Source organism: Thalia democratica, chromosome 1 (genome assembly GCF_965202585.1).
Source record: "Thalia democratica chromosome 1, ktThaDemo2.hap1.1, whole genome shotgun sequence".
In the NCBI taxonomy this organism is placed as follows: Eukaryota; Metazoa; Chordata; class Thaliacea; order Salpida; family Salpidae; genus Thalia; species Thalia democratica.
In genome coordinates this window covers 63,748,863-63,820,951 of record NC_139165.1, presented here as the reverse complement: position 1 = coordinate 63,820,951, position 72,089 = coordinate 63,748,863, and the positions used below count along the sequence as shown (strand labels likewise).

The following is a 72,089-nucleotide window of genomic DNA, read 5'->3' as shown; positions in this document are numbered from 1 at the left end:
ACCAAAAAGTGTTAGTAAAAGGAGGTAAGAAGCATAGTTTAAAGTGCGACAAAAGCAAAAAAAAAAACGAAGGAAAAACATATCATTTTCTTTTAATCACAATGCTGCTGAAGATTTAGACAAAAGTCTGTATACAGTTTATATCAGGGGCGTGTTTTGACTGGTTTCCTGTTTCCTGTGAACCCCCTAAAAAAAAAAATAGAATATCACTAAAAACGTTGTTTATTGACTTTGTTTTGGTTATTTGATAAACTTTAAATAATAAATGTTAACTGAAAGGTTATAAGTTTCCTAAACAAAAAATACTCATTTTTGTCCAGCTGAAATACATTTCAACTAAAATTTTAATTGTGACGTGATAATAGGTAAAGTTTTAAAGTAGAATTTTTTTTCTGGGAAACTTTTTAGTAAGATACTGTTAGCTCCTATATAAATTGTTACTTCGTGTAAATAACTTTTGATTAAGTATTGTTTTTCAACTAATAAGTACAATTTTACTTAAAAAATGTCTAATATAATCACTAAAGTTTTTCTTTACTTAGTTAATTGTCCATAATAATGTTGTTTGAAGCTTTTAAACCTTGAAAAGTTCAATTCAGAGAGTTTTCAAAATCATCTTTAGAATCCCTGCACCATCAGGCAAACATTTAATTATAATTTAAAGATGTTTCAATTTAGTTGTATAAGTCTAAACATTTTTTTAAAGTTAAATTTCAATTTTTATTTAAATTGTTTTATTTTTGTATATGTTTGGCCACAAAATTGATTCTTGATTTTTTGAAATTTTCAACTCATAGAGTTTTAAAAGTATCATTAGAATCTCTGCACCATCAGGCAAACTTTTAATTATAATTTAAAGATATTTTAATTTAATCGTACAAGTCTAAACATTTTTTAAACGTGAAATTTTAATTTTTATAGATTAAATTACTTGAAAAAAATATTTTTATTATAAATAGATATACAAATGTAAAGAGTTTAAAATGTAAAAGAAAAATTTGTAAGAACTCCTTCTATACTAACATTTAAATCTAAATTTGTAAGTTCATAACTTTTTCTGGTTCTTTTAGTTTTAATTTATCTAAATTTAATACAGTATAGTAAATAGAAAAATATAATATTTTTCTATTACTACTTATATGTTTTTATTATTATTTATAACCGAAAAAAAAACATTTTAAACACAGAGTTTTTTGGCTAAATACTGCGTACTTAACTGGCAGTGCATACCTAAGTTATGCGTACTTAAGCGGCAAATTAAGAACAAAAAATTGTAACCCCCTTTTGAAAAAAGTCTAGACATGCCCCTGACTCTTTATAACATTAGAAAAAAAATATGATGTAACAAAATCGCTTTTGCCTTGAAAAAATTTAATGTTGCAAAGGATAAATTTTTAGATTATTTTTTTTCTACCATTTTACTAAAAAAGTTTAAATACCTTTTTGAATACGTATTCTGTTATAATTATTTTGTTACAGAAATTGCTTGTATTAGCTTTAATTATACTAGTTGTAAATAATTTTGTATTAAAAATAGTTAGAAGTACTCTTTTAGTACATTTTTAAAACTCCGAGGTGTTTGAAGTTTGAAATGCACAAATATAAGTATTTTTTATAACTGAATTGGTTGTGTTGTTTATTGAACGATAAAAATGCGCTAAAAAAGTATAGTTTTTAGGACCTGACGTAGAAAAAAACATTCGGTTATCGAGTCATGCCTTAGGTAGAGTTTAGTATCTTGTTCAAGCATTAAGTCTGTTTTCTTATTTTTTTATATACTAAAAGTTGCATAATTTATTTAAACTTTACTATATAGTTTATAAATGATATTTAAAATATTTCGTGTTCAAAGTCTTTTTATTTTGTAACATTTTTTTCCTTAGCTTCCTGCTATTATTAACAACATGCACCTAAAAATATTTTTTTATTATTAAAAATTATTTTTTAACCAGTATTTATTTCGGCCACCACCAACAAAATTGAATGTTTTGCGCCATCAATAATAAATAATTAACTTTACAATATGACCATCAACAACAGCATTTAAGATAACCTACAACCGGTTACTTCCTTATAAGACAAGCATAGTCGCAAGAAACTGCTGTTGAGAACTAATTAAGTAGGGTTGAGTGCATATGCACTTAAGCAACCGCTTGTAGGTAAAGACCAAAAATATTGTTGTTGATGGTCGTGTAGCTTATTGTTTGTTGTTGATGGCCGAAATAAATAATGGTTAAAATAGATCAAACGAGCGTAGATAAAAAATTTACAACTACTTGACAATATCTGAGACGTTGTGTTGTGAATAATTTGGCTGCGTCAATTTGTTTAACTTAGCCCACAAACGGTCGCTTCAGTACATATGAACTTAAGCCTGTTTTATTAGGTTTCAACAACTGTTTCTCACGACTAGGCCTGCTTGATCACCTAATAAGGACGAAACCGGTCTTAGGTTGTCTCGGAAGTTGTTGTTGTTGATGATCGTGTAATAAAGTTCTTTTTGTACTTTAAATTTTGATTTAAAAATACTTTTGAAGTATTAATAAGTTATTTTATGAAATTAGTTAAAAATCTATCTTATTTATAAACAGTTTTGCAATAAATTATAAGCAAAGTTTGCAAACTGCGGCACGCGAGCATGCCTACAAGGCTCCTATATAATAAAATAAAATTTAATAAACATTCTGAGGCTCGAAAGGAAGAGCAAAAAAAGGTCTTTGGTTAAATTTACAAGAAACTTGAAGTTTAGACAGGATATTTTGGTTTTGCTATGAAAAGTAAATTCGAAACTATGACTGCACCCGCAAATATTTTTGTTTTCGGAGTTTGGCCTTTGACCACCAAATTTTTGCCAGCCCCTGCTCTAGACCTAGAGCTTAGAGTAAAAAATATGTGAAGGTTGATTTTCTTTGTACTTCAGATCAAAATAAAACATAATTATTAACTTATTACTAGTTAAATAGGTACCTTAAACATATTTCATTGTTATAAGTGTATGTAATAATAACAGTTTATATACAGTATCCTTTCTTTATTATACTGTATAGTTTGTTATTATTATATATTCCAGTGAACTTGTTTTGCTAAGATCTTTTGTTAACAAACACTTAATTTTAAATTTTTAAATAGTAATAAGTGTATGTACCCACCTTTTTTAAGCCTACTAGCGGGTTTATTGACTGTGTATGTGCAAAGCTGGGGACCGGTTTGAGTTGGCATTCCTTTTATCTAAAAACTTGTTGTCTTTTTTCATTTTCAATGACAGTGGGTTAGAAATAGTTCTTTTTCACTGAAAAAAAAGAAACTGGACTGTATAGGTATCTTTTTAAGGTAAAGTTAGTCAGACAGTAAGAATTTTTTTATAAATCTTTTATGTTAAAACACATCACTCAAACTCTTCACTTGCGATGATTTTCTGAGCAAAAGAAAGTGTGACATTAGTTAGAACAATAAAAAATAAACAGATTCATAACTATACTTAATGAGACTGAATTCACATAGTATAAAATTCACTTATATACATTTAAAAAATATTAGTTATGTTTATTTTTAAGATAGGCTGTACATTAATATGCTTGACTTGTGGAAAATCTGATGTATGTTTAAATAAGTTTCTAACGGTTATTAATGTTTGATATTATTGATTAAAACTTATTTATTACAATGTAAATAGAAACATTGGGCAAATAATTACGAAGTAAATAAAATATTACCACTTAAAAGCCATACATATGTTAAATTCACTAGATTGCTAATATTTCTATTAAAAAAGGGCTAAACAAAACAAATTCATTGTAGTATAAAACAGGGTTGCCACACACTCAGGGTATTTTGTAGTTTTTTATTGTCTCAGGACAACTCACAATATTATGAATTTATTTTTAGACTCCGGCTGACTCAGGACAGTTTTTTATATATACTTTGAAAGAAATTTAATTTATTTAATTGCATTATTTGTTATTTCATATCCATTTTTGTTAAAGAACTTGATTCTTAATAATCTTGAAAACTTAAAAGTTACTTTTTTTAAGAATTTGAAAAGTTCAATAGAACTCACTCAGGACAGTTTAAGGTAACTCAGGATAGTTTTTGGTCACTCAAGACAGTTTGACTCAAAAAGTTGCTACTCTAAAAAGAAAACAATTTACAAAATACTTGCTTTATTAAAACTGACCTATGTTTCTTTGTGCTAAATTATTAACATGGTTCCACTGAGTTCTGAAAAACTTAAGTACTTTAAAGAGTGTAAGACTAAGTAAGAGATAAATGTTTGTTTTATATAAATACAAATCACAAGTATAACTAAGGGGCAAAGTTCCTCCTGTGGGTCGCATGCATCCCTCAACAAGTAAAAAGTTGCTCACATAAGGTTATTTATTGTTTTGCTTACTTATGCTTTTGATTTATGTTTAGATTATAAACATATTCATTTTTTACTTTATCTTTTATTCTTTTAAGTAATTATGTTTTTCAAAACTCTGTTGAGTTGTGTTACTACAGGGTTGCCACACACTCAGGGAATTCAGGGAAACTCAAGGAATTTTAAAGTTGTATAAAATCTCAGGAAGACTCAGGGAATTTTGATTCTCTTTTTTTAATTCAGGGAAACTCAGGGCAGTTTTGGTTTTTTCTAAAAATTTCAGGAAAATTTTAAGATTATTAAAAAAATCTCAGGGAATTTTTTTTTCTAGATCTAGAATTAGATTTAGTTAATCCAATTTCAATATTTTGTTAATAAAAGTTTATTTAATTCATTTTTAAGTGCTTATTTAAAAATTTTTAGCCTTGCAGCAAGTTCTTCAATATTCTTAGAATTAAAATGGTAATTTTTTAATAAGTAAAAATAGTAATACAAGTTAAACATAGAATTGTTTGTTGGTCCTAATAAAGCAAGTACTTTTAGTTGTTGTATAACTCTTTACTTATTGTAGAAGAAGTTGTGATGTCTTAGACATTAAGATAAACTGAAAACATTTTTTTTTTTTTATATAATGGAGTACAACATTTGTTGAGGTCATAGGGTGTGCTGACCAATTTTAACAACTTATAATATTGTTAATTTTAATATTAAAAGTAATGTTAAAGCTTCAAAATTAAATTAAGTAGAACATTAGTTATGAAATATAGCTGTTTTTCAGAAGTTTTTCTACTCTTCTTAAATGTCTATATGTATTGCAACTGTATACAAAACGTTTTTTTATATTAAAAAAAAAGACTAAACTGCTAGATTGTTGAAGAATTTATTAACAGTTTAATAAATTGAACTACTAAACAGTGTACATTGTTTTTAAATGATTACAAATGGTTTAAAATATTTAAAGGTAATGTAATTTTTTTTTGATTTGTTTTAATTAAATTTAGTTTTTTTTATTGCATTTACAAATAATTTATGCATAAGAAGTTCTTAATTTGATTTGAAACATTTTAAAGTAGACTTTATTCAAAATAGGCTAAATTATTTTTATTTATTTTAAGTTTAGCTTTCTCAGATTTAAAATTATTTATATTTTTTAGCAACTTATATAATATATTTTAAAGCACAACTACACATGATATTAAAATTAAGTTTATTTAAACATAGGTTTTATATTCTAAAAGTTTGTATTTTTATAAAAATAGTTTTAGCTGTGTCAAGCAACAAAACAATTTTTTTTAGGTTAGATACATTAATAATCATAACATGTCCACCAATGCAAGTAGATCAGGAAAAGTAGTCATTAAGCCAATTGTATATGGTAACACAGCAAATCATTTTATAAAGAAAAGAGAGGAAGATGGTCATACTCACTCATGGACAGTTTATGTAAAGCCATTTTTTAATGAAGACATGTCTTCATATGTAAGAAAAGTACAGTTTAAACTTCATGAAAGTTACAGTAACCCTATTCGTATAGTGACAAGCCCGCCTTATGAAATAAAAGAAAGTGGATGGGGTGAATTTGAAATTGTTTTGAAAATATTTTTTAAAGACCCTGCAGAAAAGCCAGTTACTTTGTATCATCATTTACGACTTTTTGCTAATGATCAAAACCTTACCATTGCCAAAAGGACAATTGTACATGAGAGTTATGATGAGATCATATTTCCTGATCCTTCACAAACTTTATTGTCATCTTTAAACACAAAGAAAGTTTATTCACTTTTTAATCACAAGCATTATTTTAACTTTGATGCTAAAGAAAATCAAATAGTTGAAAAGCTAGTAAAAGCACAAAACAAAGCTACTGATGAGATTGAAAAAACAAGAGACAAAATTATGAAAAAGCAAATTCAAATTGATATACTAAAAAATGCACTACTAGCACATAAGCAAGAACAAGGTGAGCTAGATGCAACAGATGAAATGGATATTTGCTAAATTATTAGTTTGAAGTTGGGCGAAAATTATATGTGGAAGGTTAATAAAGCATTGAATAGTTTTTGTCTAGCTAGTAAGTATTAATTTGTACTTTTAACAACTTATTTTAAATTTATGATGCTAAAAAAACATTTACTGGTTGAAAAATTATTATGTATATACTTTTAGGTAAGAAATGTTTATCTGGCTACTTACACTTTTTCCTAAATTTTTTATTGTTTGAATTGTACTTCATCATTTATTTTATTTTTAGTTGTTAAGTAAATGCTTTTAAAGAGTTGTTTATAATTTACAATATAAGTTGCTATTATTTAAATTAGTTTACACATGTATGTATATATCTTGAGATTTTTATTATTAAAATAAATAAATATTTTACTCATATTAAAATACTTATGTAGTTTTTGAATGTTTGAACTTCAAATTTATGTTTTAACTCTATAAATTTCTATATGATACCTTTAATTTTAAGTATTTTAAAACTTAAAAAAACATATCTTGTACTGTTTCATTATATTATACTGTAGATAAATCTTACACTGTTTTAGCAAAACTATCATCTATTTTATGTAGTTTAATTAAACTTTACTTGTTTAAAGTAGTCAATATTCTTATCTGTAATTTGTAGGTTTTGATTTTTGTGTTTTTCATCTAATTTATAGTATTTTAGGAATTTTTGTAAACATCTACCCTAAGTGATATTAGCACAATATATTTTTTTACAAAACTTTATCTTAAAATTTTCTTTCTATATCAATAACTATTATTTTTTTTATAAATTTTGTTTAGCATTTTTACTTAACTATTTTCAAATAAATAACATTTATAAACATTACTATAATTAAGAAATTAATTTTAAGTACAATACTATATATAGTCCTAATAGTGTTGAAATAAAATGTTCAAAAACTAAGTGTGAGAAATCACAGACGTTCCAAAAAGTTTTACTTATCTTAGCTATTCATTAAGAGAAATCATAGTAATTTAAGATACTTAAAAACGTGTAAATAAACGAAGTTATTTTGCAACAATAAACATGTTTTTAGATAAACAAATTAATTAAGTTATGGACAGACAAGTGAATTATAAATTTCTATGCGCTACTATGATGTGATACACAATCAATATAATTTTCTACAAATCAATGTTTTTTCAACACTACATTTAGATGAAATTCATAAAAATAATGAAAAACGATAGAGTAAAATTCATATGGTTTTTTAAACTAAAATTATAAAATATTTATAACTAAAAACAATTATAACTCCCTTACATAATATAAATTTTTGTCTAAAAATAATGTTTTTAGTATTTTTTCTAAGCCCAAGTTACACCTGACCAAATAAAAAGTTAAATAAATTTTATCTATTCAAAATATAAATTTAAGTGTTTGTTAACAAAAGATCCTAGTGAAACAAGTTATATAATAAAAACAAATATAATAAAAACAAATTATACAGTAATCTTCCTATATTGTACCAACATATGTTTCTGTGTGTTAACGGATTAACACTTTTCAACTGGGTTATGAATGGAAAGGAATAACACTTTTTAGTATTCCATTCATAACCATGTTATTCCTTTCCATTCATAACCCAGTTGAAAAGTGTTAATCCGTTAACACACAGAAACATATGTTGGTACAATAAAGGAAGATTACTGTATATTTAGTTTTTATTAAATAAATTTTATACATTTATAGTTTTTACTAAACTAAAATGCTATTACACTATCAAAGGCTACAAAAGTATATTAAAGTGATTATTTTTTTGTTTATCAAGTTAAAGCCTCAACTTTTTTTTGTATAAATAATCTAGTACATAAAATTGTAAAAATAAGACCAAAATAAAAATTAGATATAAATTTTTTTTTATTTTTTTTTATATATCCATGTACTAACAGTTTATATTTAATTTTATGTGATTACTTTGTCATTGTAGGTTAGTAAACGAGGTGTCTTGAAAATGTATACCATGGTTGCCACAAGGTCAGGAAAAAGCAGAAAAACTTAAAAATGACAAAAGTCAGGAAAATTAACAAAATAAAAATTAGATTTTGTCAGTTTAAGTTTACAAAATTCCTTATTTTCTAAAGCCTTTAAATGGTAAAAAAATAATTAAAGATACTTTAAAGTCAGAAAAAATTGACTAGAAATTTACAAAATTATTTAGTTCCAATGCCTTCATCTGGTATAAATTAATGAAATATCCTTTATAAAACTGCAAAAATTTTCTATTAACATAATGAACAAGTACCCTACTTGAACAAGCAATTTTTGTAAGCTTTTTAGTATTGATGATCTGTAGCAAGGACACTTCCATAGTGAAACTGTGATATAAGCACAAAAATATATCTAGCATGATTTTAGAATCAAAGTGTTTTTTGTTTAAGTAAATAATTCAGTTCTTTATAATTAAGCAGTTAGTTTAGTATTTTATTTAACAAGTTGATGTGTATACTTAACCTCTTTATAATTTTTTCAAACTTGTTTAAATTTGTAAACTAAGTTATAAGAGAGGTATATGCCATGATTAAGTTTACTTATTTGTATTTTTAGTAGAATAACTTAAGTTTTTAAAATAATTAAGAATATATTTGTATGTAACAAATTTTATACTAAATGATAAGAGGAAATATTTTATACAGCAGATATATAGTTTACTTTTTTATGTATTTTTTTTACAGCTTCTTAAATGTATATACATTAATGGTATGAAATGCTAAAAAGTTGTGTCTTTTTTCAGACGAGCTGTGTTTATAAGGTAATAATACAAGTATTTGCTGATAGAGCTGTTTATTGCAAATACATCAATCATACACAGATGGTTTAAGTGATGTAATGGAAGTTTTATGATTGAATTCAGCGAAAAACTGTTGTTTTAACCTTTATTAAAATTAGATTGAAAGCTTTATATAGTTTCAAGTGTTAGATTTTGTATTTTAGAATAAGTTTAAATTAAGAGTTTGATTTAGACAAGTCAGGAAAATTTTATTAAAAAGTCAGGACATTTTTCTCAGCTTGATCTGTGGGAACCCTGGTATACACACATTCTTTGAAGTCAAGTCTAGCTGGTCTCTCTTGGTTTAGTTTAACATTGACTAGTAAATTTAATCTGTACTTTTTATTGTTATTTTGGTAATCTGCTCCACAATTCGATACTTACTCAAATTCAATAAGCCTTAAATTTATAATTATTTCTAATGTGTATACTTTCTATTTGAGACACCCTAAATCTTCTTCCATGTATAAACAATTCTGAAATTTTCAATGTTTATAAAGTTTAATTCAGTTTGCATTTTGTGATAAAAACCAAAACACCTTATGTCATTATGGCCATAGAGAGTTTGCTTTGTTTTCTATAAGTTTAAATTATTTTGTTCAATTTAATATTTGCTAGTAAAATTTGTAACTGACTAAAATTTAGAATATTTTTCAAAATATAAGAGATCAAAGCCAATTAGTTCATCATATTCCTTAAAAAATCACTAATTGAAAAGACAAAAAGACTGTTTCATTAAAAGTCTTTCTTCTATAAGTTTTAGAAATTGTTTTCAAACGTTCCCAGTATAATCTTAATTTACCAGTAAATTATTGTATAAAAAGGTGTTTTTTATAGCAGGCTTTGTGCGCATCAGGCTAAATCAGTTTTTTTGGAAAAAGTTGAAAAACATCAGGCTAAATCAGATTTTTTGTTTAAAAATTTGAGAATCTCAGTTTTTCACAGTTCCAATGCTTGAAAATTTTTGATAAAAAAAATTGAGAAACTTTTTTTTAAGATCAAATTGAGATGTGAATTTATTTCTAAATATAAATTTAGTTATTAAATATAAAATCAGTCCGTATTTGTTAAAACAAATGCTTAAAACTTTTTGAGTTTCTAAAAGAAATTTAAGTATCTTTTTTATCTTATTTTGAGTAGATTGTATACGTCATAATTATGAAAATTCATTAAGTTATACAGTTTAAACACTACAGTTGGGGTGCACCACTATTCAAATTCAGACAATTCAATATCCGACTATTTAAATTTTGATTTTTGAAGCAAAACTCAATTATTTATTTTAATTTTTTTTTTGATTTTTTTTTCACCACCATGATTATAATAATCAGACCTATGTGTGCATTTTTTATTTTTTTCAAATTCAAACTATTTGTCAACATATAATTTGAAAACTTCAAAAAAAAAAAAAAAATTTTTAGTATTCTCTTAATAAAAGTTTATTTGTAAGAATATAATATAGTTTTTTTTCATAATTATATTCTTTTTAATTAGATCTAGGTACCTATTTATATTTTTTTCAACTTCAATTTATATTTAGAGATATAGCTTATTTAAACAAAATTTAAGAATTTGAATTGTAGGAATTTGAATAGACCTAATTTTAATAGTCTGTTATGTAACCTAACAGTTGAATTAAAACAAATTAAGTGTTGGTTTGAATTTGTTTACATCAGCAATGTTTTTTAAAGCTTAGATAGTTTAACTGTTACGTTTCCTAAATTAGAAACTCAATACCAAATACACTTAAGACTAAAACTAATAGCAAATTATTAATAATACGTTTTACTGTTTGTTTATTAAAAGTTATTGAAGTTATTAACAAGACTAACACATTCTGAATACAGCAGCCACTTAATAGAGATGTAACTAAGAATTTTTAGCCATAATAAAAAATAATACTGACAGAATTTTTTTATCTTGGTTCAAAAATTTGTAACTAATAAAAGATGCGTACTAAAATGTGTACTTAATGAAAGTGCATAACATAAATGCGTTATTTTCAAAACATGCATACTAGAAATGTGCACTCAAAATGCGTATTTAATAAGAAGTGCGTACTCAAAACAAATACATAAGAGGAAGGTGAACATCAAGCTAAACTGGTCAAAATTTTGAAATATCAGGCTAAATTTTTTAAAATTGCGCACGAACCCTGTTATAGTTTTTAGTATATGGTATATATTTCTTAATTATTATAAAAATAAACTTATTTTTTTTAAGTGCTCATTTTTACAATAAAAGTTACTGTTTATAATAGACAATTTAAAATTATTTACTTATGTCCAATTAACATAAATATTAATCTAGTTATTTTAAATTAAATACAAACTTTTACTCATTCTTAAATATTATATAGGAAATAACATGTATTTTCTTGTATACTAACTAATAATGCACAACTCACTCTAAAATTGATTTCTACTTGATCAAATCCCGACCAAAAATTTTATATACTATCCCTGTTACCCTTGGTCCGTTTTTTCTTTTTGTGTACTTATTTATATTTTTTCTTTAGTTATATATTTACTTTGAATTCATCAGGTAGGAATTGTGCCGGGTTTGAACTGAGCATGTCCTTTCCTTAGTGTTCTACTTGATATAAATGCCTGATCTTGCAATAGCTTGCCAAGAACCAGATTTTAATTGGATCTTATCTTGTCCTAGTTGGATCTAAATTTAGTCATCATAATTTTTAATAACGGAAAGTGATTTAATATGTATTTTATATATAGATAACATGCAATTGAAATGACATAACATCAGTAATATCATTCTGCCTACCTGACTCGACAAATTTTATATTCCAAATCAAAAAAGTACAATTTTACAGACAAAATTTGCATATTTAGAGTGTAATAATGACGTTTTATGCCTATAATTATAAGCTTTCATTTAAGATATAAATTATAAGTCTAGGACATGTATAAGTAATCTTATTACTGTTTAAGTCAAAAAATTGAAAAGTATGTGATTTTTGGGGGTAAAATTAGTTTTTTGGACGGCAAATTTTTTTTTTTGAATTAAATTTTTTTTTTTTTTAAATTTCTTCTTAATGAAGCAAAAAAACATCCAAATCATATGGACTTGAATGAATATTACAATATGACCAAAAAATGTGCTGTACTCCACACCCCTACTTGTTACTGTTTCAAAAGTTAAATTTAAGTATTTCTTAACATTTGACTGTAAAATATATTTAATTTTTGTATTAGAACACAACAAATAGTTGTTAACACTTCAAAAGTAAAGCTATATATTATTTGGTCATTGTTTTTCATTAAAAAAAATCTATAGAATAGTTTTCTAAAACATACATTTATTATCAAGTACAGTTTAAAGTAAAAAAAAGAAAAATTTTAAAGTATGTTAGCTGAAAATATTGATTAAAAAGACAAAAATTAAAACAACATTTATAATAAAACAATTTACAAAAAAGTAATAAATCATAATACTTAACCTCATAACCTATAAATTTATTTCTATATTAAAAACTTACTTATGAGTTGTCTGACAAGTTTTGAAAATCAGGTAATAACAATATTAAAGGAGACTAATGTAATATTTTAACACCATTCATGATTACTATTTGTAAGCTATTTTTAACATTGAAATAAACTACAATTTAAGTAAGCAACAGATTAAGTTCTAAAACTTTTTATTAACACTATTGTCATGTTTTGTAGATATGTCTAAATTTAAATTATGGTCAACAAACATTTAGATAAAAAATCATCAAAAAAGATTTTTGTTAAGCCAATTGTGTATGGTAATACAGCAACAAAACTTAAAGTACCTATCATAAAACCACAAAATGAACCAAACCACAATTTTTCTTGGACAATATATGTCAAGCCATATCTAAATGAAGATATGTCAGCATTTGTTAGCAAGGTTCAGTTTAAACTAGATGAAAGTTTTGACAACCCAATTAGAACAGTTTTTAACCCACCGTATGAAGTCAGTGAGACAGGGTGGGGTGAATTTGATGTTTGGGTAAAAATATATTTTAGAGACACTAATGAAAAACCAGTTTCTTTTTATCATAGAATCAATCTATATCCATCAGATTTTAATATTTTGGTAAATAATTGTACTGTTGCAATTGAGTCTTATGATGAGATTATTTTTCCTAATCCATCAAAAATTATGAGAAAATATCTAGTTTCTGAAAAGCTTGGAAATTACTTGTTCCCAAGTGACCACATTTTCAACTTTAATCAGATGGAGGATAAATTAGTTCAAGGTTTACTGAAAGCTCAAGAAAAAGCAATCAAGGAAATAGCGGCTACCAGTGAAATAATTAAAAAGAAACAAAATGATATTCAAGTTCTCAAAAATGCTTTAGAAAATCATTTACAAAGTAATGCGTTAGAAGTCTTGAATGTCGATTAAGTTTTAGTTGTAAAACTTAAACTTATGTTCTTGAACAGTAGTTTATGTATGTTTTGTATGTATTACAAATTTAATTGTTGTGTAAGTTGTAAAAATAGGTAATTTTGTTTCTTATAGTTAAATCAAATATTTTAGTTTTTACTTTTATGATTTAACGTTTTTACAAGTGAGCGGAAGTAAAATGTAATGCTATTTAAAAGTAAAATGTTAAGAATTCACAATTTTGAGTTACTAGTTTTTTTTAAGCTCTGGTAAGCTTTTGATTAATTTATAAGTTAAAGCAACTGATATTCCAAATAAATTTTTAATTATTAGAATTTAACTTTAGAAAAAAACTTTTAGCAAATTTAAAGTTTGTTTATTCAAAATGAGAATCACAGAGGAAATAACAGTAAAAATATTTGGCTTAACTGCCAGTATTTTAATTGGAGGTGGCCTAGTCTTATAGTTGGTTTTGACTTGTTAAGTTTAAAAATCTGAAATTAAAAATATTTACTACACAGTGGGCTGAAAATGCTCAATTAAGTACAGAAAATCATCTAGACGTAAAGAAAATAAAACTAGATATAGATGACACACATAGTTGGATAAAACTGAATATCTTATTTTCAAAATTGGTTGTATTTCTTTTTTGCTTGAAGCATTTCAAAAGTTATGTAAGTTTAGATGCAACAAGTTTATGTTGTTTTTATTACAAAAATTACTATAAACTTATTTTTTCAAAAAAGGACTTGCAAAAAAAGAAAAAGTATGCAACTACTACTCAAAAATACGTGAAATACTTATTTATAAGTAACAACTTTTTTATTATTTTTCTCAAGTATGGTAAGCTATTTATTAAAAAATTAGATTAGTTGTTTAAACACTCAAGAGTTAAAGCTTTTTTTTTGTGTTCTTGTTTACTTAATTTTTTTAAATTATTGCTCACAAAAACCTCAAAAAGAGTTGCTAAACGTCCTAAAGTTCAAAATGTTTATTAGAAAAATTGTAGCTTCTCCATAAATTGTACTGGCTGTAAGCAACCTGAAAAAATAGATGAGGTTTCCTAAAAGCTATAGCTCTTTTAGTATTCCACAAAGTTTCCCTAAGTTTCTGAAAACAAAATTAAAAACAAAAAAAAATCAATTAGAGTTTTCAATTAACTAGGCTAATTTGGAATGGGAGCTATACCATATCAGATAATGTATATATATATATAAGTAATTTACGTATTGTTGTGTAGTTGTTGCAAGCTTTAATTTTGATGTAAATTTAGAATTATTTCAGCTATTTTTTGAACAGATAATTAACAAAATTTGCTGTATTTAAACTTCAATAACTTTTCAAATACGTAAAGCAGATAAAAACTAAACCAATTTAAAGAGGAAAAACTCTGGTCTATTCAATAATGATAAACTCTTGGTTTAATTTTATATTCACCAAAAAAATCAATTACTGTTTTCCAGCTCACTGTGTGCTTCTGCTTACTATAGTTAATTAATGAAAATTTTATGTGTTTGATCTTTTTTAAAAATAAATTATAGTTACTAAATTAAAAAAATATTGTTGTAATATACTACTTTTCTATTTGATAAAACTGTAACAAACCTAAAACTCATATCCAGTTTATGAAAGTACAAGTGTATAGATAATTTTTCATATTTTTATTGCAATAAATAAGTAGTTTAATTTTTAAAAAATGTTTAAATCAAGGTATACATTAAATGTAAGGAAGTAGTTTGTTTTTATCAACAACAAGTACTACAGTCTCTAAACTTAATTTTTGTTTTTAGTGTGGTGATAAATGAACGAAAAAGTTCTTCATTAAACCACGAATTATATGAGCTTAGAAAAGAAATGAATGCTCTTAGAGCATCACACAAGAAATCTTACAACGATATTATTGATAGATTAGAAGCTCTTGAAAAGTTCTACAAACTACATAGGTTTATTAATATATTAGTTGACATTGCAAAAGTTTTTTTTGCTTATCAAACGTGTATTAACTTAAATTAAGTTTAAATACTAAAACAGTACATTTGAAATTTCTTAATGTTGTAAATATTTTTGAAGTTAACAAGACCAAAAGTTAAGAAGAGTTAAAATACTCGAATCTTAGCTTTACTTTTTCTGTAGAAAATAAAATGTTTATAAGTATTTTTAATTTTGTAATCTATATTTTTTACAGTCTAAATGTATTTTTTACACCTTAAGTTTGTACTTTATTTTCTAATGATAGTAATTGCTATGCTGAACTCATTTTTAATGTAAATTCTTTAAATAAAAAGGATTTTAAAAGCTTAGGAAATTTTGATATAAAAGTAATGCAAAGTTTTGAATAACAATTAAAATTGCTTAAAAATACTTCTGTATTTTAATTTTTCAAAATAAACTTACATATTTTATTACTTATTGTTATATTGTTTATTATGCAATGTTGGACTTTGGCATAAAAACCTGAGCCACTTAAACAGAACTATTTAAATGTAACTGTATATCAATAAAACTTTTAATTTGGTAGTTTAAAAAAAAAAACAATATATATATAGTAAAAAAAAGTCTTATATCCTCTATGGCAATATTTAATTACTTTGTACATTACATTTTTAATCAGTGAGTTTAATTAAGTCACTGATACAGATAGATAGAGAAGTATTTTTATGTCACAGATAATAAAAGTAAATTAAAGTACAATTATTCTGATACTTGAAGTTTATTTAAGTATGAACTATCAAAGTAAGCACACTATTTTATTTAATATAACATACTAGTACTATAAATTTCGTATAAGTACTTTAAAACCATATCAGAGTTCTGGCTTTTTATCTTAGGTATTTACATACAAATTTCAAGTTTATACTATTAATAACTTTTAATATAATTTGAATTTTGTGATAGATTAGTTAATTAAAAAAGTTTAAAGAGTATAGAGGTATTGGAAATTATTGTAAGTTATTGAAAATTTGTATTCTTTTCTACACTATAGGAAAAAACTACTAAATAAAAAAATATTTCTGAAGATAACAAAAAGTTTTGCAACGTTAATAAACTATAGCAAAGCATTGTATGACTAAAATTAGGTTTAGTTAATTTCTATACAGATTTACTCAAAATATTTTTTAAAGTGTAAAATTGTTTTTATTGTTACATCTCAAAGATTAAATTGTAAACTTTTGACAACAATTGCTTATATAATGCAAAATAAATAAACTTTTGATGAAGGTTGATTTTTTTTAATTTTTGATTTGCTCTTCCTTAAGAAACATAATCAAATTTTGGACTTTTTACCCTTCTACTTTTAAAACATTTTTCAAAAGAGTCTGTAAAAAGCATCTGATAGCTAAGTTTAAAAATGACAAATTAAAGTTATATAAAAGACTTACTCCTATATGAGCTGAGCTTAAGTGAATGTGCAATGTGCATACAGTTGTTTAAAACTAAGGTGTACTCGTTTTCTTGCCGTTAGATAAATCATTGGAAACTATAGAAATTAAGTGAAATGTTAAACTAATAAGATTACTCTATGTAAAACGACTTTACATTTTAAGAGTTTTAATAGTTTAATTTTAACTATACGAAACTTGAGGAAATATTTTTACAAAAGTTAATATTGACTGTTTGTTTCATTTAGACTTAAAATGTCAAATAAAGATATTTTTTTAAAGAACTTAAACAAGAAAAATATTAGAGATACATTTCTGTAAAAAAATTCTAGTACAAATTTACTGGCTGTAAATTTTTTATCGGAGATTTAAAAATTTACTTAAAATCTATCTAATTTTATTTTATCCTTTGATTTAATGATTGAAAGTTTTTCAGAATAGATACCTAAAATAGTTAAATTAACTTTTTGTAGTTTTTTAAATTTTTTTTTTATAACAAAATTAAAGGGTGAGCTTTTAATACTTTTGTTTTATATTTAAAAAAGTTTTTTTCTGTTTTTTTTTTATAGTTTGCGCCTTCAATTAGAAGCCTACTTAATTTACCTACATTGATTCCCTTTACTCAAAATTTACTTGAATACTCACTTAAATTGTCAAAAAAATTTCTAGTTAAAATACAATCTTTAAAAAAAATCAACTTATCAAAAACAAGGTGGTCGGCCATTGACCTTAAATAATATAGTTATTTATTATAAGTTTTATTTAATTATTTATAGAACTTATTCGATAATAAATTATCATACTTTCAAAAAGTAGCTTTTATATAATTATTAAATTTAATTGAAACTGGATCATATTAGTTTATATTTTTTGATGTTTCCTTATAGCACAAATGAAGCTGTATAATGAATGAAGATTTAAACTAATGTTTATACTTTTTTGTTGAAAGTTGTTTATAATCTAAAATTGTATTATGAAATTTTTTTTTTTAATTTTAAAATTAAAATAAAAAAGTTAATATTTTTTTACAACTTTAAAGTATCGAAAGATTTGTTATAATATCATAAAAAAATTTAAACAACATGAAAACTGTGATGTATATTAGAACTCAATCTAGACTAGGATGTAACTATTGAAGTGTACCTTAAAATTTTTATTTATTGTTTTGTTATATCAAGTATTTTCTTGCTTAAATTTTAAAACATAAGTTTGATTTTAGTAAAAAGTACTAACTATTGTTGTATTTTAAACCCAGATATTATATAATTTAACATACTATTGAATAAATAACGATTTAAGTTAAAAATAATATAGCAGTTTTGAAACTTTAAATCAACTAAGTTAAAAATTTAAGACATTTTTATTTTTAAATAATCCAAATGTGAAACATAAACTTGAAGTTTTGATGCTTACAACTTAATTATCTCAATAAACAACTTTGAACTAATCCGTTCGAAAATTAAGCTACTAAAGACCTACTTGTATTTTTTTTTCAATCCTTTTAGCTTGAAGTTATTAGTTTTTCAGATTTAAGGTTTTGCCGAGTTCTAGACAACATCAATTGTTCGCTTTTAAGTAATTATGTCAATTTAATTAATTTATGTAGAACGACAATTGTAGAACAAGAGAAGTTTATGGTGAAGAACGACTCCTTTGCAACATCAAAATCAAATGACTCTTTTGCGTCTGCAAGTGAAAGTTTTCAAAATTCAAACGTGGAACGTCTTAGCAATTACAGTGATAATGGCTTAGAGTGAGTTTTTATTTTATACTATAATAGCTTTTTTCTAAAAAAAAACAATTAACTAGTTTTTGAACTCTCAATTTCCTTTTTTCTTTAAAACATAACTTTACTTCTTTTTTTGTAGCTTGTAAAATCATATTTTTGACCAAGCCTTGCTAGAAATTTTTTGTTGAAAAATAAATGAAGCTATAGTAGATTCTAAGCATAACATTTTTATTTAAATCTGTCGAAATAATGGAATACTTGGATAAAATAAGTAGAATTTTAAACTTAGTTCGAATTGAGAAGTTATTTTAACGTATTTTTTAATAAACCTAAATCATCTTCATATAAACACATGATTGTTAAAAATCTGTAATCTTTGAAAAACCTGGAATTTGACAATTTAGGCCAAAAAATCTGAAAAAACCTTGAGTTTAAGAAATAAAAAAAAAAACTGGAAAATCTTGAATTTGAAAAAAAAACCTGGATTTTGAACAAAAATCACTAATAAATCTATAATTTTAAGCATATTTTACCTGTAAGGTAATAAATTTCTTATTTTACACGAAAAATCAGTGATATAGATAAAGTATTTTGTTATCATCAATTTTTTTATCAAAAAACACATTTAAAGTAGCTTACAGTATCATTTCAAAGTTGTTATACTTACTATTTAGCCAGTTTTTTACCTTAAACTTAAGTTTATACAAGAAATAGACCCAAAAACCTGTACTTTCATAAACCTGAATAAATTTCTCAAAAACCATTGGCAACCCTGTAAACTAAAGCTTACAAAAGATTAACTCATTAAACATTTTAAAAATTAATAATTTTCAATAAAGTACTAAAACAAGTTATTAAATAGCCTTATCAAAAATGTTCTACATAAATTTACAATTATTTAGTTTCATATTAAGACAAAAATAATCTAAATTATAAAAATAATAGATTTGAGTTGAATTCTGAATGTGTACCTGCGACTAATGATCCAGATTCTGAATTATCTTTACAAGAAATATGCGAAAAATCAGATGTATTGCACAACGGTAATGATGAAGACCATGAACACCTTTTTAGACTCATGCAAGACTGCGAACAATTGGTTTGTAGCTGTTAATATAATCTTATAAAACTGTTTTTGTTTTAATTATTTTTTTACAAGAAATAAGTTAATTTTCAATATTCATAAATTCGCATTCTTAGAGTTATTCCTCCAATAGTTTATATGTTTATTGTAAAAAAGTTGACAAATGATCTGCAGATTACTACTAATAAGAAACTTAAAAAAGTTTTACATGATGTTTCTTAAATTTTAAATAAACACAATAAATGAAGTTGTTATAATTTTTTAGCCTAATATTACTTTGTTATTATAGCTTTAATAAGTTTAGTTTTATAGTTTAGTTTTTTAATATTTAAAAGAGCACACACATATGTACAGTAGCCTGCCAACTAGGTATGAACTGCCGGTATGGTACGCACTTTTTATCCGAAAAATGCTGTGTACAAAATGCAACTTTTTTTCATAAAATTTAATATTTTTATACTATGTCGATTATTTTACTTATGTTATACTGTATTAGTGCAATTTCATCTAGATATTAATTAACTAAATCACAAAATAACTAAATAGTAGTTGATTTTTTTTTGGAAAAAATAAATAATTAAATGATTAAAAGTAAGTTTTAAACTAACTATAAGTAGTTATTTTTATAAAACGGTCTAATTTTTATACTTATAAATACGAAACAAATAAGTTAAGAATACAGTCATATCATAACTGGGTAGGTGTCAGAAAAGCACAGCGTAACTTTAGCACAGAATGACACTTTAGCACGGAGTGATATTTTTGCACGTAAAAATTTTTAATTTTTTAAAATGTTTATTTAAATAATGTTTAATAAAATAAAATAATTAACTTAACAAACCAAAAGTTATGAAAATTAGTTCTAACACTTTTAAAGATATCGCCCTAAAAAAATTTATAAGTAAAGTTTTTACTATGGGCTTAAAATAAAATAAGAAAGTTTTTGATTTTTATGTTTTTCACTTTTTATTTAAAACTTACGTCTGAAATTTAGTCCTATTAGAATTAGTTAAAGCATTAAAAAAGTTCTAATAATTTTAGAGCTAATATTTATTATTAGCTTTATTAAAAAAGTTTTATGTCGAAAACTTTAAAGTAAAAGTATCAAAATGTTTTCATCTAAAATTAAATCGTAAAACAAGTTAATAAAGTTTTTTATTTTACTTTTGTCTCAGTTTTAAGTTAAGCTTAAACTTGTAACTCATTTAAAGCTTGTTAAATTTTAGTTTACATGTTGCATAGTTCGTTTTTAGATGTTTAAACAATACAGTACCTAATGTGATTTAAGCAAAGAAGAAAAATGCAAAACAAGTTCTGTGCTAAAATGACACTCCGTGCTTAAGTGACACTCTATGCTAAAGTGTCACTCCGTGCTAAAGTGTCACACCGTGCAAAATTGTCACACCGTGCTAAAGTGTCACTCCGTGCTAAAGTGTCACTCTGTGCTAAAATGTTATCCGTGCTTTTCTGACCCGTTCCCATCATAACTATTTCTTAAAGTAAAAAAAAACTTTGTGGGTGAAAAATAAACATAAATATAAATATAAATTCATAAATAAATGTTTACAAATAAATACATATTATTAAATTTACTCGAGACTTATAATTTATGTATATACTTTCATCAAATATGTTTTGTTTTTTTGTTTAAAGTTATTGTTTTTATTAAATTATTCTTATGAAATCATTTGTAAACTTTAGTGGCTTTTAAAATGTTTGTATTAAGCTTAATGTTGGTAATTAAAGTTCAAAATGTCTAGGTGTGCACTGCCAGTTGGGTACACTTTTTTGCGCTGTGTTCAAAAAGCGTACCTAGTTGGAAAGTTACTATGTATAGTTTTTAACATTTCAATCGCCCCCTTTTTCACTTTAATGTTAGTTCAAAACGGATAAGTATGATACTAATAATAAAAAATTTAAGTTTTCTTTAATTAAGATTTCAAAACGTGTTAAAACTTCTTTTGGTAACAAAAACCTTTATGTTCTTATGTTTTATATCCCTAAACATAAAAAAACCATGAACAAAATTAAGAGAGAAGAACAGCATTTACAAGATAGCAGTTCACAACAGGTTACATAAGTTCTCTGAGGCCGTAATCGTATTACTCTGAAATACATACCATGTTACTCTCCAGCCCTATCATTAAACTCTGCCATATAAAAAAGTGTCTTCAAAAAACAACAAAAATAATCTATTGTTACGTCATATCTTTTAAATTTAGCGTTCTTAGAAATATTTAACTATTTTCTACTTTTTCGAATAAGCCTAACATTACAATCCCATAATAAAAAAAAAACTTTTACAAACATGAGATTATAAAAATGTATAGAAAAAACGATTAATTATTTAATATGCTAGTAAAATTGTGCTATATACATACACTTTTTGTATAGATATAATTTTTAAAGTTGTATTTTTAAGGTTATAATTTTATGTATTTTGTATTATTATGTTACTTATGCATCTCCTTGAGTTTTTATTAGACTTGTTAAGGTTCATTCATTATATTTCATCATTCATTACATAACTTCTAGGTTTAGAATGATCAAAATAACTGAATTTAGTATTTACCCAAAAATTATGTAAAATTTTTTTGAAGTAATTTTTTAATATTAGAAAACATGTGGAAACTACTAAATTTAAATAATAATTTTATACATGTTTTTGAAACAATTACTTATAAACAACAGTTCAATGGTAGTGCTGAATTTCTATGGAGATTCGCCAGATCTCACATATCAGTGTTCGATTCACGTAATAAAGAAGAGCAGCACCAACTTGCTGCAGCCGCAGTAAAAGCTTGTGAACAAGCGCTTAAGTTAAATTCAAAAAATTTCAATGTTTATAAATGGTTTGTTTCGATAAGAAAAAAAATTCAAAAGTTATTATAAATTTTTCTACATGATACTACTATTTAATATTTTCGTATTAAAATTTTTTAAAATACTAGTATTATTTGTTGTGCAACGTTGTACTAAGATTTCAAACCTCAGCCTTTTAAATAGAAGACGCAGGAAAAGAAAAAGAAGATAATATTTAAAAACACATAAATAATTAAATTTACAAATAAAATATAAATGAAAAAACCACAAAACATAGATTATTCTTTCACTCAAACAAAAACTTAGTCTAAAAAAAAGAGCGAAACATATTTAAGTGGATATATATTTATAACAAGAAAAACTAAAAAAAACTGCTCAGTCGTAGTAATTTATATGTTAACTTGTCAAAATATAGTTATAACAAAAAACTTTCAAAAAGATTTACATAAGTTTTAAAATTAAAGCAAACTAATTTTAATATAAAATTAGATATTTTCAGGGGTAGGCTAATGAACAAGATAATTACTAACAGTTAGTAAACAACAGTAGTAAATAGTTTTAATAAAGTTAAATTATTCACAGTACTTAATTACATTTTATTACATTTTACAAGGGGTGTTTATCTTAGTTATAACTGTTTCATTCAGACTATATGTTTTAGTTTTTAATTAAAATGCTTTACCTTCCGACACAAAGCTATTTCGTGGTGTAATTTTTTCCATAAAGTTATTGTTTTATAACAATACAAATTAGCTACTGGTTATTTTTAAAATCATGTTCTCGTGTTATTATCCTATTATTTCCTCTTATCAAACATTAAAAATTTTATCAAAATACAAATTTTGTGTGTAACTTAAACTAGTTATTTAAAAAAAATACCTTTTTCAGTATCACGGAAACTTGAAATCAAGTTTAGTCAGTCTTTCTTAACATGGTATATTAGGTATAATTCCCCAATTACATCTTAAACGTGTAAATTTCCTCGATAGTGATTTATTTTGTTAATATATTTTTATAAGATAACGGTACCGAATAAGAGTGTTTTATAATTTTTAGGGTTTTTTTTTTTTTGTGAACATAGTTTCACTTTTTTGTTACTTTTCGCGAGTGCAACCAAGAGTTATTAAACAAAGTATTTTTATACCTCAAGTCGTGGTATCTAGTTCGTTTTACAATAATACATTAAATAGTATTTGGAAACATGTGTGCCACAGTTTGGAGTAGGTAATAACAAATCAAAAATATTTCTTTATGGTTTGTTTGATATACTAAAACAACCTAGTTTTGAGGTTCAGACAACTTCTGCTGTGACCCTTACAAGTGACCTATAAGCTTTGTACTGTATAATTAGTGTTATATTTTTATTGTTTTATTTGTTTAATGTAAGATGATGCTATCGATTTTGCTATCTAAACACGTTTGTGTTCATACTTTTATATGAAAACAAGTTTAAACTTTCGTTATGCATAATTTTATTACATGTGGAATTCTAGTATTATTTAAAAACTTTAAAAGTTTAAATAAGTTGAAAATTAGTTTATGCTATATTATTAAAGCAGTGTATAAACTTCACCATAAATACATTCCTTTTTATAAAATACAGGTTAGCCATTAGCCTTGGTCAACTAACAACTTTTTTAGCCACAAAGGATAAAATAGAAACTGGTTATCTTGTTAGAAAATATATCGACAAAGCAATCGAATTAAATTCTAATGATCCAACAATGCATTACACTAAAGGCAGGTGGTGTTATGGTATGTTTTAACAGTTGTTTATTCAATTTTTAATTTATTTAGTAGTAGTTTAGTTAAAACTCAAAATCTTATGATACCTAATAAGCCCGGTTAAAAGTTTTGTTATGCTGACCAGTTCAAATCCTGAAAATTTATAATAATTAGAGTGAGTCTGTGGACGTGGTCGCAATATCAATAGTTTTAAATTTTTTTATACTTAAAAGGGTTAGTATGTGCAAATTGTAAAGCGAAAAAACGACTGTGGCCGCAATTTATAGAAAACAATCTTCCGGTTGCCACAGTTGTTTAAATTTAAGTGATGTCAATAAAAAATATTCTAAACCATTTTCCTCCAAAAGTTTTAAAATCGTTTTTGTAAATATGATCCTAGCTGGGAAGTACATCTCGGACCCCAGGTTTTGCTTTGCGGGAATTATTTTGCCTGCGGGCTTTAGTTTGGTGACTCTTGCTTTAGTCAAAAAAATATACAAACTCTTGACGTCGGCAAACTGCTGCCCGGGGACAAATCTGGAAAACTATTTTTTTGTTATATGACAAATAAACTGTAATTTTAAACTAGCGCTTTATTTTTAGCTTAAGATGTTTTACATTATATTTGATTTTTTAGAAACACAAAATAATTATTATTCATAATGTTAACATTGTTGTTACAAACTGACCAGGTGTATGTCAACTCACGTGGATAGAACGAAAGTTGGCGGCTACTCTATTCGCGACACCCCCTTCTGCAAGCATTAGTGATGCTTTGCTCGCCTTCAAAACTGCTGAAGAAATAGCTCCAAAAACCAATAAATCTAACTTGTTTTATCTTGCTAAGGTATTTAATTGACTGAAGTTTATAAATTAACTAAGTTGTTATTCGAATATTCATTGAGATGAATTAAATTAAAATCTATGACTAATGTTGTTAACTTTTGTCGTGTTTCATTAGCCTTAATAAGTGGACGTTAATTATTGCATTACTTCAAGAAAAACTTTAAATCCCTTTGCAGTGTGAATACGAAATGAAGAATCCGCATGCTGCAGTGCAGGCTCTGAACATGGCAATAGACTTGCCCATGAACAGCAAAGACGATCGAGAAACGCACCGACAATGTGAGCATCTTCTGCTCAAGCTCAACAAGTTCACTAGAACGTGACTGCAAGAAAACGTCAAATATTTAATATAAATCATGAGGTTTGGTCAATTATTATTTTCAAGAAAAAATTATAAACCCAGGAGCCTTATTTTTACTTTTTCTATATTTGTTTAAGTTTTTAAGAAATCAGTTAGTATGTATTGAATAATATGCCATTACTATTGCATTAAATTTTTGTACTGTGAACTTTTTATGTTTAGAATTTCATTGAAAATAAATTTTTAGTATAGATAATGTATTTTAGATAAAAATTATCTTTTTTTAATAAAATGTTTCCTATACAGTTAATTTATTTTTTCTTGTAGTTTATAAGCAAGTTTAAATACTACTTTTCTACTAGTGTTTTTATCTTTTTTAATGATAATATCTTATTTATAAAGGTATAAGTTGTTCAGTAAATCCATAACAAGTTATATTTTTATTTTTTAAACTTATGATTTTTTTTACTAACTTGAGTTTTTTAAAGAATTTTTTTAATTTTATGAAACTTTGTTCTCAAACTATGTTGCACGTTTCTACTTCAAATTTCTGTTTGCTGATTTTATTAAATTATTTCTATAAATTATTTGATTACTAAATGTTCTTATCTTTTAAAACTATTATTATTGTTCTGACCTTTCTAAATTGTTTAGTTAAAAAAGAAGTTAAGTTGATTAATTATTTATATATATACCGTAATATAAATATGATACTTGTATAGATAATTTTTAAGTTGCAAAAGTGTGTTTTTTTTATGTTTTATTGAAAGTTAATAAACGAAGAAATTAAATAAATTTGTTGACAATTTTGTACTGTTTTCAATTACATACTTCATTCGATCAAAAAACTTTTTTTACATCCTAATACGTAACTTACAAACTATGCAAAACTGTTTTAAGTATATATTTCTACTTTTATATTTTTTGTTTAATCGTTACGTTTATGTTAAACCTTTACAAAATAGTCGAGTTAGCCTTGTAAAATTTTTAAATGATAAAATTAGAAGAGAAAAAATTGAAACGATCGCTATTTAGAAATTATTTGCTCACGTTTATTAGAAACTTTTAATAAAAACAACAATGAGTAGAAACTTTAATAACTATTTATTGTCATTTATACCATTATTCAACAACATATGCCTAGGGTTGCCATTAAGTCAGGAAAAACGAAAAGAAAGACAAAAGTCAGAAAAAATTAGGGTTTTTGAAGATAATCAGAAAGTCTGATGTAAACATGCTTTTAAAAATAAAGTTTAATAACACTTAAAGCTGCATTTTGCTGGTGCTATTTTCTAAAAAAATTGTTTTTGCAATTCATAATTTTCAGGGCCTAAATGAATTTTCGTAAAAAATTAAAATATTTTACTATCTTTATATAAGTGTTTGATTAAATAATTTGAGTTAATTTTTAAAAGTCGAGAACTTTTTTTCAGCTTGATCTGTGGCAACCCCGTATGCATCCTATGAACAATTAAAATAACGAAAAAATTTCCTGAAGTCGTAGAAGTATTTAAATATTTGTCAGCTTTTTGTTTAAAAAATATGAAAATACTCAGATATAGATCTCTAAAACATTCAAAAATGTTATATAAATTTTAAACTTGATACAACAAGTTTAATTTTATTATAAACAATATACCATGTTTATTTAGATATATTGATAATATGTGCTTACCACTGCACTAAGCATACTCATGCTGACTTTATATTTTTAGCTGCGCTTGTTTAATGTTTTATAGAAATTTAAATTAGTTTGATCTATGTTAAACATGAGAAAATTATTTACTACAGTATTTAACAAAATGATTTGAATTTTGTTTTAAAACCACTCAATTTTTGGATTTATCAAGTTTTCGCTTAAATTATTTTTAGTGTTCAGATTAAGTTTTTGTTACTATGTACTAGCAATTACTTGAAAACAAGTTAAAAAAATAATTTAATGGTTTAGCTTTTTAAATGTAATAATTGTTCAAATATATATAGGCTACAATGCTTAAAAGTCAAAGTTCAAAATTAGGTAAATTCAAACTTTAAGTGAATTTGTTAAATTAGAAGTTTATTGAACAAAAAAGAAATGCGAAAATTAATTTTGGTTTACAAAAAGACCTCTCCTCGGTCATTAAGTCGTACACTACACTTAATTTTAAATTATACTTAGGTAAAACTAAAAACAATTTCGAAAAATTCTTTAAATTTAAATGTGACAAGTCTACAACTTGTACTTCGATTTATTTCACAGTAAAAAAAGTTGACATTTATTCTATCTAAGTGTGTATAAAAACACATGTAAAACAGTATAGACTGAAACAAACGTACATCTGATGATTTACCTTACACCGTCTTTACCTTGAAACTTTGTTTTTGATGGCTGTAGCTAGCTTTTTATAAAAACTTCTAATCTTTAATAAAAACAGTAAATGCTGGAATCATATATTTTTTGTAAACTACTAACAATTATTAAAAAAACTTCTGTCCTTATGAACACATACCAGATATACAAATGAAAAACATACTAAATTCTTATTTTTAAGTTATTTCTTTCATTTGTACAAAAAAAACAATACTAACAGTTTGTTTTTCTAAAATAAGAACTTAATCTAAATTTGAAAAACGAAACTCCCAAGTGTTGAATCAAAAAGTACAAACTTTCTAAACTTTGATTTTATTTTTGAATATCAATCAAACTCGTTATAAATGTATGAGACTAGAAAACTTTTTAAACTTCTAGCGATTCAACATTATATAATTTATAACCATTTTTTATTTGTATAATGATCTTTTTAATTGAAAAAGTTCAATAATTATAAAAACGGTAAATGGAAAAAAAGCTCACGAATGAAAGTTACAAACTAAAACAGCTATACGTACAAGGTATAAACTTTGTTAATTAAATATATAGTTATAACCTATAAAAAATTAAAAGTTTTTGTGTAAATGTAAAAATAATAATAAAAGCTTTTACTTAATATTCTTGTAAAATACCTTAGTTTAACTAGGATTTTTTACAGACTTGGTAATGACTACTTACTGTACAACTGATCAAAATATAGATTTAATCGTTTGCTAATAAAAGATCCTAGTGAAGTAACTTCACTGGAATATAAATAAAAACAAATTATACAGTAGTATTCCTTTATTGTACCAACATATAATTCTGTGTGTTAACGAATCAACACACTTCAACTGGGTTCTGTAAAAAAATAAATACTTACTATACATATATTTCTGTTCATATTTACAGTCTGTTATTTTAAATATTTTACATTACAATTACATTTTAATAAAGTTTTACATTAGAAACAAAATGTTTAGTTTTTGTCTAAATACCATTACAATTAAAACTATTCGTGTTAATAAATAAATCTAAAATACTGTTAACCACAGACTTGACTAGTGACATCTACATTAATAATTTTTCAACTGAGTAAATTAGTTTGTTGTATAATGTTAAAAAGAATTCAGTTAAAATGTCTTAAACGTCTTGTTGTAACTTCCTTACAAATTAAACCCATAGCAAAAGAAAAGAAAGGCTTAAATTTAAACCAGATCATTTTTGTTTGTATAAAGTTTTACAACATGAAAAATTACGCAGTATTATACTATGTTAGATACTTTAGATCCGTGCTTATCAAAATGTGCGTCTTAAGGATGTTTTACTTTGTACTAAAACTTTGCAAGTAATAAAAATTTTTTTATAAAATATTTTAGTATTTTTTAGAACATTTTCGATTCACGCCATGCACACCTCCCACCCGATCCATTCGAGACCAAGGGTAAAGGTTAGGGGTAACACTGATAGTAAATAGAAAATGAATGAAAAATGTAGAAATAAAGGAAATTAAATTGGGTGGAAATTGTGCACGGGTGAGAATTGTGAGTATACCTTATTTTTAAACGCTAAATATTGATAGCTATTAACAAGTTTTAGTATTCAATCAAAGCGTGTAGGTACATTACTGGGCAAGACTTGTCAAATTTTGAGAGTCATTAAATATATTAGGGCCTAGGGGTCGTAAAACTACAGCTCACAGGCTAATTGTTATCTACAAAAAGAAAAGTTTCGTCCCGCGACATTATTTTTATTGGTAAAACAACTTAAACAACAAAAGTAATTTTAAGTATTGTGTATAAAAAAAATTTACACATGTGCTCTTTTTTTTACTAATCTGTATACTGCGCTTCTCAACCTAAATTTATTCCATTAAACATTTGCTTTTTTATAAATACTTTAAATTTTTGAGTAAAGTTTTTATAAAAAAAAAAACACTTATTCTTTAATTTTAACCTGCTTCTTATAAAAACCTGTCGAAATATTTTAGATTATTTGTTATAATTTAAAGTGAATATAAAAGTAAAAAAATTTAGGATACAAAACGTTACTTTTAAATAGCTGTTAAAAACTATTTGTATTATTGCCTAAAAAGTTCTTAGTTTAAACGCTATTTATTATTTTTAAATAAGCTTTACAAGTATTTATTAATCCAGGTCTTTAAAGGTCTTGTTAAAGTTTTACTTTACATCTTTTTTAAAACAAAATTTATTGTTAAGTAAATGTACTAGTAGAAAATATAAAGAAAAATCTTAAAAACTTTTATGTAGACACTGCTATGCTAACTTTACTTAAAGATTTTATAGATGTTTTAAAACTTTTACGATGTCATAACTTTAAAACTATTATTAAGCATTTCTGTGTAGCAATTTATTACTATACTTACGTTGATACTTTAGTTTTGAAATCTAAGGTTTTTTAAAACTTAGCTAAGAATTGTTTGCCAATTTTAAAGAAAACATTCATAGACAATGTATATTATTTTTTTATTTTAATAGTTAAATTTATACACAATAGGAATAGTGCTTTTAAATTAAAAAAAAAAGTTAAATTATTTTTGTAAGTGTGTTACTGTTTATAAAAAATTCAATTTTTAATTTAAAATGTTTTGCTGAACACTGTAACAAGTGAATTTATTTTTGTTTTTTGATTTAAGACGTTACAAGAGCTATTATTACATTGATTAAAAAAAAAACATGTACCTAAAGCAGAAATACCAGAAATAACCTTTTTTTATTCCTAATGGCAATTTTTGTTACCTAGTTTTAGGACAACACTTAGCTTTGTATATATATAAAAAGTTAAACATAAAAAAACGCCTAAATGAACAGCTTTTATTAATAGAATTTTGTTTCAAACATGTATGATTTAAAAGAAGTTAAAAAAAGGTTGAGAAATAAAAAAAACAAAAAAAGTTACTAAGCATTGTAAAAGTTTAAAAAACGATATTTTATGCAATTAGATAATTTTTGCTATAAACGATAAAAAATTGAAAAAGTTCTTTTAGCGAAAAAGTTTTCTATTTTTAAAATTCACCAATTTGTGAAAGTTTTTGGACATGGTTGAAAACAAAGTTTAAAAGAAATGTTAATAACCCTGTAAAAACTAAATTTAAAGAAATGTATCACCTGATTCATTGTTTAACCTGAAAAGTCTATTTTGATGCGAATCTAATTAAACCAAGCATTTAAAATATAATATTAATAACAATTAAGTAAGTTTTCAGGTTGTTAAGTATGTTAGTGTAATAATTTTTTTATCAATTTTGTAATTAAAAGTTGTGGTTATACAAAGTTGTTAATAATACTGGTAAGGTTAAATAAATTATTCTTTCATTTGCTGTGTGTTAAACTTCTTTGATTAAGTAGTTGCAGAGTGAAGAGTAAGTCTGATGTTTTTCTACCATAAAAAATAAAAACCAAATCTATTTAACTGATGAGCTATTTAACTCATTTTTAGCACCTCACTTATAAACTTCAAATTAAAAACTTAAAAACTTATTCTAAAATGTTTGTGTCTGAAACAGTTAACATCTTTGCAAGATTGAAAAGAAAGAAAGAAAAATGTGAACGCTCACAACTAAGGTCAATGTATTGGTGTGGAGAAAGACCTTTCGGTCATCGAGCTGCACACCATTTACTTGTATCTAATTCTTTAAGCTAACTTTAAAACAATAATGAAAAAATAATAACAAAAACTTAGAAAGTAACTGTATATACAAAAAAAAAAATTTTTTAAGTTTCAAAATGGTAAGCACCCTTTTTTAACCCATTACTGCCAATATTGACCATGGAAACCATAGTCTACCATGGGCTCCACACCGTCTCCTCCCCTAGATTTATATTTTTATGATCATGTACATTCACACTTTTCTTGTTGCCCTTTCTACAAGAGCAACCACAAAAAATGCAACAGATATCTCAAAATTGAATAAATGGGGAGAGTTAGGAATGTCAGTATACATAAAATATTAAGTAATGTCATAATGCTGAAAGAGCACCATGTATTTTAAAATAGTGTCTTTAAATTTCTAGTATATGTGTTTGTAGGTAAATAAAAATAGAGCAAAAAAAAAAAATTGTTTAACTCTTTTATAGATTTGTAAATAATTCAGTTTTAAACAATAAAATCTAGCACTAATAATTGATAGAATTTGATTAAACTACTTAAAATAAAATAACTCCTAACAATAAACAGCTAAATTTAAAAAACAAAATAATAAAACTTAACAAATATTCTGAAAAAAATAAAGTAATAATAAAAGTATTTAATTGAGTTTAATAAACTGTTTGTAAACCTAAAACTAATTTTTAACATTTAAAATTAAATAACCAAAATGTCTAAAAAATATCAAGATTTTACTTCTAAATTTAAAATCTCTATCTTCTGAAACAAATTGACAATTAATATATAGTAAACTAAAAACTACAAAATAGAATTAAAAAAAAAAATAATACATCTACTTGTTTAATCACACTGTCAATGAGGACAAAACAATACTATTAAATTTTATGTACAAGAAACAAATTAAAAAAGTATATATATTAAATAAAATAATAAAAATAATAAAACCAACCTATACCAATCCAGCTCTACCTTCACCCAGTCTATAAGACCAACAGCAATCAACCCAAAAAAAAAAGTTTAAGACAAAAACCAACACAAAGATGTAAGTTTAACTATTGGTAAAGATTAAGCTTGATATTTTTCTGATTGTCTTTTAAGTAAGTTTTCTCTCATTCCATATTGAAATGCTCCTAGATAGCTCTGATCTATTAAGTTTCTAGGCAATTCTTCCCATAGTTTAGAACCAAGGTAAGATAATGTTTTAAGGCCAAAGAGACTATTTACTCTGGGAAAAAATAGTTTGTTTTGGAAAATCTTGTTAGATGATTATGCATTTTATTAACGTTTGTAAAGTAAGGCTTAAAGTTAACTGGCAAAGTATCTTTTTTAAATTTGTGCATAAAAACTCCTACCTCATACTTAAACATATTTTTAACATCTAATATTTTCTTTTCTATTTTTATACTTTTAACACTTTCATTCCAACCTTTGGAATGAATGCATCTTAATGCTCTATTAATGAGTTTATCAATCTCAGTAATTTTAGTTTTACTTGCCCTACCCCAACACAAAAAACCATATCTTACATGACTCATCAGAAGAGAATTAAAGATGTAGTATAAGGAATTTTGATTTAAAAAGTACCTTGTTTTGTATAAAATACCTATTGTCTTCAATAGCTTTGTTTTTAATGCTTCAATATGGTCAGACCAATTGAGGTTACTATCAATTGTAAAACCAAGATACTTATAATTTTCTACCTTTAATATGGATGTATTACCTATTTTTATTTATAAACTTGTGTTTTTCCAAACTTTTGTTTTACCAGAGTGAAAGAGCATGTACCTTGTTTTATCAGTATTTAGTTTAAGCCTATTATCCTTTAACCATTTTGATACATTATCTAGTTCTGAAGTAAGGTATGCAGTGTCTGTTTTGTAGTTGTCTTTTTTAAATGTGGTATATAATAATGTATCGTCTGCAAAATTTAGTACATTTAGACTGGTGTTGTTTTGAAGATCATTTATATATACCAAAAACAATAATGGTCCCAATGCAGAACCCTGTGGCACTCCTACTTCTACACCCTCCCAATCTGATTCATGCCCTCCAAAATTAACAAATTGCTTTCTTTCAGTTAAATATGAGTTTATTAAATTATGCATTTTTCCATTTATTCTAATATATTCTAATTTGTCTAACAAAATCTTTCTATCCACACAGTCAAAGGCCTTGCTCAAATCTAATAAAACAGCACAAACTGCATTTCCCTTATCAAAGGAGGACAATGTACTTTCCACAAACTCTGAAAGAGCTAAGGTAGTAAAGTGTCCCTCCCAAACTGAGAAGAATTTAAGATATTGAACTTTGTAAAAAACTTGTATAAGCCACTATATATGGCTTTTTCTATAATTTTGTTAATATTTGATAAAAGTGAAATCGGTTGATAGTTTCCTGGAAGTGTTTTTGAACCTGATTTAAATATAGGTATAACTTTGGCTAATTTTAAACAATTTGGGTAATTACCTTCATGAAATGCTTGATTGGTTAGTTCACTAATAACTGGAGCTATATGATAATTTATTTTCTTTAAGATTTTAATAGAAATATTATCTACACCAGTGCATCTGAACCTTTTTCTAGTGGCGGAACCCTTTTCCAAAGTTCAACTTTTTTGCGGAACCCCTAATTTCAATTTTACATAAAATGTAAATAATTTTTACATAAATTTTTAAATTTCGAAAGGGTTCCGCGGAACCCCATTTCAGAAGCACTGATCTACACCACTAGCTTTTCTGAATTTAAACTTTTTATAATACTTATTATTTCATTTTCATGTACATCAAACCAGACAAAACTGTTATAGTGGTTTTTTGGGCTATTAATAGAAGACTTTGGATGAATTTCCTGTTTTAAATAAGTTTGTTTTCCAATATTGGCAAAATGAAGGTTCAAGTTATTTACAGTTTCATCTGGATTAACAAAAGATTTTTCATTTATTTCAAGTTTATGAGGAAAAATATGTTTTATTTTCTGTCTGTTTGTAATATTATTAATTACCTTCCAAGTCTCTGCTGAATCTTTATTACAGCTTTGAAGTCTTATTTTAAAATACTTTTTTTTCGAAATTGTTTTAATTTTTCTTAACTTGTTTCTGTAAACTTTATATTCTTTTACTTGGTGCATGTTACTAAAGTTATTTCTGCATAGTATTTTGTAAAGGTTGTTTTTATGCCTAATAGATTTAAGAATACCTTTTGTAATCCAGGGTTTTGACTTGAGTTTTAATTGAGATTTTGAAAGTTTTTTCATAGGAATATTTTTATCACTTATCTCTTTGATTTTATCTATAAAGCATTCAAACTTTGAATGTATTGAGTCTGTAGAGTTGATAATTTTATATATTTGAAATTTATAAAGAATTTTGGAAGTATCAATCAATAATTTTTGAGTATTAATTTTAGAAAAATCTTGGCAAAACTTAATTTTAGAATTTATACTAGTCTTACTTTAGTTATAATGTTTTAGTTTTACATAGAGTGGGAAATGATCAGAAATATCTGATAAAAGTACATTTGAGTCTAGAATTTTTTGCGGGTTGGAGTAATAAAAATGATCAATCAATGTCCCTCACAGTTTACTAACTCTGGTTGGAACATTAATCACATTAGTAAGACCAAAGCTACAAATTTCATCATAATAGTTTTTAATTGATTGTTCATTATCTTTTTTGAGTAAGTTAATGTTAATATCCCCAAATATACAAATATCTTTATTTTGTAATGTAATATTTGATAAAAAGTCTGACAATTGTTTTGTAAATTCTGTAACTGAGGTCCTTGGATGGCGATAAATTAAGGGCATAGGGGGGGTTAAACACCTTTTTTTGGTTTTTGATCTTATTTTATATAGTTTTTACTAAGCTAAAAAATGCTTTTTACAGATTTAAAAATTTCAAAATAGTTTTTGAGATATAGCCGGTCAAAGTCGAAGCCAACAATAGGTTCCTTATGGGAGGCGCAAACTAAAACCGCAAAAATAGACTATTTCACTAAAAATCTATCTTCTTCTATGTTTTTTGAGATAACTACTTCAAACTTTCAGGAAATGTTCCTTGATATATTTAGAAAATTCTGTCGGATGGAATTTGTAAAAAAAAAAAAAAAAAAATTATTTAAAAATAAACAAAAAACCATTTTTTTATTTCTTTTTTATTACAAAAATTTTATTTTTTAATTTTTTTAAATTCTGTTCCGACTGAATTTTTAAATACTGCAAGGAACATTTCCTGAAAATTTGAGGTATTTATCTCAAAAAACCTAGGAGGAGATAGATTTTTAGTAATTTCTAGTTATTTGCCGTTTTAGTTTGCGCCTCCCATTAGGATTCTATTGTTGCCTCCGACTTTAACCGGCTATATCTCAAAAATTATTTTGAATTTTTTAAATCTGTAAAAAGCATCTTGTAGCATAGTAAAAACTATATAAAATAAGATCAAAAACCAAAAAAGGGTGTTTACCCCCCTATGCCCTTAACCCTACTAATATTTTTTTATTATTTACTCCCACTGATAATTCTACCCAAATTGATTCGTAATTAGCACTATCGAAAATGAGATCACTTCTTAATGTATATGTCATAGAGTTGTTAATATATATTCCAACTCCTCCTGCTTTTGAAAAAGAATTTGTATAATGGAATGAGTATTTGTTTAACACTATCAAATCAAGAATATTGTTGTTATTTGGTTTGGTCTCACAGATCCCTATTATGTCAGGTAAAATTCTGTAGGAAGTCATTAATTCTTCTGATAAGGATATGTTTTTTGATAAGCTTCTTATATTTACATGTAAAAAGCTGAGTTCCTTATTAATAGCTTTGTTTTTTAGGGTGTCTGCAGAGGTGTACTGTGAACAAGCAGCAATAGGATCAGTATCAATGTTTGAAATATCATTCTCATTAGTGAGAAAATAGTTTAAAAGAAGTAATTCAGTGTCACTAATATTACAAAATGGAAAAACACTAATATAAAAGGTTTTACATAAAAAAGTTTCATCCTCATTGACAACATGACATTCAAATTGATTAAGAGTTAGAGTTGAATATTTAAAATGAGTCCATACATTACACAAGTCACACTTTATACTATTTTGAGAATTTTTACATGCATTACCACATACTCTACAAGGGTATTTTACATTTTTTATATAGGATGAGTAAAGGTTTTGAAATTCTTTATTACTAATTAAACTAAAAGGTATTTCCTGCATTAAACAACTAAAACAAAAAAAAAAAAAGGGTCATTAGATAAACTTAAAGAAACAAATTGAGAACTATAAATTTTACTACACTTAAAATGTGACCATTGGCCACATATTTCACAATATATACAATTATTTTTTACACTTTTTTTTTTACATACTAAACAAATATATACATTTTTATCAACAAATTTTAAACAACTCATCTAAAAAAAAACAACAATATATACTTTCACTTATATGTAAAGATAATAAACAGCTATTAATTTTAAAACTTTGCTAAGGTCTTCTATACATTCTAATACGGTAGCTGGTGAAACATCAGATTTCCTAATTCTTACAATTTCATTTTTCACCCAAGTATACTTCCAATTGTTTTCTTTTCGGAACCTCCTAGCATGACCAAGGAGAATCCTACTAGATTTTGTCAAATTCTCATTGACAAAAACTATGCTGGCATTCAAGTTACTAAAAGAGGCATTAGCCAACTTTTTTTTTTCCTTTATGATCTTATCCTTCATATCTCTAGATTTAAATGCTACCAAGATAGGATTAAAAATCCTCTTACCATCCTTCTTCTCTTGGTTAGTTTCTGCTTTGACTAACTTCATTCTTTTAATAGTACCAATTTGGCCTCTTTCTACCTTTGGATCAATTTTTTTGAGCACACTCAATGCAATACTTTCAACATTTTCATTTGTATCTACCACAGGTATCCCATGAAGTTCAATGTTGCTTCCTTGTAACCAGTTTTGTATCTTATTTAGCTCAAAGTGTTGAGCTTTTTCCTCCACCTCAATTTCCATTACCTTTTTGTCAACTTCTCATTACTGAGGTTAACAACTTTCAACTCTTTCTTCATTAACTTGTTTTCATTTTTTATATCTTCAAGTTCCTGACCCATGTAGATCAGAGAACGTTTCAATTCATTGTTGACTTCCACTTGACTTGCCAGCTTTTCATTCAATCCCTTGATTTCACTATGGAGCATATCAAGTTTATCATTTGAAGCCTTTGAAGTCTTCTCCAACCTCTCAATCTTTTTTTTCAAAGTAGAACAGTTGACTTTTTCCACCATTTTAATTTATTATTTTATTTATATTAAAACCGTATTCAAATAGAAAATAGATTTTAAATGAACAAAAAGTATATGAATGTTTACCTTAAATAACTCAACCATTGCTCAGGGTTCCCACTTCCCTATATTTTTACAACTTCCTGAAAAATCACTAGATTTCCTTAGGTAAAATTGAAAAAGTCTTGAAAAACCCTAGAACACTTTTTTGCTAAGTGCTGGGAATTTCTGTTTTTCTTTTGTTTTTTAAATTTTAATAAACTCTAGTTTTGATTTTTAAGTCTAAGACTAGTTTTATTGCCAAGACCAGTCTAAAAGTATTAAATTTTAACAAACTATTTTTACCCAGAGTAAATAGTCTTTATGGTCTTAAGTCTTAGTTGTAAACTATGCAAAGAATTGCCCAGAAATTTAAAAGGTCAGAGCTATCTTGGAGCATTTCAATTTGGACTGAGGTATAATTTACTTAAAAGACAATCAGAAAAATATCAAGCATAATCTTTACGTACCATTAGTTAAGCTTATCTCTGTAATTGATGTTTACACTTTTTTTTTGGGCTTATTGCTGTTGGTCTCTTAAACTGGGTGTAAGTAGAGCTGGATTGGTATAAGTTTGTTTTATTATTGTTTTATTAGGAATTTTTTACATTTTTTTCTGTTTCTTGTATCTAAAATTTAATAGTGTTGTTTCATCCTCATTGACAGTGTGATTACACAAGTAAGTGTATCATTATTTTATTTATTTGTTTTACTAGGTCTTAAGTGTTATTTATAGTTTCCTGAACGACAAAAAAAGACACTCAAAATATTTGGTTCTAGAACCTAATGCACAAAGAACCTTTTGGTTATCGAGTTGCACACCACGGAAACCTTTTAACGTCTTGTCCAGGACTTATATCTGTTTCAGAAGAAAGACATCCTAAATTTAGGTGTACAAACTTAATATTTCTAGTTATTTTAGTTGTTTAATTTTTTTTGTTAGAAATTTTTGCTTTATGTTTTGTACAATTTATTTACTCATTTTAAATACTTAATAATTTTATTTTTCAAATATTTATTAAATTTCTTTATTTTAATTTTTTTTAAAGTTTAGCTGTTCAGTATCAGGAATGATTTTATTTTATGTAATCTAAACAAACTTAATCAATAACTAGTTCTAGATTTCATTGGATAAAACTGAATTGTTTACAAATCAGTAAATAAGTTAAATGAATATTTTATAATTTTTATTTATTACCTACCTACAAGCACATATACTAGAAATTTGTAGACACTATTTTAAAATACATGGTGCTCTTACAGTATTATGATTATACTAAATATTTTGTGTATAATGACATTACCAATTCTCTCCTCATATTTAACTTTGAGTTATTTTTTGCATTTTTGTAGTTGCTCTTGTAGAAAGGGCAACAAGTAAAGTGTGAATGTAAATATCATAAAAATCAAAATCTAGGGGATGAGACGGTGTGGAGCCCATTGTAGCCTATGGTTTCCATGGTCAATATTTGCAGTAATGGGTTAAAAAAGGGAGCTTACCATTTTCAAACTTAAAATATTTTACTAATGCATGATTAATCACTTGTTAAGTTTTTTGGTTTTTATTTGTTTTTCATCATGTTTTACAGTTAGCTCAAAGTATTAGTTACATGGAAATGGTGCGCAGCTTGATGATCGAAAGGTCTTTCTCCACACCAATCCATTAACCTTAGTTGTGAGCTTTCATATCTTTCTTTCTTTTTCATGCATTTAAGCTTTTATTGACTTTTTGAGAGTTTAGGCTCATTATTTTTTATTTCAATTTTCTCTTAGACTCAGGCTAGCTTGAAACAACTCAGGCTAGTTTTTGCTTACAAAGACTTGCTTTTTTGAGAAAAAAACTCTTTTATTTGTATATATTTTGGTAATTACCTAAAATGATGTCGAACCAATTTCAAATTAAAACTATATTATTGTGTTTGATGTCTTTTTTAACCATAACTTTAAGCTAAAAATATATGTTTTAAGTTTAATATGTTTAGTCTAAAAATATTATTTGTTTTAAACAAACTATATATATTAGAATTAAATTTGTTTATCATAATCTCATTAAGCTTAAATATTAGTTTTTGCTTTTATTTTACAGTAGTGTAATCGATATAAAGTATTGTATTGATTTGTTCGCTTTATATTTTAAAATAAAAGCAATTAAATATTCAAGTTTTATTAGTTTATGATAAATAAGTTAAATTCTATTTATGTATTTATGAGACATAAATTTTTAGCATAAAATTATAGTTAATTAAGACTTCAAGTATAACATACTTCAGCTTAATATGGTGCGACATCATGCAAGGTAATTACTTATATTTTTCTACAGTAATATTAATTTGAGTATAGAAAGTATTAAAATGACAAGATATTTCATTCCAATTTTCGTTAAACATTTTTAATCAGTTTAGGTATTTTTGTTTAACTTTTATATCTTATTACTAATTTATTGTTTGTAACTTGTGCTACTGTCAGCTTTCTGCTTGTTATAAGCACAGTTAGTCTGGTAAACTATAATTTGTTGTTTGCTATATTTTACATCATTTATAATAGTTTGTTTTCATTAAATGCATTCTATTTTTAAGAATGAGTTTAAGCTATAAATAATTAAAAAGATAAAACTGCTAAATTTTGTACAGTAGCTACAAAACATCAGAACAAACTGAAGAGACAGTTATTATTATTACTGTTTTAAACATTTTATATTGATGAGTTTGTTTTTTTAGATGTTTTTTAACAAACATATTTTCAAACTAAAGTTTTAAACAAGTGAATCTCAAAGCTTAATTTTATTCAACTAAAATGTCACAAAGTTCACAATGTTTCACTTATAAAAGTTCTTAAGAATTTAAAATAACAAAAAAAAAAACTGAAGTACAAACTTAAAACAATGTCAAAAAGAAGAACATATATCATTAATTATGCTTAAGTAATTATTAATAATTAGTTATTTCAATATTAAAATAGTTTATGTTAAATAAAATCACATTTAAGTTTAAAAGAGTAATAAATTAAGTTAATACTTTTTAAATATAGTTTTCTAAAATGATAATGTTTACACTCTAAAGTTTTCATATAAAAGCAAATGTAAATTAAATACTTGGTCACATTGAAAGACTAAAAGGGTTGCAGTATGTGCTGTGGGTCAAGTTGGACATCTCTTGGTTTTAATATAAGAAATTTATTTGGAACCAAAAATTCTTTCAAAAATAAGTTTTAAAGTCATCAGTTAAATTAACTTGATTAAATTATTTAGTATGTTTTAGCATTAAAGTTGCAAATTTCATGATTTTAGTGTGGTGATATAACATAATTAAGATTTGTTACTGAATATTTTTGACAAATTTAAGGTTATTTTTTGGCTTTGACATCAATTGAGGTTTTCCAAAAACGGTGATTCCTGGAAAAACATGGAAAATGACAATTTAGTCAAAAAAAAACCTAAAGTTTTGAATAAATACATTAAAAATCTGTGAAACTTAAAGCTTTAAACAAACTTTACATGTAAAATGATGAAATTTTTTTCAGGTACAAAATATCTATCATGTACAAAAAAAAAGTTATATTTAGAATTTTGTTTTTTATTGATAACATTTAAAGAAGCATTACAGTATCCTTTTAATATTGCTATACTTTTTAAGAATTATTACCTCAAAATTATATTTAACTGTTGAGTTAAAAACAAATTTGACAGAGTAATCTATTAAAAAAAAGATTGAAAATTTAACTTAATTTTATACTGAAAATGGACAAAAAAAATTGTACTTATAAAGACCTAGAAGAAAAAAAAAAAAAATTAAACTGTTGTAGTAATTTGTCTTAGAGATACTAAACTTCATAATTTCTAAGTAATTGTACAAACTTTTTCCATATAATTGTTAAAATAAATAACTTCTACAGCATAGCAGTTGATTAAAAAATGTTTTAACATTGCTCTATCCAAATATTTTTCTCAAGTAGTCATAGTATTTGTTTGAATTCTGTAGATAAAATTAAATTTTAAGAATTTGCTATTTATATATAAATGGAGCTTGAATGTAAACTGCAACTATTAACCTTTTTTATTATTAATAGTTTTAACTTAATGTAACTAACATGTAAATTGTTTTTACATTTATTAATAATTAATAGAAGGTAAGTAAAGTTTTTCAATGTGAAAAAATGTAGTTATCTGTTTGTTTCTATAGTTTTTAATTTATAAAGTTGTAATGTTATTAAAATTTGGTTTTTAATTAATAAATTATTACATACAAAGTGTTTTAGCTAGGTTGCTCAAAAAGGTCTAATATTTGTTTACAAAAATTAAGTTAAACCTTAAAATGAAATGTTGAAGTTAAAATAAAAAAAAATTAAATAACTTTTAGATTTAGTCATTTTTGTTAAATGTTTCTGACAAACTCCTAGTTTTTCATTGTCAATTTTCGTATAAATTTTAAAGTTTTTTTGTAAAATTTTCTTATTTTTTAGCAAGAAACTTCAAATGTTTAGGAATGTAATTTTTTCTTTAGCAACAATTTTACTTAAATTGAAAACATTTTATAACCCAAAAATGAAAAAAGTCTATTCCTTATGATAGGTTTTTATTTTATTTTATAAAGATTATATTAATGAATTTTTGATATACATGCTCCTTAATTTTAAGGTTTAATTTGTTTCTATAGATTTTATCAGTAGTTTCTTAAAGTTTTTGTTAAGATTTTTAATAGTCAATAGAATACTATCCAGGAATTTGTATACAATAACAATTTTTATATAAAAGTTGTTTATAGGTTAAAAGAAGTAAAGGTTTTTTTTTCTTTTTTAGGTATTTTAGTCTATCAGTAATTTAAATATTGTTATGGGTGAGTATTTGCTACCAAAAGTCAAAGCCAAGTTTAAGTATACAAGAACTAATGAAGATGAACTTCAGTTTGAAAAGGGTGCAATTATACAATTAGTTACCAAGGATGAAGGTGGTTGGTATGAAGGAAAATATAATGGTCAGATTGGATGGTTTCCTAGCAATTATGTAAAGGAAATAAAAAAGAAAAATAATGAAGTAGAAGAAAATAAAAAAATCTCTGATAATTTAATAGAAACTGATAATAAGTCTATACAGTTTCGTCAGCAAGTGATGGATGATTTTATTTTAACAGAATCAGCTCATGTAGACGGTATTCAAAACATTTTGAAGTCTTATCTAACTCCTCTAGACAAAAAATCAATTTTATCATCTTCAAGCTTCAAAAACTTAGTTGAAGTTTTAAAAGATATATTAAGTTCTCATGTAAGTCTATTAGAAGGTGTAAAAGCTTCTTTAAAACTACCGGAACCACAACAACAAATTGGAAAATTATTTTTGGACACCTATAAGACATTCGAAACTTTGTTCATTAAGTATTGCAACAATCACCACAGAGCTATTAAAGATTTGTTAGACAACAAGATAGTTGTTAATAAATGTTTAGAAACAACCAATACTCAGTCAACTACCCAAGTTAATTTAAATGTTATTACACAAGGTTTAAGTAAGCCTTTTCGTCGTCTGGAGTACTATCCTACTGCGCTAAAAGAAATAGAAAGGCAAACTAGTGATGCTAACATAGATAAAATTAATTTACTTAAAGCAAAACTTGAAGTTGAAAAGCTTGCATTTGTTTGTCAAGAATTAAGAAAAAGAAAAGAGTCTGAGTATCATGTTCTTACAACTCCAATTAGTGGCTGGGAGTTAAAAGATTCTATCAACTCATTGGGAGATGTACTTTATTCTTCTCCAGTTGTTTGTTTAGTTGATAACAACAAAAAAATATCAAGATATTTACTTCTTTTTTCAAACATGTTGTTAATGTTAAGTACCTCAGCACGTATGAGTACATTTAAATTTGAAAGTAGAATATTAATTTCAAATTTGCAAATTAAAAAGTTGGATGATTCGTCTTTGTACCAGCATGCTTTTCAAGTCAAAGGAAGTAATACAATAATTGTAGTAACACAATCTGCAGAAGAACAGCGTTTATGGATTGAGTCCTATGAAAAGGCCAAAGGGTTATGTTCAACAAAAACAGCCTCTCCTACTATAACTAAATGTTTACAAGGTCCATCTATAGCTACAAGAAGAACACCTATTGTTCAAATACCTCAGCCTTCAAGTTCACCAAGCACTTCTGGTTGTTGTTCAAACCAAAGACACAGTCAGATGTCTCCTCCCAATATTGGTAATAATAGAAATTTCAAACCAGCAGTTCCTGACCAACCTATGAAGAAATTGGATTGCATACCTGTTACTGTAAATGTTCCAAAAGATAAAATTTGGTCTGGATTCTCTTTAAGACCCTCAAAGTTGAGTAAGATTCGTTTTGCACAACAAGTTAATGGTAAAGATGGTGGTACATTAGAGCGTAGTCGAAGTCCAAAAGGATTAAGTAAAAAGAAAAGAAAGAACCACAAATCTAAGTTTGAAAAAGCTGATAATAATTACGAAAGTTCTTTTGTGCATAATGACAAACATATGATTGATGCTGTTGATTTTGTTGAAGAAAAAAGAAAGCTTGATTTAATTGAGAGCTATTTGAATAGTTCAAAGTCAGAAAATAACACCAAAATTTTTCCATCAAGAGATGGAAAAGCCAAAAAAGTCCACTCTATATTAGAAGAAAAAATTATTGCTGAGGATCCAAAAAACAGCAATTTGATAGTTGAAAAAAGTGTTATTGATACAATTTATGAAATGAAAGATAAAATAAACAAATTAGAATTGAACCAAGAATCCATGCAAAAAAGACTAAAACACTTTGAAGAGTTTGAAAAGGGAGTAAGGTCTGGAAGAAATGACTCAACATCTTCTAGACCTGTATCCACTCTAAAAAAATCATCAAGTTTGTCTCGAAAATTTGCACATTACTAAAATGTTTATGAAGTTTTTTAAGTATTTTATTCTAATTATGAAACAAACTAAAAATGTTTTATATGTTATTGAAGCTTTCAATCAAGTTTATGTTTTAATTAAATTTTATTCTTATTGTTGCTGTCTCTAAGTGTTTTTATAAAATCAGTTCAATTTTTTTAGGTGTTTTTTAAAAACAAAGTTTGCACAGTTTTTGTATGCAAACACTAAAAAAAAATTTCAAGTTTCTTATAAAAATTTTATAAATTGTTTTCAAACGAATATTTCTACCTGTGTTATTTAACATTTTCTATAGCTAGTAACTTTTTAAGTGCAAAAGCTTGTTATTTTCTAGTAATGTAGTATAATAATATATGGCTTGAATTTTTACTACTTTTTGATTACACATAGTTTAAAAATAATAACGTTTATTATAGTTTTTTTCAAAAAAAGAACTAAGTTTTTGTAATTAACTTTCTGTTTTTTTTCATGTTTAATATTACGATTTGTACTGACATTTTAAATTAAATGTTAATTGTATCAGGTAAGTGCATAATGGATAAATTAAAGTTAAACTGGTTTAGTGAGTTAAACCCATTGTGGCCAGGTCAATGTATGTCTTTAGAAGTTGAAGAAGTTTTGTTTAATGAAAAGTCAGATTATCAAGATGTTTTAGTTTTTAAAAGGTTAGTTGATTTTATTTCATATAGTAGACTATAAAAATAATTGATTTTAATAAGTTTTTTCCAGTACGTTTGTTGAATAAATTGTTTAAAATGTCATTTGAATATTAAGTAGGACTTATTTTAAATCGATTTTGCCCCAATCTCTTTATTTAAATACTTAGTTATCCCTTCAAACTCTCTGTAACATTTTTATATTTTAAATTTAATAGTTTTTCAACATGTTATCTGTTCAGGGCTGCCACAATGTAAGGAAAAACTATTAAAAAAAGACAAATGTCAGGAAAAAATGGGGGTTTATGAAAAAAAGTCATGAAATTTGAAAAAACATCTGATTTTGTTCGTTCAAATTTACAAAATTCATAGTTTTCCAAAGCCTTCAAATGGTAAAAAAATAGTTTAAAATCCTTTTTGGTCAAACTAAAAATGCAAAAATTTCCTATAAATTTACAAAATTACTTTTTCCAATGCCTTCATCTGGTAAAGATTAATGAAATATCCTTTATAAAACTGCAAAAATTTTCTATTAATATATGTAAATAACTCTTGTTATAACCTGTATAAAAATAAGATTGAAAGCTTTATATAGTTTCAAGTATTTGATTCTAGTAGAATAAACTAAAATAAGAGTTTGATTTAAAAATTTCAAGAAAATTTTAATAAAAAGTCAGGAAATTCTTCTCAGCTTGATCTGTGGCAACCCTGTCTATTACACAAAAGTCATATTTACAAAGAGTACATAAATGTTTTTGGTGTTTCAAGTAACTTTGTGCTTAGTCAGTAAACTGTTTTCATGCTTAATTTTGGTACAAAATTTTTATTTAGATGGTTATGTGCGGAAGCATTGCTACTAATTTGCTTGAAAGAAACTCCAACTAATCATATTAAATTTTTTAGAATTTATAAAAAAGTAATTTTTCTACTTATTTAGTACTCATTTCATGCGTTTTTTAAAAGACAAATACTTGCATTATTTACTTAAATTTTTTTTATGCAGTCCTTTAGTTAAAAAAAAAAAAATTTTACGCCTCATGTATCTTTTAATGTTTAAAAACATATTTTGTATTAAAAAGATATATATTTTCATTATTTTTGGATTATTTTTTGCTATATATTGTATGTACAGTAACCTCTCGCTTATTTACGCACATTGTGTCCACAGAAAAAGTGCGTAAAGATATGAGAGGTATCAAATATGCTTACTATAATGGCTGTTTTTTGGTTATACTTCTAGTTAAAAGCATACTGGGGACTTTTCCAATTAAAACTTTTTCTTTTGTAACATATATAAAAACAAAAGAAAAAACTATAAATGTATTAAAAAAACGAATTTAAATTTATATAAAATAATAAAACTTGTAGAAAAGTTTTACTAATTTAAATAATAAGTAGATTTTATCTTTTTCTTTATTCAAATGAAAATTAATTATATTTCTACAAAAAAAACAATTGAGATTTGTGTTAAGTGTAAGCTCTATATTTGTTAAGTATCACTGCTACTTTTTGCAAGGAAGTTTTATAAGATTTCTTCTCTAGATGTTTATTCATATATAGGGCAAGAGTGCTGTATTATTTATTTGTGCAATAAACTCTCATTATTTCATTATACTTTCATTATTTAACACAGTCATATTTCTTTCAGAATTTTAATTTAATCTCTTATTGCTAACAAAATTTCTGATATACTGAGGTATAACTAAATGTTTATCAATAAGTCATCAAATATAAGTTTACAAAGTCTAAATATATAGAGAGGTGAGCTAGCATTTAAAAACATACTTTTAACTAAACATATACAACAAATCTAATTTGTGAACTACAAAAATTTTTTTTTTAAGTTTATAGTATTGTGAAATGCGTAATTAAACGAGAGTGCGTAACGTCACGAGTGCGTAAAGATGCGAGAGGTTACTGTAACTTTAAATCCTACAAATTGTTGTAATGTAACTTTGTTTTTCATATTAATTTATGATACAAAGTTTGTTGAAAGACGTATAATTTTTACATGGTAGAGTAATTAATAATGAAGTTATAATTTATAAATAGTGTAGTATTGCTAATAACCAATGCTTGTATTTTTTGACATTTAATAGTTATGTGTTTTTATTTCGAAAATACTTGTTTATAGTCGATTTTATAAGCTGTTTTACAACTTTATTTATAAATTTAATCATACATAAACATAATCTAGCAAAAGTTATGGAAATGTGTTAGTCTTAGATGGTGTTATACAGTGCACTGAAAGAGATGAGTTTTCTTACCAAGAAATGATTGTGAATTTGCCATTGTTCTCTCATCCTAATCCTAAGAAGGTTTCGAATATATTTTATTTCAATACTAGTGTAGTTATACTAAGAAACAAAGTCAATTGAACTATTTGAACTATCTTTTCAATATAAAACTATTTTTTTACCTTAAGTTTTATTTCATACTAAAAATGCACCATTAAACATGTTTTTTTTTCAACCTGGAAGAAATTCAGAAAACCTGGATAAAATTTACCAAAAAAGTTTTGCAACCCTCTACTATTAAACACAATTAAAGTAGCATTCCTTATATTTTTAATATTTTTATACTATTTATGTCAGTTTTTTACCTTAAATTTAATTTTGTACTAAAAATTGACATAAAAACTTCTATATTTAAACCTTAAAAAAAAATCTTTGAAAATTAGAATTCAGATTAAACTTCTTGATCTGGCAAAGCTGTATTCTGTTTTATTATTATTTGTTATATTTTCTACTTTTGGTAATAAACTTTTTGTGTTTGTTTATCAAATTTTAACTTTTAGGTAGTTTTGTGTTAAACTTAATTAGAACTAAAATAAATATCCAGAATATAAGGCAATGCAGTTATAATGTTTGCCTGGTACACCTTTTCAATAGAGTATAATTTTTTGTAAATACTTTGTTTCATTTAATAAAAAGCTGTTTGTATATGGTTATTCGTATTTTTATTTAAATTAACTTCATTTTTATATGATACTAATAATTAAGTTTATAGGTTCTGATAATTGGAGGAGGTGATGGAGGGGCACTCCGGGAAGTTCTCAAGCATCCGTGCGTTGAGGAAGTGACAATTTGTGAAATTGACAAGGTTTGTAGCAAATGCATTGTATCCCCTCTAATTGAGACTTTGAAATCACTCATACTGTTCAGCATTGAAGTAAAGCACAGACTTGCTGGAACTTACTTTGAGAAACCAGGCTCGATTTTACTAAAGTTTTATTGTGAGCCAATTTTATAATAAAAGGACTGTTATGTTTTAGTGCTTGCCTATTTTATTACAACAAAACTTTATAATCCTTAGTATTTTTCATATGAGTTTCAATACTTAAATTATAAGTAACATTTTTTTAAATAATTTGAAATTTAATAAAGTTGTAAAGTTCAAATGACAGTTGTCATGAAATACACATTTTGTTCAAGATTTTAAATTAGTTATCACAGTTTTTTTTTAAGTTTAGTTTTTTATTATTATTAAAACTCTGAATTTACAAACTTTTACAAATCTCGATTTGTTGAATTTAATCAATTAGTTGCATTTTAAGAAAGTTAATTATAATAGCTAATTTTCAAATCTGTCAGTCTTTTACTTAATTATTTTATATATTGTACATATGACCTACAAAGGTCTAAAGTTGAGTTTTTATTTTAAATTCGACTAGTTTTTTTTTTACCTTAGAAAATGTAAATCTTGTTTTTTGTACTTCAAGTTGATTTTTCAGATACTTAGAAAATATTATTTACTAAAATCCTCTAAAACATAAATTAAAAGCATTGAAAATAAGTAGTTAAGGCCATAGGGGGGGGTAGAAGCCATTTTTTGACCAAAAATAACATATAGACTTATATTATAGTAAATTTCATAATCTTTCAGATGCTTTTTTTAGATTTTAAAAATATTAAGTAACTTTTTTTTTATGACCGGTTATATAAAGGGTTGCCTTTATAAAGGGTATATAAAGGGTAACTTTAAAGCCGTTTTTCTCGAGTTTTTAAAAACGGGCTTTAAAATCTATCTTCTCCTTCATTTTTCAAGATATCTTCTTCAAATTTTCAGGAAATGTTCCTTACATTATGAGAAAAAAACGTTATTTGTGAATTTTAATAGTTTTAAAAAAAAAAAATTTTATGACAAAAATTAAAAAAAAAAAAGTGATTTTTTATTAAAAAAATTTTTTTTTTTTCAAAAAAAAAGTATTTTTACTTGAAATTTTTTAAAGTCACAAATAACGTTTTTTTGTTATTGTATAAAGAATAGACTGTGAAAGTTTGAAGAAGATTGCTTAAAAAATGAAGGAGGAGATAGATTTTGAATGCATTAGTCTTTTTTTGCCGTTTTAGTTTTTCCTTCCCCATAAGGAACCTGTTATGCGGCCCAACTTTGGCCGGTCATATCTCAAAAACTAATTCGAATTTTTTAAAACGGTAAAAAGCAACGTGAAGCTTAGTAAAAACTCTATAAAATAAGATCAACTTGTAAAAAACATGGCCTACCCCCCCCCCCCCCTATGGCCTTAAGCTAAAACTACAAAAAAATTAATCTTTTATTTCATTTTTAAACAATTTTATTCCTGCACAGAATTATTAGAACAATTTAAGAATACAATTAAAAACAGGATAAATAAAATTTGTTTCTTATTTATTCGTAAAATAAGTTTACTTTTTAGTTTATTGTTTTATGTTTTTTGCGCAATCAAATCAATTTGAATAGTTACTATTAAAATTAGTATTTCAAGGCATATTTCGATCAAAAGCTCAATAAGTTACTTATGTTAGGAGTAAATAAAAGCAACCAAGATTTTTTAGTCATAAAGACTTTTAATCCATAATTAGTTAAAACAACAAAAAGCTCAATTAATCTGTTCTGTTTAGAGTACTTTAGTTTCGTAGTGTTTTTTCAGGTAAAAATAATTTTCAGAACCAAGTTTATAGTTTGTTATCCTATGAAGTTCTTAGCTTAGTTGTTGTGTAACCAGACGTAGTTTAATTACTTTTTGTTTTGTGTATAAAAATTCTTTACTTATATTAGCTTATTGTTTGTTTCGATTTAACTAAAGTTGAAAAATATATTGAAAGTTTCATATTATTTGGTTCGCTTTAAATTTTATTTAGGCTGCATATAATTCTAGTTTTTACTTTGAAAATTCTTCTACACGCCAATACTGTTAATGCTTGTATGCTATTTTGAAAAGCAAATATAATGCTGAAAAAAAAAAAGGAGTATTTTACGGTTACCCTTTTATAACTGATGTTTTTATTAAAATTGTTTGAAGGTATTTTTTTGTTTTACATATTAGTTTATAATTTTTTAATAAATGTTAAGGTTATTTTTTAATTGTAAACCTTGTTATGATGTGTCTTTTCAAAGTAAAACCATTTACATTTAAAATTAATTTTAAAATTTTAAAGTTTTATGATAATTTTTTTGGTAACTAGAGACGATCATGTCATAAAAAAATAAGTATAGCTTATTTCTTAAAATTTTGTATTTAATTTAGAAATGTTTTATAAATCCTATTTACTGAAAAAACTTAAGTAGCAGCAATAAGTTTTGTTACTAATTGTGACGTCACAAACTTTACTAAAAGCTGCAACTATATGAAGGTTTTTTTTAACGTAATGTATTTTAAAACAATCTGTTTGCATATTCGTTGATTATGTTAGATTTTTATTGTCCTGCTATGTATATAATAGATTGACAGTTGTGAGTAATTTTTAAAGTTAGATAAGTGTTTGTAAACATGACGTTTAATCAAAATTTTTAGTTTTAATGCTTTAAATCTCGGTGTGTGAGGACACTCTTGTTTAGTTTTAGTAAATTATTTTTTAAAGTTTATCTTTAATGGTTTTATTGTAGTACTGAAATGTTTTGTGATAGAACATGATTGTTTTTAAGAAACTATATGCGGCTTGTTTTTTGTTTAACTATTTTTATATATAACATTAACTGTTATAACATATAAACAATTTAGATATACTAAGCATTTGTTATCTACTATGACTTAAGTTTTGTTTTCATATATTATGTAAGTATAATTTGTTTTTATACGTCACAACAGCACAAGAATTTATAACTCTTCTTGACAGCGCTACTTTTAGTGTACTTAATTTAAATTTATTTGAAAGGGCTGTTGTAATAGTTGAAAAGCTACAAATACTAATACAGTGCTTCCTCGCTTATCCGACCATGCTGGGCAACCTTTTTATGTAAATAAAAGCCGGATTAGCCTTTAACCGGATAAGAACAAAACATCGATGTTTAAATAACCTACATCATTTATATTATGCAAAGCATATAATAAAACGTACACTTTTTTTTCAATTTAGCTTTTTTCAGCGAACCAAAGAGTTAAAACAGACAAAAAATAAAAATTCGATAAAGTTTAAAATTAATTTAATGAAAACAATTTACAACTTAAACAGTCTATTTAATGTTGGAACTCGTTATGAAAAAAGGAAGAATTAGGTTTGTTTGACAGAGCTTTCTCGTTTCCTAGCGCGTAAAACTCACGGAATTGAATGAGTTGTGAGTGTGACACACTTTCTGGTGTGGCTTCTGGTTGACAACGATAGTCAACTTAAGGCAGCTAAGCAATAATCCATTTTCTGCATGGCTTCATCTTGAAATAATTGACTGTTAAATGACTTGGGAACATCATTTTCGCATACTAATTAACAATAAAGGTATTTTTTTGTTCCACTGTCATTTGAACAAGAATTTATTGTCACCCTGTCTTTTGCTTTTTTTGTTCCATCTGGCCGGTTGTGTACTAATATGGCTAAGGTATATCCTTGTCTCATTCTAAAGTACAGTCCAGCTTCATAGCAATTAAAAACTTGATGTTTGGAGTTAGCCTCGGTTTAATATTCTTATATTTGTTAAATTGTAAAACTATGAGCTTTAACATTAAGTTTAATTTTCTTTTTATTATGACATAACTATAAACTGCTCGCTTCGTTATTAAAAGCAAATAGGACATGTTTATAGTAAAACATTGATTTAAGCCAAATTTAACAAACCTACTTATCGACTGAAACTGATTTGAATAGCAAGGAGCTGGATAAGCGAGAAAGCACTGTACAGATAAAATTAAATGCTTAAATATTTTTTGGAAATGGTACATATGTAATGTGTTGTTGTAAACAAGCCATTTTGTGTTGCTGTGGTTGTTGTGTCACATACAAGAGTCTGTGTGTTTTAATTACTGCTTTTCACTGTAGAACTCTATATATTTATTCATTTTTTTTACTGACAAAAAAAATTGAAAAAGATGTAATAAGCTAGCTTTAATTCCTATTAAGCCATTTAAGACTTCAAGTTAATTATAAATACAAAGTCATTTAATTTACTTTTTGTTTATTAGGGTTTTTTAATTTTTTTCTTTTTAAAGGTAGTAATAGAAGTAAGCAAGAAGTTTCTACCTAGTATGGCCAAGTCATTCAGCCATCCTAAAGTGAAAAAAATTGTCGGAGATGGGATTAAATTCATGGAGAAATACGAAAACTATTATGATGTAATTATTACTGATTCGTCTGATCCACAAGGTTTGTTTTTATTATACTGTATGGTTTAAAAGAACTAGGTTTTACTGAGTTTGATTAAATACATAAAAATCTGTTTCTAATTAAAATAATTTAGTATTAATGTAGCAAACGGTATTATATAATTACATTGATTATACCTAGTAAAATTACCAAATCACAACAACAAGAAGCTTTTGTAAAACACTTGAATTTTAAACAGATTTTACATGTAAAATAATTGAGTTTAGATTAGATACAAAAATTTATCATAATTTTTTTTGTATCATCTAAAATTTCATTCATTTTAAAGTACAATTAAAGTAGCAGCACAGTATATTTTCAATATTTTTGTTCTATTTAAGGCAGTTTTTACCTTGGAATTAGTTTTATATTAAAAAATAGACAAATAAGCTTCTTTATTCAAAAACCTAGGACTGGCTGCCAAAAAACATCGAATCCAGTAAAAATCAGGAAATTAAGGGCATAGGAGGGAGTCTGTCATTTTTTTTACTAAAAATAACATTGGATCTTGTACGAAAGCTTAAGTACAAACTACAAGCCAGTTTATAGAATTAAAAAATCTCATTTAATTTTTGAGATATTGTAATTTTTATAAAAAAATTTCCGATACAAACGTATGGACCACAAGTTTTTTGGGGTCAATTTTCTCGGAAATTTAAAAAATCACTAAAAATCTATCCTCTCCTACATTTTTTAAGCTAGAGACCTCAAACTTTCAGAAAATGTTCCTTTTATAGTTTAAAAGACTATGAATGTTGGAATTTAAAAAAAATTATCATATAAAAATTTTAGATAAAAAAGACAAAAAAAAAAGATGTTTTTTTTAATGAAAATTTTATTTTTCAAAATTAAAAAAAATTCTGCCTTCAATCTTTTTCAAATTAAATAATACACTCTCTGTGAAAGTTTGAAGAAGATTGCTTAAAAAATGAAGGAGTAGATAGATTTTTAGTGAAATGGTCTTTTTTCGCGTTTTTAGTTTGTGCCTTCCATTAGGAACCTATTGAGGTCACTGACTTTGATCGCTCATATCTCAAAAATTACTTTTAATTTTTTCGAGCGGTTAAAAATGTCTGATAGCTCTGATAAAATTCTATAAAATAAGATCAACTTGTAAAAATCAAGGTGGACCCCCCTCCTATGCCCTTATGCGCATTTACAAAATATTTGATGAAAATTATTGTCAGAATTTTTGATTTACTGTCCAGTCTATAGCATATCGTATTCATTATATTTTTATAAACTATATAAAATAGACATAAAGACTGAACAATCAAGCTTTATTCTATAAAAGTAAACTGGATCAAGTCAAAAAATGACCCCAATTTACCAACAAGTAAAAATAAATACCTAGGGTCATTATTTTTATTTGATCAGAACAAATAAAAAAATGACCTTGAAAGTATGAACAAGTAAAAATAGTGACTCAAGATATATATTTTCAAAAAATTCAACTATTTTTAACGAAAGTATTAAATGAAGCAAATTGAAAATATAAAAATTAAGATTAAAATACTAAAAAAATATCGACCAAGGGTAAGGGTTAGGGTAACAGCGTTAGTTAAAAAAAAGAACGAAAACTATATACACAAACTTAAAAATTTATTAAAATATAATTGCTTTAACGTTTAAACAAACGTTTGATATAGAGTTTATTAACTTAATCAAGTAATAAAATATGACCTTAAAAGTTTGAACATTTAAAAAATATGACCCTAAAAATTTGGATCTAGTAAACTTAATATCTATGATGAAAAAAGAACAGTTAAAATCAACATATAAATTGATATAGAATTAAGTTTAAGAAAAGTATATATTGTTCTCTAACACCATCTACCTGACAAAAGAATTTTATAAATTTCCTCAGATTTTTGCTTTTTTTTCAGGAATTTTCCTAGAATTTTTTCTAAAATTTTAGTCGAAACCCTTGGGGTATTTTAAAATATCTTAAAATGTAAATTAGATCCAATTAAGTGATGCATTGATACTTATGCACCATAAAGAAATTAGAACTTTTAATTTACGTATGTCAACGTGAAGTAGCTGCTAGGTTTTTGTATCAAAGCGTGTAAATTATAAGTTTTGCTCATTGATCACTAAAAACATTTAGATATAAAAGAATGTCTTTTTTTTTACTGTTTGTCATTGATAAAAATGTTAGTTAAAGTATCATAAAGTTTGAAAACTGAGATTTCTTAATGACATTACAGCTAATTTTGTTGCAACAAAGTTTTTAAACAAACATTCCCTTTTTTTCAAAAATGTTTTAACTACGACTTGTTTATCAAAGTCGATTACTTCAGAAAGTTATTTAAGTACTTAAATAAATACTTTTTATACATTAAAACGGTCTTTTTTACTGATAAACAAGCCTTGTATATAAAAACTGCAGGACCTGCCAAGGAAATATTCGAAAAACCGTACTATGAAAAGATGAAGCGAGCGTTGAGCAGCGATGGAATAATTTGCTGTCAAGGAGAATGCTTGTGGCTGCATTTGAACATCATTTGCGAGATGAAGAGCTTTTGCGAGCAGCTCTTTCCCATCGTAAATTACGCCTACTGCACAATCCCAACTTATCCTAGCGGTCAAATTGGTTTTCTGCTGTGTGGTAAAAACCCGGTTAGTTGTTATATAAAATTATTCGCTTGTTTTTTTTTTAATTTTTAAAAGTAAACACTTGTTTTTTTTTTTCACTTATGTTTAAACAAAGTCTTGTTGTTAGCAAAGTTTAGTTCAACAATTGTATAGTAAAACTTTAAAGTCTTATAAATTTTATGTTAAGTTAAATGATTATCAAACAAATTATACTTTTAAATCTACAGCAGGTCATCTTTCAACTAATTAAACAAATTTATATAGATGAAAATTTTAAGATGTTTTACTTTCATTATTATTATTTGGGATTCTCTTTTTTTAACTGCTAACAGTTTAATAAAATTAAATAAACTTAAATAGAATAGAATTAAATACAAATAAGAAAAACAGAGATATAGTAGTTTTTAGATAGAACATTATTCTCAAAAATTTTTATGCTAGTTTGAAGTAAAACTGATAAATATTTTTTTAGCTAATAATGAAAGTAATCTGTTTTTTAGTTCTAATCATTGAAAAATTGTACAACGTAAAATTTGACTTAAAAAGTTTCTAGTAAATGTATAACTGATAGTTTATTAAATACTTCAGTATGTTTTAAAAAAGTAGAGCATTAAATATTATCGAAAATCGAATATTTTTTACACAACTTTAAAGTTTTTAAGACTTGTGATTTGTTTTGCTAGCATTCGTCTATATAAAACACTATATTAAGTGTTATTGATTATGCTGCTAATTTTTTTACTTCTTAAAATTACTAAAATGGACTGTTATATTGTAGGCATTTAAATAGTACAAGTGAAGTTTTACATTGCAGTTGATTGTTTATATCAACAGTAGACTTTTTTATTAAATAAAGGAAGGTTAATTTATATAACGGATATTAATTATTAGATCTTAAATAATGTAACAACATTTTCATCCTTGAACGTATACAGTAATTATAGAATACAAAAGCTTAAACAAATGAAGCAAATCAAATTTTTTATTACTCTATTTCTTTAGATAAAATGTTTTAAAAAAGTTATGCAATTATATTGTATCACTACTAAGTTTTTATTTTAGGTTTTTGTTGAAACCATGTCTTAATAAAGGGATGTCTATCAATAAGACTAATTTAAAATATTTTAGATCAAACTAGATTTAACTTTTTAAAGTTTGTAAATCGACTTAAGCTAGTTTTTTTTTAACTTAGGTTAGTTTAAAGTTGTTATTTTATTAGCTTTAAAATTTATCTTCTGATAATAATTATGTTATGTTTTTTTGTTGATGAATTTATATTATTTAGTTTCTGTTAATTTTGCACTATAAAAGCTCGGTAAGAATTTAAATTACCACTATGTCAGACATTACTAATTTAACTACTTTTAACTTTACACATGAACTCAGGTTTATAGTTTATAATAATCAACACTGGTTTTTTGTTCCAATTAGAGGCATCATGTGCTACTAGACTTCTTTGTATTTCTTAGTGTAACATTTTAGTTCAGACTTTAATTTAATAAATAAATTTAATAAAAAGTCTGGTTTTGTTTAAAGAAATTATTTTTTACCTTAAAAATATGTAATTAAATCTTAACATGTTAAAAAAACAAAATATTTGGTTGAACAGGAGCAAGATTTCAAAACAGCAGTGAGAAGAGTAAGTGCAGAAGAATTAGACGAAATGAATTTGAATTATTACAACTATGAAGTTCACCAAGCTTCATTTGTGCTTCCACAGTTCGCAGCTAAGGTTGTTTTTTTAGTAAAGTTTTACATAAGTTCTGGTCCTTAAGAAACTGTTAAAATAAATGTTAACATATTTTTTGACACTATTCATCAGTAGTTTAAGTTTACGAATGTATTTATAAGTACATTTAGACATACTTTAAAAATATATTAAATGTAATTGAAAATAAAACACTAAAAGTAAATTTTGGTTTCATTTTTAGCAGTATTTGTTAGAAAAAGCTTATAATTTTTTGGTAGGCTTTTATTTCTTACATTATTTTGTGTTTAATTTTTTTTAAAGTTTATAATAATCACCTTAATTCAAAATCAGCATTAAAAGTTTACTGTAGTAAAGTTTAAAAACTTGTAAATTAGTAAGATAGCCTTAATTTATATTATGCTTAAAGGATGATATCGGCCCTTTTTGTGCGATTTTAGTAAGTAAATAGGCAATAACTAGTAAATAAGAATTTTGCATTTTTTGGCATTCATATAAATCTTACTTTTGAGCTTTGGTTTCAATAGTTTATCATAAATTAATAATTAAATCAGGCTTTCTTACATAGAGAAATATCCGTGTGCATCAACTAGATACGGGTCAGAAAAGCACGGGTGACACTTTAGCACAGAGTGACACTTTAGCACGGAGTGATACTTTAGTACGGTGTGACAATTTAGCACGGTGTGACAATTTAGCACGGAATGAAACTTTAGCACGGAGTGACACTTAGCATGGCGTCTCGTTAGCACAGAGTGACACTTTAGCACAGAGTGTCATTATAGCATAGAATTGATTTTGAATTTTTTTTCTTTGCTTAAATCACATTAGGTACTGTATTGTTTAAAAATATAAAAACGAACTATGCAACATGTAAACTAAACTTAACAAGCTTTAAATGAGTTACAAGTTAAAGTTTTACTTAAAACTAAGACAAAAGTAAATTTAAAAACTTTATTGACTTGTTTTAATATTTAATTTTAGATGAAAATATTTTGATACTTTTATTTTAAAGTTTTTGACATAAAACTATTTTAATAAAGTTGGCAATAAATTCAAGCTCTAAGATTATTAAAAAATTTTAAAGTGCTTTAACTAACTCTGATAAGACTAAGTTTTAAGCGTAAATTTTAAATAAAAAGTGAGAAATATAAAGATTAAAATGTTTCTTATTTCATTTTAAGCCCATAACTAAAACTTTATTTATAATTTTTTTAAAGACGATGTTTTTAAAAGTGTTAGAACTAATTTTCACAATTAATTGTTTGTTGTTCTAATTATTTTAGATAATAAAACATTATTTAAATAAACATTTTAAAATATTTTAAATTATTACGTGCAAAAATGTCACCCCGTGCTAAAGTGACACTCCGTGCTAAAGTGATACTCCGTGCTAAAGTGTCACCCCGTGCTAAAGTGTCACCCCGTGCTAAAGTGACGCTGTGCTTTTCTGACACCTACCCCAACTAGTAAGGGACGAAAAATTAAATGTGTAATTAACCGGTAAAGGTAGCGATTTTAGTTTATATCCTAGGGAGCGATTATGAAAATGAGAGTGAAACCTTGATTTAAGTAGGTTCTTTATATATTTTTTAAATTCATTTATACAATGCTATCACTTGTTTGTAGAGACGGTCTAGCTAAATTCTAATCTTCTATCTCCATTTATTCATTATTAAGTTGTAGCTTTAAACTAGTTAAAATCTGTAAGAGGAGCTGATAAATTCATCAAGATTTTAACAATGTACATTACAAAGAAACACAAAAAATTCAAGTTTGTAAAGTGCCATTATATAGTTTTGGTAGTTCTAAGTGAAGGTCAGAATTAAATTACCAAAAGTAGACTTGAATAAAGTTTTACACATTTTTTTAATTGTTTTTAAGGTTTATGATGTTTTTGATTGATTTCAGCGACAACTTGGTGAAATCTTTAAAGAATATTTTACCATCATATTTATATATGTTCTGTTCAGCCCATTTCATTTTCAGTAGGTCTGGAAAAAAGAATAATCTGATTATGTGTTGAACAACTTTGTACAAAATTAAAGTTTTTGTAAAAGTTTGTACCAGTTTTTGAAACAAGTATTTGTAAACTTTTTTATTTCAGTTAAAAAATAAATCAGAAAACATCTTAAACTTATTTTGCAGGCTCTCAAGAAAAATCATGCTGAACCAAGTCCTTATCTAGTTTGTGAAGAAGTTGAAGATGATAACTAGTTTGTTTTTTAAACTTACTAGCTTCTCTTGTAGAACAGTTTAGGCCTTGTACCTTTTTAAGTTTACGTTGCTGCATTCTAAGTTTATTTCCATAGATAATTTTTAATGAGCTTATAGATCAATACTTTTTTATTTCTTATGATTATGCTACATTTTAGATAATTATATTATACGACCAATTTTAGCTTATTCTTTTAGTTCTTTCGGTATTATATAAATTATGAAATTTTCATTGGTATATTAATAAAAGCATTTGTTTTTTCTACAATGATTTTTATTTATTTTTTAAATAAAAATATTATTAATTTTGGATATTACAAAATGTTTTAAATGTATATAGCTTCACTTTAACCGAATATTTAAAAAAGAATGTTAAATATCCTTGATGTTAGTTATTTTTAAAAATTATTTTTTTCTAAACAAAATTTTATTTTAAAATATTAATTTTTATGATTGTGTGTTAAAAAAAGCTTTTTGATAAATTTTTAAGTTAATAATAGCTAAACTAAATATCAAATTCTATTCATTATATATTTTCAAAGTTTTACACAAATCATGACTTATCTTTAAATTTTTACACAACTGTGTTATATGTATTACTTTTTTAATGCTATGGAAAATTTCTGACTGTAATGTAAAATGTACGTAGTTAATGAAGGACTTTAAACTTTTTGATTATTTAATATTTTAAACAGGGATTTTAACTGACATGTCCCTACCATTAACTCTAGCGGTTAATGGTTCTGTATGTTTATTGTTTTACAAAACCTGGTAAGATATTGTAAGCTAAGTATAATTAATTTAAGTTTACTTTAAACTCTATGTATTTTATTTTTATCAACCTGATCTTATCAAAATTTCTGACCTTTAAGATATATTTTCACCTCCAGGAAATTCGATTTATTCTGACGAATGATCAATAAAATTGGATTTGTCTTAAAGATGCAAAAGTAGTTGAAATATAAGAAAGAAAATTTAAATGATTTTTTATTTAAAATACTGGTCATTCCATTGGCCAAGCTGACGTAAATAATAAAATATCAGTCGTAATGCAATTATGATGATCACACTTACCTCTCTGACATGTCCGAAGAAATAAAAACGTCAATAAAATACATGTGTGCTAATAGTATTATTCAGTAATAGTCAATCCTTTTTGTTTTTCATACTAAATTTATATCAGGGTTGCCACTCTTCGAGTCAAAAAATCTTCCCTGAGTGACCTTAAACTTCCCTGATTTTTTTCTTCAAATCCTTAAAAAAGTTTTGCTTCTGGTGCAAATTACTAATACCTCATGTTCATTTTTCTTCATTAATAATAAAAGGAAGGTTGTATGTGTAAGCTTCTGCATTAGATGCTTACTAAACTTATGAAAAAACAGTTTTCAAAAATACAAGGTTAAATTAATTGAGATTAAAAAACAAAATTTGTGCTCAATATTGTGTTAACTTCCACATGAAGTACTCACTTAAATGCATATATAATAACTTTAAATTATGTCTTTCCCAGCAACTGTGCTGAATGCAGTAAACAAAATTTAAAAGCTTAGAATTCCTTACGCTAAAGTCCCGTTCAACACTTGCCTGGCCATTGTTAAGCACAAACACAGCCTCAAGGACTCTTTATACTTGCTTAGGATGTCCAGTGTGTTAAAATAAAAGCTGTCTTAAGTGTGATTTTCATCAACAAAATTTTTAATAAGTATTTGAGTGTTGAAAGAACTTAACAAATCAATGTACTGATTAATGCTGCCATCACCTTCTTTTGCCTTTAGTATCTTCATGCTGACGAGCTGTTGGACCAACCTTGTAAAGTTTCGGACACAACGGTCTTTACCCATTTCAACTAGACATGCCAGATTTAAAACAGCAGCCCTTTTAAAAAAGTTCAAACCAACAGCCGTTCTTGTTTTAAATTTTTTACTTAAAGCAAATATAAAAAGTTTCCATTCATTGTGAAATGACTAGAATAAAATGTTAGAAACTTTACCTTGTTTTAGCAAATCTTGAAATTAAGTGTAAGCAGCACATCCAAACTTAACTTCTTTTATGTGAAATTAGAAATAAAAATTTAACCTCTAATGTAAAAGTAAGACAACCTTAATCTATACTCATTTTGACTTTTTACTGAAAACTAGTAGTTGTAAACAAATATCTTTATATGGAAAATAAGGACTTATGGTACAAGATAATTATATTAACTACATAAGTAACTAAAAATTAAAAGTTTTTTTAATTCATAGTTAACCACAACTTTAATATCTCTAAACTGTTTGTTGTTGAATTACTTCAGTCATGATAAATTTAGAACATAAAAAAAAACTACATGTTAATTCTAAGAATGTTGTAGAAGTAGCCGCAAGGCTAAAAAACTTTTAAATAAGCACTTAAGAATAAAGAAAATAATTATTTTTTGAACAAAATATTGAAATTGGATCTCATTCTAGATCTAGAAAAAAAATCCCTGAGATTTTTTTTTAATCTTAGAACTTTTAGAAAAATCAGAGTTCCCTGACATTTCCAATAATTTGGAAACTTCCTGAGTGTGTGGCAACCCTGGTATATAGTAACCAAATCGCAAAAAAAAGGTTGGCTATTAATCCTAGAGAATACTAAAGTAAAAAACCTGGTAATTTAAACAAGTTTTATTTTAAAAAACTAAAATGTTGAATTCAAGGTTTTTTTTTATATTTAACATTGTTAGTTGAATATTTTTATTAGCTGTGAACTATGAAGTTTAGTATTTCAATAAACTGGTTAAAATATCTGTTAACAGAAACAAACACTCTTTTTTGATTTAAATACTTCCCAAGTTTTAAAATGCGTTTTTTTTTAACTTTGCATTTTTACTGAAGCTAATACTAAATTATTAATTTTGGTAGAAACCAATATATTTTGTATAGTGATAAGTATTACACATATTGATCCGAAAAACTAATCTTAGTATTGTTTAAATCCCGACTTTAAAGTGATTATTAACAACATTTAAAAATGTTAGTAGCAACTCTAACAAAAACTAAGTTTATAATAAATATATATATTTTAAACTCTGTTTTCAAAATTGAAACTTTAACTTTTTTGTAAAAACAAGTTATAATATTCATTAAAACAAGGTTGCCAAAAACCTGGAATTTTACAGCTTAAGCAAAAAATTTATAACTTTAGACTATTCTATTTTTAAAAATAATGAAACTTAATTTAAATACAAAAAATCTATCATTTGCAAAAAAAAAATGTATTAAATAGTTTTTTTTTATTCATTATAAAGCACATTTTTAGAAACTATCACTTAGTAGGAATAAGTGTTATTAAAAAATATTAATTTGATTTTTAATTATAACTGTATGTTTGTATAAACTTAAACATAGTCACAAGATTAAACATATATGAGAAATTTAATAATATTAGTTATTGAAAATATATTTTAGAAAATATATTATATAATAAGATAAACAATATTCACAATTTTCATAAATTTGGATATATTTCGAGCAATTCTCATCAGTAGAGTACATAGCTAACAAGAGGTAAAGTTTTACAAACTTATATAGTAATCAAGAGATTAATAAAAAACAAAATCAATTAGTAACAATTAAAATTATTTAAGTTTACTTACTTTATAATTAATCTACAGTAAAACCAAACATCAATACAATGAAAACAACACTTATAAAGTATTATGAAAAATAAAGAAACAGTATAGTCAAAATCCTTTTGCTTACATAAAACAGGTTTCCTTGACATAACACAAATAGCTTCTAATTTAATCAAATCGAAAACATTACTACAATTTTTAATAATTTTAGATATATTTAGATTATAACTGTTCTCACATGTTGAATTATTAACCAAATATTCTGCAATGAATAAACGTTTAGATACATTTAAAACCTTGACCATTATATCATCTTTCTTATCTAAAAAGCAAAAGTTCTCTATACTCTTTAGGACATTCTCTTTTATCCTTTCCTTAGATCTAAGTCCTGGACAAGAAGTTAAAAGGTGGTGTGCGACTTGATAACCAAAAGGTTCTTTGTGCACCAGGTCCTAGGACCAAATATTTTAAGCGTCTTTTTTTTTTTGTCGTTCAATAAATTATAATAGATGTCATGTTGTAAATCCAATATAGATTTTTTTATAACAGCAGCTGTATTGGTAAATTACAATACTTTTTTTTTATTGTGATGTTTGATTTTTACCACCTGGTGTTAATAGTGGTTTAAAGGTGAAGAAGATTCTATGATTTGCTGCATATCAAGTATTTCTTATTAATCGTCTAATTTTCTTTTCTAACATTTCTGAGCTTTAATTAATGAATTGGAGTTTTAAAGTAATTACACATTTTTCAGGTCATAATGTTTTTATTTTATCCAAATTTTCTAAATGTAAATGAATTGTTTTGCTAACTAACTTTTGTGGGTACCCGTTTTTGTTTAAAAGTAACTTGATTTGTTTGATTTCACTTAGTAGCAATTCTGGGAAAATTTATGTGCACGATGACACAGAGTTCTGACTAGATTCAATTTTCTCTTTAAACTACAGTTGGGTTGTAAGTTCAAATAACAACAAGTAAAGGTTTTCTTTCTATACACCAATGTTAAAAATATATATTCTTCTCGTTTAACTTGTACATCTAAAAAACATTTTCATTATTCTTTTCTTTTTCCATAGTGAAACTGACAGAGTTATGAGCAAATCATTAAATAAAAGTATGGTAATTAACCAATACAGCTGCTGTTGTAAAGCAATCTATATTTGATTAACAACAAGACATCTAAAAAAAGGATAAATGAACATGTCCTAAGTAGTGCAGTGAATGTTTGCTTTTCAGAAAAGAAGGATGATATACCGGTCAAGGTTTCAAATGCATCTAAACGTTCATCCAATTCAGAAAACTTGGTTAGTAATTCATTATGTGCAAACAGTTATAGTTTAAATATATTTAAAACTATTAAAACTTGTAGTAAAGTATTTAATTAAACTAGAAGCTATTTGTACTTTATTAAGGAAACCTGTTTTATGAAAGCAAAAGAATTAAACTATAATGTTTACTTATTTTCTTAATACTGTATAGGTGTTATGTTCATTGCATTAATGTATAGTTTTACAGTATATTAATTATAACGTAAGTAAACTTAAATGATTTTTTGTTACTAATTGTTTTTGTTTTTTATTAAGTCTTTGATTACCTTTTGATTTACTTTATGATTACTTGGTTACTATATTAAAATGTAAAATTGTATCTCTACTGATAAGAACTGCTCGAAATTTATTTAGTTTTATTGAATTTGTGTGTCTTGTATATCTTATTGTATAAACAAAGTATCTTAAGAGTAAAAACATGCAAAAAATTTAGATTTTTTAAGCTAAAGTTTTTTACTATAGTTTAATGTTTTAAGTTTAGCCATAATTTTAATAATTTACTATTATTTAAACCGAAGTTATTTTTAATCTGACAATTTCCTTAAAAAATCAATTTGCACCCAAATCAATTCTAAATCCTTCGTTTATAACCCTTTTAATTTTTATCCGATCATTTACAACCCAAATCAATTCAACCCCATTTAATTCCCACCTGATCAGTTCGATAATGATTATTTCCCATTGAAGTCGACATGTAATTCAATCAATTCCAACCCGTTTAATACAAAATTGTTTAAACCCCATCCTAATTAGTTTTCACCGGTCAGTGCAATATAAGCAATTCTCTATCAAGCTATTTCCTACCCAATCAAATTAAAAAATTTTTTTGGTTAAAAATTAACCTACTTACTTATAATATAATTTTTTTAAGTTCGAACATGACCATCAAAGTAATTAGCTTTTTATCAACTTTAATCTAATCATTTGCATTTCGTTTACAGTCCCATCCTTTACCGATCAATTCCTACCGAAAGTTTTTCTTGTCAAAGTTATTATTTTTCTGATAACTTTTATCGTACTTGATTTTTATAAAGTTAGAGCCCAATAAAATTTACCTTTGTACGAGTTGGAAATCTAAACTAAAAAATTGAAAAGAACAATTAAATTTACACCTTTTTAAAAACTAAGGACTTTTTAAGCTACAAAACTATTTAAGTTACAAACTTTTTAAGCTAATTACTTGTGGAGATTATCTATCTTAGATTTTGTTTTGATAAGTAATATATAAATACCAGATAAAACAATTGTATTTTTTATTCAACAAAATAAGTATATTTTAAATAACTTTCGTCATATTAGCAATCAACTAAAGTCCGTTGGTATTAAAACTTTTAATCCTATGAAATATTACCAATAACTAGACACTTGATAAAGAATCCGGTCTATGAGTTACAGTCAAGCAAGTTTAGCATATTTTGAAAACATTCTAATGTTTTTGATCTATTTAAAATTGAAGCTATACTTATTCATACTGATAGGAAAAACTTATGCAAGAAAAAATTTGAATACATTGTTTCTTTCATCTAGTTAACCGGTTTTGTTGCATTTTAATTTAATTTTGTTATTTATATTTTGACTTTGATTATTTTTCTTTTGTTGTTGATAGCAGTAAAAGGCTATGTAAGTTTTTTTATTAATGCAAGTGTACATACGCTTATGATAATTGTTGAGAAAAAATAATGATTTTTCTTGTATCAATATATTTCAATAACAGAACTATATTTAAAACAAAATATAGATAGTATTTAAAGAAGTAGTTAAGGTTTTTGTAAGGTTTTTTTTTTGAAATATTAAGTTTCTTAAATTTCGCAGTGAATTTTAGCTAAATAACTAGAAAATAAGTTTACAATGTGATTTAGTTTAATACTAGATAACCATATGTACTGTGCATACTTAATTTTTCCGCGCTACATTTAGTCAATAAACATTATTCTGTTAATCACCTGTTTCAGTAAGCTATATTTTCAAACTTTTTGAATATGCTTTGCAATATCCTGAAAATAATAACGGTTTAGATAAAAAAGCTATCAAAAAGCCAAATAGGCCATCCTATATGTTTCTTATTGAAACTTTCTTCAAAGTCAGGGATAACATTTATAAGTTTACTACACTAATTATTTTTGTTTCAAATGTAACATATTTAGTGTTTCCCATAGATAACCTTGACATCAGTAATTGTTATTTTGTTCTAAATTTGATTTTTATGGAAACTAAAATATATTTAAATGTTTTTTATAACTTTCAATACTTTTTGATCGGAACACTTTAACTTTTTTGAGTATAGGAAATAAAATCATCAGCGTCTTTGTTCCCTCTGCAACAATAAACGTTTCGCAATGATTAAAGAAGTAAAAGGGGAACGGGTCTAAATTGCACGAAGACAAAATTGCACAAGTTTACTAGATTGAATGAGGGGACTAAATTGCAAGAGAACAAAATTGCACGAGTGCACAAAATTGCACGAGGGAACAAAATTGCACGAAGACATTTTTACACCAAGGGGCAATTTTGCACGAGTTACATTTTTGTACGAAAGTAAAAAATACAGAAAAAATATTTTAAAAACAAAGAAATAAACTAAATAATAATAATTTGATAATAAAAAGAAAAAAAAAGTTACCGACCGAGGGTAAGGGTTAGGGGTAATAGTGATAGTAAAAATTTAAGGATTTTATTGAAATATACCCTTTAAGTGAGCTAATCTTTCAGTCATTGAGGGTTTACTATAAAAGAGGCAAAAAATATCTTGAAATTCATATATTTTTCGGTATTTTTTCAAAAAAAAAAAAGCATAGAAAGTTTTGATTAGTTTATTACTTAAGCCCAAATCCTTCTAATGACCTCCCAACAAGTAGTACAGCTTTAATTCTAGATGGAAGTTTTTTAACCTGTTTGAAGCTTTTAATTTTATGAATTTTAGCTTTCTTGACCACTAATAAATTTGTTTTTAATGCAAAGATGAATTTTTGACAAAGTCGCAGAACCAATTTTTTTTTTGAAATACAATAATTTAAAAAATTAGACTACAGCTTATTTAACTTAAAGTATAATTACAAATATTATAATGTTTACTTTGTTTACTTAGTTAATAAAACACTACATGTTTTTTTATAAAACTGTTTCCTCACCCTATTAAATAAGTAAGTATCAGTTTAATTATTAAATCGATAATTTACTTAATAAGTACAGAACTTAAAAATTTATAGATATCAAAATTTTATCGAATATAAATAGGAGTAGTTAAACAATACTAACTCATTAAGTATTGAGTCGATGCTCGATAGTTAGCTGAATTTGAATACTGAGAAGGTCACAGGTTGAATGTTCTTAGTCCATAGCATGATATTTAAAAAGATGTAAATGTTAGAGTCTCTAGATTTAGTTAAACTCTGTTTACAGTAATTCTGCTCTAATTGCGAGGACCAATATTTATGCTCGTTGGCAGCTATGTTTTTATTAAATGATAGTTTAGTAATTGTCTATCGTATGTAGATTTAAAATAATTTTTTATATTGTTTATATAGTTTAGTTTATATTTTATGTTTGATTTACTAGTTAAAGTTTATTAGCTTTTGTTTTGTGTAAACTTTTAACTTAAGACAGAAAAATAACTATTATTCTACATTTATCTTTTTGCTTTACGATTTTTAAAATTGATTAGTTTAAGATTATAATATTCAGAAAAAACTAATACTTATACTTGATAAAATCTGGTATCGAAAACAGTTTACAGGTTTTTTTTTTAATAAGTAAAACTTTGTTACTAACTTAAATAGATGGTAACATTATTTTTTATAAATACTGTAGTACAAACAATGCTAACAATACTTTACAATGCTATATTAATTATTTTTAAAATTTTAGTAAACGTATTATTGATGTCTTTACTTTTTTTTTGTGAAAATATTATGTTCTAACATTCCTATTTTTTTGTTCTTAAAGTTTTTTTATTTGAAAAGCTTACAAAACAGTATACATTTTTTTAACCTGAAAATATTTTTTCAAACAACTTTTAGTGCATTTATTTTTATTTATCTAGCTTTTCAAAATTTTTAAAGCTAATGCTGTTTAAAGCAGTAATTTTTACTAAATACAAAAACAGTTTAAACGCCTTAATACTACTTTAATTTATTCATTTCAAGTTTACAATTAAATTATTTGCCTGACCAATTAATATATTTTATTTTCCAGAAAGATAGAACTGTTGGAGTTATCGCTAAAAAAATTGTATGTATATTCCTAAATGTTTGTTTATGATTTTTTACAGACCACAAAATAACTAGGCTACCCTAAAAAGCGAATCGCTTGCAATTGCTATGTCGCTAAAATAGAAGAAATAACTTACTAACTGTAAAGGTCTGTGACTTTTATAATCATTAACACTGTTTTTTTTAATGCAGTTTACAATGCCCGTGTCTTTGTTTTAGCCTAGAACTTTCAAATTCTTATACAAAAAAATCAAATGCATTATTTTAGTGTTGGTGTTAGTTGTTTTTGATAATATAAACTTTTGTTAAAATTTTGTGAAAAAAAAGATTATTTTTTTCACAAAATTTACTTTAATGTAGGCTAATTGTTTAAATATAGTTGTTTATAAAAGTTTAGAAAAAAGAAATTTAAAAATGTTTTTTAACAAAAACAAGCGGAAATGATTTCACTTTTTGCAATTTCCTTTTTTAACTTCAATAGTTCGAATTTTTTACTGTTTATCAAAAAATCCTGTTCGTAATCTAATTTTGTTCTAGTCAATTTTTATGGTTATTATAATACTTATATAAAATAAAATAGATAGGTAAATTATTTTAATAAATTTTTTTGTATAACAGAAAATCTAAAGACTTTTTGTTTAATTAATTTGATAAACAAAAAGCTACTTAACGTTTTTATTTTAAATATATATTAAAAAAAGCAAACTTTAGTGATTTAAAATGTTTTTGTAAAATCAACAACATAGTTTTCGCTTTTAAAATAGTGTAGAAATTATAGGTTGAAAAATATTTAGTTTTACTTGTTAGTAATAAGTTTGTTAATGATAAACAAGTTTAACTTTAACAAAGCTAAAACAGCTATGAGTATATTCATTGAATGACCATTTTCCAAAAGTTAAAAAAAATATTTAAAGTATGTAGTTATTTTATATATTTTAATACTTAGTCATACTTCTAAACTGTTATATTAGTTTTTGAAGTTACGTTAAACATGAAGCTAATCTTTGGGTTGGTCCTAGCTTCCTTACTCGGAGATAGCCTAGTATTAGGTTAATTAAATTAAATAAATTAATAGTTACGTTTTACAACACAACATAAGTTTTTGATATCCTACAAAAGACGAATTAGTTATAACGTAATGGTTTTACTTATACTTTTTTAAGTGAACAGAATTCTTCAAACTAGATCTTAGTGGTTAAATTATCAAAACTTTTTCAAAGACCTTAAACGGTTTTAAAATTTGCTATAATAACTTTAAGGTACTGTAATCTCTGGAGAAAATGCTTTGATATCGATGGATTGCTTCGAAGGACAAGTTCAAGGACAGTTAGTAACTTTCGAAACATAAAACTGTAGTTTTAAAAGTTATTATAAGTTTATATTGAATTCTACTAACACGCTCCAAAAGTGTGAACTGAAAAATTTTTATCTTTTTAACATTAAAAACTTATATAATTACCTTTTAAAATTTAACATATGCTTACGCTTTTATTTTTGAAGTGAATTTTAACCGTCAAAAATTGACAAATATTTAAATGTTTACGATAAAATGGTGCTAATGAATTTAAAATTTCCAAGTATATTTGCTTATTGCATTATGTAAGCTTTGCTAAAACTTAGTTTAAAAAACATTAAAAGTTATTCTCGACGTAAATATATTTTTTTCCTAATTCTGTTACTTTTTGTAGTTTAACCATTTTCAATTTAGTTTTTTAAGAAAAATTATTAAATTTTACTTTGTGATAGACTTTAAAATAAAAAGTTGCATTGGTTACTTTTACACTAATATTAAGCACTACCTTTCTGTATTGATAACAAGTTAATAATTTCAAAACTATAATTATGTTTTAAAGCTAAATTCTACCAAACTTTTATTTTAACTTTTGTACAATAAACTTAAAACAAAACTATTTCTACAACTTTAATAAAAATTTATCCTCTATGAAAGTTTTACTTAGTAAGTTAGTATTAATTAGTTAAAAAAGCTTTAAGTAGCTTAAATTCTATCTTACAAAACTACAGTTTTGAAATTCTATTTACAGTTTGTTAGTTTATAAAGAAAATTATAACTAATAAACTAAAAGCACAGTCAACCCTTTTTAATACGTGTATCTTGTGTTCAAAATAAATCTTATGTTTTAAATAAAGTAAAATTATTTAGTAAGTAACGATCTTAAGAAAACTCAAATAGAATATTATGCACTGTTTTTTGTCTGTTATGACTTCAATATAAAAAACTAGTTACAATTTCTGTTTGTAGAAGTTTATTTCGAGATTTTATCATTAATATAACTATTACAGGGTGAGTATAAAATTTTTGACTTTTAAATTTTTAATTTTACTTAACTATAAAATTCACTTAACTTTAAAGTAGTTTTTCATACAATGTTTCTAACTGTTAAACAAGTTTTTGTTTTTAAATGAACAACTTTATTTTATTGGTTATCAAATTTTAATAAATGTTTTCTTAATAAATAAGAAGTAGATAAGTATACTGATTAAAGTTAATATTTATTACTAGGTTATTTAATAGTTAGATGTCTATAATTTTTGATAAATAGCTGTTTTGTCTAAGTTTCTTGTTAAAATTATTTTCAGATTAGTAAAGTTATTTGTGTACAGTTCCTTAGATTCTTAATAAATATTTGTGTTTTTTTTTGCAGATTCAATTTGACATGGCTGCTGAGTTATGTTAGTACAAATGAAGAGTTGTTTTTTGTTGATAAGGACGGTGTAAAACATCAAAGTTGTACAATTGACAGTTCCGGTAATTTTGGGAAATTTACAAAATTTGGAGAATGTTCTTACTCAGCAGAGGTATTAATTTAGTAAAATGTTTCTGCACAAAAAAATTAATAATTTTTTTTATCTTTTGTATTGATATGTTTTATATAAAGTAAACTTCAACAGTTTTATAATTTAAAGTTTTCTTTAAGGTATTTTATATCCTAGTAAAAATTTAATCTTAAAACAAAAGTCAAAACTGCTTACAAGAATTTAAAAATGTATATAATAAAAACATCAAGTTTTTAAACTTTTTAAAATAAAAAGTATTACCACTATAAAAAAATAAGTATTTTTACACAATTTTTTTCATGTACTATTGTATACAAGCGAAACAACAACCAACACAATTTAAGTTTATTTCATAGTATATTGTGTTAATTTACTTGTAGAGTGTAGACAGCGGAACAAAAGTAGAAATACGATATCTGTTGAAAACAGCAGCACCGCCAGCAGCAAATGCGATATCCCGAACTTCTGGAGGTCTCGAATTTACTTTTGGGTGTAAATTCTCAGCTGTTACTTCTGACAGTGAAACTTTAAAAAAAGCCGGCATAGAAGTCGGGTGAGAACCAAGTTTTTGTTGTAGATATTTTTTACCTAAAAATAATAACTTTTAACTTTCAACTGATTACTTAACATTAAGGTAAGTTATCATAAGTTTTATTTAAAATTTTGCTATATAGATGAAAATTCAAATGGTAAAAAATCTAAGAGTTAAGTAAACCTAAAAACAATAAAATATTTATGAATATATATTTTAAAAACATCTTAATGAACAACAAATATAAAAGTTTATTCTATTAAACTGTTGATTTAGCAAATAAGCTTACTCTTTAATACTTCCTTCAAAAATTTTTAGATAAAACAACATCAAGTTAAAGTTCGCCT

At 25.2% G+C, this 72,089-nt stretch overlaps 3 protein-coding genes across 3 annotated transcripts; all 3 read left to right on the top strand.

Annotated features, from left to right (window-relative positions):
* The first annotated feature begins 5,660 nt into the window (after positions 1–5,660).
* LOC145831645 (YEATS domain-containing protein 4-like) lies at positions 5,661–6,801 on the top strand. The gene has a single exon (XM_082938958.1). The coding sequence runs from the start codon at positions 5,681–5,683 to the stop codon at positions 6,356–6,358; it is 678 nt and encodes a 225-aa protein (XP_082795084.1). The 5' UTR covers positions 5,661–5,680; the 3' UTR covers positions 6,359–6,801.
* Positions 6,802–13,551: 6,750 nt separating this feature from the next.
* On the top strand, positions 13,552–25,761 carry LOC145830458 (regulator of microtubule dynamics protein 1-like). Its single transcript, XM_082938268.1, has 8 exons — positions 13,552–13,980; positions 15,306–15,458; positions 18,502–18,648; positions 19,570–19,723; positions 22,400–22,560; positions 24,135–24,286; positions 24,949–25,103; positions 25,279–25,761. Exons 1-8 carry the CDS (start codon positions 13,901–13,903, stop codon positions 25,423–25,425), a joined length of 1,149 nt encoding a protein of 382 aa, XP_082794394.1. The 5' UTR covers positions 13,552–13,900; the 3' UTR covers positions 25,426–25,761.
* Positions 25,762–42,478: 16,717 nt separating this feature from the next.
* LOC145832149 (uncharacterized) lies at positions 42,479–59,629 on the top strand. Its single transcript, XM_082939507.1, has 8 exons — positions 42,479–44,519; positions 45,072–45,213; positions 47,402–47,522; positions 48,214–48,306; positions 52,607–52,760; positions 55,153–55,382; positions 56,968–57,090; positions 59,215–59,629. The coding sequence occupies exons 1-8, from the start codon at positions 42,503–42,505 to the stop codon at positions 59,281–59,283; spliced, it is 2,949 nt and encodes a 982-aa protein (XP_082795633.1). The 5' UTR covers positions 42,479–42,502; the 3' UTR covers positions 59,284–59,629.
* Positions 59,630–72,089: the final 12,460 nt, after the last annotated feature.

Bases quoted from the DNA above. Each gene is read 5' to 3' on its own strand.
- LOC145831645 (XM_082938958.1), top strand. From the start codon at position 5,681: ATGTCCACCAATGCAAGTAGATCAGGAAAAGTAGTCATTAAGCCAATT.
- LOC145830458 (XM_082938268.1), top strand. From the start codon at position 13,901: ATGAGAATCACAGAGGAAATAACAGTAAAAATATTTGGCTTAACTGCC. The intron at 24,287-24,948 runs GTATGTTTTAAC...CAAACTGACCAG, and splicing joins TAAAGGCAGGTGGTGTTATG to GTGTATGTCAACTCACGTGG. The intron at 25,104-25,278 runs GTATTTAATTGA...ATCCCTTTGCAG, and splicing joins ACTTGTTTTATCTTGCTAAG to TGTGAATACGAAATGAAGAA.
- LOC145832149 (XM_082939507.1), top strand. From the start codon at position 42,503: ATGGGTGAGTATTTGCTACCAAAAGTCAAAGCCAAGTTTAAGTATACA. The intron at 48,307-52,606 runs GTTTGTAGCAAA...TTCTTTTTAAAG, and splicing joins CAATTTGTGAAATTGACAAG to GTAGTAATAGAAGTAAGCAA. The intron at 55,383-56,967 runs GTTAGTTGTTAT...TTGGTTGAACAG, and splicing joins TGCTGTGTGGTAAAAACCCG to GAGCAAGATTTCAAAACAGC.